Source organism: Anopheles arabiensis, chromosome X (assembly GCF_016920715.1).
Source record: "Anopheles arabiensis isolate DONGOLA chromosome X, AaraD3, whole genome shotgun sequence".
NCBI lineage: Eukaryota > Metazoa > Arthropoda > Insecta > Diptera > Culicidae > Anopheles > Anopheles arabiensis.
Window position 1 is genome coordinate 11,713,514 of NC_053519.1, and position 55,566 is coordinate 11,769,079.

The window sequence follows — 55,566 nt, forward strand, 5'->3', positions numbered from 1 at the left end:
CTCAAAATGGTCCACAACATCCATATCACACGGCAGGACATAATTTACTATCACGTTTCTACAGTAGATCATCTACTCCTTCACCAAATCTATACAAGACCATCAACTCCATTACTATATTTTTTTACAAGTTTTATTCAATAAAATTGTAGGATACTTCATAATGTCAACATCTGTTTCTGTTTATGCACAGTACAGGTACGCCCCAATATACACCATACGCGATATTCTAAATTTGACAGTTCTTTGAGTAAATTGTACTGATTTGACACACCAATTGTCAAATGCAAAATAAAATTCCATTTTGGACTGCCCTCTTTGAATCCCATTTTAAAGGTATTTTTTAATATACACCATACGCGATATTCTAAATTTGACAGTTCTTTGAGTAAATTGTACTGATTTGACACACCAATTGTCAAAGGCAAAATAAAATTCCATTTTGGATTGCCTCTTTGAATCCCATTTTAAAGGTAAAAATGTTTAATCTTCGGTTGAAATCAGATCAAATAATTAATTTAGTGGCTAAAACCTACGAAATTCAAGGGCATATAAACTAAAATTTGCTATAATTTTTTTGAAAATCTGAAAAGCTTGAAACTCGACATACGCGAATATTCGAGGTACGCTATTGTTACTGCTGAGCAACGACCCGAGGAATTGAAATATGCATATGTATTTTTCATTACTAAACCAACAAACCCACAGTTAAATCTACCAGATACTATTCTGCATCAATTACGTTTACTGCGTTAAAGAGTAAGTTATTCGCACTTTCATGTACTTAGCATTGAGCTGGCAAAGGTTTATGTACAAAAACAAAGCATCGCATAACAAATTACCAATTTGCTCGGCAATGAGGTAACGTATTCTAACGCAAACATACATTGCCTATAGGCGATGACTGCACACCCTGTTGCGCGAAATTCCTGGACGCAAAGCAAACCCTAATTGCCGACAAAAATTGTTCTAAAGGTCACGGAGCCCGTGCACATTACCAATCGATAATTTTTCCCTATTGAGCCTGATTGGGCTCCGGAATGAATGATGATATCCTAGTTCAAGGGCCGAACGGGAGAGAACGAGCAAAAAGGTGTAGAATGGTGGAATGGCACACGTGTTGCACCGTGTATTTGTGTGAGTGTGTGTCGCTGAGCGGGTGCGGTGCCTCGGCAGGACCTCGAGCAATTGGAAAATCAGAATGCCTATTGTTATCGGACGAAACAGTGCCGTAACAAGCGTCAAATTGTGTGCCTTTCGCCGGTTCGATTCGGTCGCTTCACGCCGCTCGGTCAATCTGGATCGGGGTGGGGGTCCGGACGGCCTTACCGGTCCAAGGGTTGCCGAAGGTTGCCAATTACGGCGTGATTGAGCCATCAGCGCAGTCACCTTCACTGGTTGTGCAGCTGTGAGTTGTGCTATGGTCTTATCCCTCTCTTTATTCCACTTTGTCTATCTTTAGTAAGCGATATAGAGCAAGAAGAGAGAAAGAGAAAGATAGAGAGAGACAGAGAGATAGGTAAAGAGAGAAAGAGATAGAGAAAGAAAGAGAGAGAAAAAGAGAGAGAGAGAGAGAGAGAAGTGAAGCATTGAACAATTTTTCAACCAGGTTCGGACGTCTTCATCAACGATTTCTTCTCCTGGCGGAGCGTATCCTGCCACACATTCGCATCTGCCGTGCAACCTCGAACCCCCTGGACCGTTTGGCTTCTCCCGTGTTCCCGGGGGCTGACCGCAGCGGGGCATCGGCGGCCGGCCCTAAAATTTTGCTACAAAGACGGCCTGCCACGTTGACACCTTCGCTGCTGCAAGTGATAATGGTGAACGTTGTCTTGCCTTTTCCAGATTTCTTTTTCTTTCTCCCTTTTTTGACCCCTGTTTTCGACAACAACGAAAAAATAAAATAAAGGCAACTGCTAACCTGACAGTAACGGGAGAGCGATGAAGTTTGCAGGGGGTCCTTCTGCTGGCCGCAGGCGGCAGCTACGCAAAGGGCCGTGCAAGAGGTTGGCCGAAACCTTTGGAAACATATGTTATAAAATGAAAAGTCGTAAAACAAAAACGAAACAAAGACAACTAAAAAGATCTGGCAGCGGGCAAAAACCGACGCAAAAGACTAAACTGGAGCGTTAGAATGAGGGAGGCACCACCAGCAGAACGGTCCGGGACGTACGGGGCCGGGAGAAAGGCAAAAGAAAGAGAAATGCCCGGCAAAGCCCCGGTAGGCTCCGAATGAAAGACAGAGGCTAGGCACGGAAAACAATAATTGTCAACCGAAGGGAAGGAAAGGGATTTGTTTCGGTAAACCATTGAAGAAAGTGTTTCGGTATCGATTGGATAAGGAAACAAATGTCATCCCTGGCGTACGAGGGGGGGGGGGGGGGAGAGGGCGAAAAGGAGTGTGCGAACACCGAGTGAAGGAAAACGGAAGGCCAACGATGAAAGGCCACGCTCAAAAGGGAGAGCTGAAGAAGCACTTAAATCAACTTCTCATAATCGGTAAAATGTGTGAGCTGCACACAAACACGCCACACGTACACACACAAACACACGCGCATATTTACACACACTTGTGCGGGCGTATCGGATCTAGCTATCCTGGTGTTGTCCTTTTGGGTACTTGGACCGTTGTAATCCTACGCCAATTGACACCTAACCGAGCGATAACAAGGAAGCGGAATCATAAGAGGCAACACGACACGAAACGATCATCTCTCTCTCTCTATTTCCCGGCTACGCGCTATCGTCACATCATCATCTGGTAGCAATGTGATCTTCGCGCCCGTTCTATATAGACCTTGTTAGTGCGGGACTAATCGGATTTCTATTAAGTGCCCGTCATGGAACGCTAGCGCTGCCTGGGAAGAGTGATCCCAGATACGGAGCGTAGGCTTGATCGAGCCAGCTAGCGCCTGTCACTTTGGAACTAGTATGATCGTGTCGTTTTTATCTTAATAGCTTACGATTGAATGTTTTGTCAAAACATGAAATGAAAAGTAATTTACAATGCCCACAGAAGGTTCGGATGAGATCTATCGTGAGATATTGACTCTCCTAACTGTTAGTAAGCGTCTGCTAGAAAATTGGAGAGATGCCGCGAATTTTAAAAATAAACTAAGGCAAATTAGGAACAAATTTATAAATTCCGTAGATCAAACTAATCTCAAGATGTACGAGATGTTGTGCATGCTCCTGATATCAATTATTAGGACAGTATGCTTAGGCTGAGAGCGCCAGTATGCAATGTTTTATTGCTAAAATTTTTGGTTTACTGCTTTTGATTTAAGTTTCCAACATGTCATCAAACATATACGCCACATGTTTGTGAGTAGGAGTAACAACATAATACAAACAATTTTATTGTAAAACGAGAAAGACAACAGAAACGTAAGCCAAGGTAATCGATGTACTAGCCTTGGGTGAATAATATCTCTCTGTCGTTTACCCGTTGATGTTCTCAATGAAGGCTAAAAATTGCGATTGGCACCTTGAAACTACCAGCATTAACCAGTTGTAACACACTAGGAGTTCCTTTCCATTGACAGATTGCCATCCATTCCATTTGTTCTTGCGTTTCTTCTTTTCTGAACACATCTAGATCACCCCCATTTAATTTAATATGCAATATCTAAACCCCCCCGTTCAAGAGTTGCCCCGTTCGTTGTTGCGACTGTTGTTCCCCCTGGGCCGTTTCCAGCGTTTCAAATAATCTGTGGCACGCACGTAGCTCGACGTGCGATGAGTATGCGCAAACCCAGACGACGCAAAGTCAACTCGTGTCCAGTAACCAGGAGAGAGGCAAGCGTTTGAATCGAAGCCAACATCCAGCCAGCAATCAATCCAGCGGTGGTCTCGCACGATGAGCCATCCTTAAGGGACGAAGGGACTCAACCCGTGGTCCTTTCTTTCGTTCATTTTTCTTTAGTACAGCGACACCCTTCTTTTCTTCTTCCTTCATGCTTTGCCCTTACTTCCTTGCGAACCATACCTCACCCACCCGTCCTGGAGTGTTTGACATGGAAAAAATGGTAATAAAACAAAACGGTTGCCTCCGTGCGCAGCTACGCACACACACACCTACCGTTTTGGGCCCGTTTGCACCGAAACCGGAGGACCACCTTTGCTGTTCTCCTCTCCATTCTTCGCGTGCCATCCCCTCCGCTGCAGGAATGTTGCCCTGTTCGCTCCTTTTTATGAGGTGAACCGTAAGTTCAAAGTCGCTCTCTAAAAGTAATCAACTACAATCTCTTCAGTTTTGCTGCCGCGCGTCTTTCTTGCACGCTACATATTCTTCACCTTCACACACCCGTACACAACGATACGTGGGAATATGGCTAGTTTGGGAAGTGTGTGAATTATGCTTCTGGCTTGGTAAGCTTTTTCGGTTTCTTAGCTTACTATGCGTAAGTTTTGAGTGATGCAAACGATGATTCACTAAATCACACTTCTTTAACAGACCTGGCGTAGCGAGTGAAAAACAGTGCATGAGGGAGGGAAATAGATGACGATATTTATATGTATACCGAACATCGATTTATATCACGATTCATTTGGTTGAAACAATGACTTATTCTTGTTAATTTAGTTATTACTGAAGAATAAATCTTGTCAATTACGTACCAAAATTTTGGTACGTAATAGTTGGAATGAGAGCCCCACAATAGCATTGCATCTACTTGACATTTTAAGTACAAACTGAACTGAACCAATCATATGCATATGTTTCGAAAGTCCCCTTCATTTTATCGCACCAATATTATCACTCGTTTCCCTGCACCCCACTATTCCGAGACGTAAGGTGACAGACGCATCGTTTCATGGCGAGACTCGCGCGCGAAAGATTTGTGCGCACGGTTAAGCGACGAACCCGCGTCGTACGTCCTGATTCAGTGTAGCAGATTTGCTCTATCTCTCTCCCTGTGCCTCTCTCTCTTACCTTATTTCTTTATTTGTACATTTTGTGCCCTCACTACTTACAGACAGTGCGGTGTCCAGTTACATATTATGTGAAGTTTTTTTTTATACTAGTTCGTTGGTTTGGCTGCCTTGGTTTTTGCCCCCAAAAACCAGGCGCAAAATGAAATCAATCACGAACGCCATTGCGGTGTGTAAGAGAACAGTTTGTCTCTGGCAGGCGAGGGTAGCGATTGCTGGTCGAGTGTGATACAGAGATGATCAAAATGGTTGCCGTCTGTGGTTTTCCCCCTTTAGCTCTACTTTTGCGTAATTTTTGGCGCAACTTTTTGGTATTACCCTTCCCAGGTACACTGCACGAGACAGAGAGAAAGGAGTGTTCACAATCCACATTTGAGGGAGGGCGAGTGTGTGTGTGTGTGTGCTTGCCAAGTGTAAGCGATCATTCCTGTTGTAGTTTACGTCGACAAATTCAAAACGTGCCAAACGAAAACAAAAAGGGTAAAGAACACCGGGAACGACCTATATGGAACACATTCCGGCTCATTTCCCGTCTGTGATTACTTCTGGAACACCTAAAACGGGTAAAGACTTTAACCCACTCGGGAGGAACTCGGCATTCCTCGACGTTTCTTCGTCTCCACGTTCTAGACAATTGCAGCCCCAATCATTTTCCCTCATCTTCTGTTAGAATCTCAATGTGTGGAGCTCTTAGCTTTCTTGACCAACAAATAAACTCTCAAAACGTCCTACACCCCGGCAAGCGAAGGCAGAGGTAGGGGTAGAAAGTGAGATTTTGGTTTGTTTTCTTGCAGCGAGACTTCGGGCAGTAAGCAAGGAACCTTGTGCAACCGTGAATAACCGAACGAAGCAAAGCAACCAACTGACGTCAAAGTGTTGATGGCAGAAATTGGATGGGGTGGTGGGGGGATGGATCCCGGTGCGGTTAGGGAACGCAGAAACGAACTTATAGGAGAAAAAAGAAAACAACAACAATCACAACAACGGCCAACACACATTTGAGACCTCCAACAGGCACACATACAGGACATTCCTTTGGTTGTACGATTCATCACAACATTGTCACCATGTTGTGCCTGCGGCAGCCTCCAACGATCTGGGTCTGCAGCCGAAAACCGCTCACCAAAATCGTAGCGGCCCACCCAAAACAAACGGCATCAGCAAACCGATGCCGGTCGCATTGGTCTCCTGGTGTCGAGTCCCTTTCTGGGGTCTGCGATAGATTGGAATGTGGAGATTTCCAGTGTTCTTTCCATGCCGTTTTTCATTTTTTACTTGCTTTTTTTGCATCCGTCCCTTTGATTATGTTCGATTTGTCCGTTCCTTTGTTATTTTATGTCAACGGGTATCGCCCTTTACTCACAGTGTGTATATGTGTTTTTTGTTCATTCTTTTGGCGCGAGTTCTTCGCAAACATCCTACTCCAAGGGATGCTTGTCAGCCGAATGTCACCCAGCAAATGCCGCACGAATCCTCAATGTACGATTGTGCATCGATAGCGACGAGCGCTTATGGGTTTTTCCTTATCCTGTTCATTGTTTGGTTTTCATAGCATGCATAAGCAGTGCGCACACTGTCGGGTCCGTGTTGGATCATCATGTACAGAAGCGCAAAGGTACAGGATTGCAGTAGATGTTTACCCTATGCTCATTCGGTCGCAAGACTGGGTGGCTAAAGGATGACAATCAGAGTAGTCAATTTCTGTTAGTTCATGTACTCGATGATTTAACTAAATATTGTCGAGAAGAGGCTAGGATAAACTAAGCTTAGATAACCTTTTGTCAATGTTTAGATTTGTAGGCAATTTAAACCGGCAGTAGCCGCTCATAAGCAGTGTGAGTTACCTGATGCTAGTACAACGACTGGAATTAAAGAATACCACTCGTTTAGTCATATGTTCCCGCTGGCTTAAGGTGAATTTTATTTGCAAGCTCATCCATTGTTAATTAAACAATGTAAAAAATACTCCGACAATTCTGAACTCAAAGGCGGATTTACACATCTAGGAGCTCTAAGCGAATTAAATTGTTCTCATTTGTTATGAATATCTTATTGCAAATAACAAATACATAATCCTGCATTCGTTAAAGATTAATTTTCTTCTGTCATTTTATATGGCAATTTTAATATTATTTTAGTAGTATCTATAGTCTTCGTATAATCAGGGCAACATATTTTACATAGGTTGTCCATCATCTGTGTTTCCGTTACCAATTTGACCACTGTAACAACCTGACAATTCTGGTACTCTTAAGAGGCATATTTGCAAAGCCCAATAAACCGACCCCCCCCCTCCCCGGCCGCATAAAAAATCCGTCTCTGCCTGAAGTATGTACGTATACGATGAGGAGATCTATAGAAGTAACATAGTGTTAGCTTTTTAACACACAAGGGTAATCTCATAAGCAGTAGCTACATCGCTAACGTCTGAAGAATTTCGATTACTAACCCTTCCACTATAGGGGAACGACATGAAAGATTATGTTTTGCGTAAATTAAAACTGGGAATTAGGCTTTTAATTTATTCTTTATCTACTCCCCATATTAAGATATTAAGCCTTACTCTATTAGTAGTTTTGCTAATATTTGCTGTTGAAGTTGGTGATTTTGGTGTCAAGTTGGTAGATTATGCGTTCCGCAGTATATCCATGCCATTCAGTTGGGATGTGGCGACAGTGATATCAACGCCACGGAAACTGCATAGTGGTGGGGCTGGATGTTTGCAATAAAAAGGTGTGGATGAGCTGGGCGTTACCGATCCGAGGTCGTGATAGCACTCTCTGGTCTTGGTGTGATGGATGATCTCTGCATGGTGATGTTGTGGTATTGATGGATTTCAGGAAAGAGCGGCCGCTGCGTTGGCTAATCTATCTTTTATTTTGTTTCCTTTAATTCCTTGTTACCAGAATTCCGGCAGAAGATGACTTGGGGTGAATATGGTATGTTGCTAAGCTGTTGAATGTTTCGATCACGGGTGGTTCTAGATTCAAATGCCTGAGGAACACTTGTAATGTCAATGAAGATCACGTTGGGTTTATCTCTGCGTAGACCTTCGTCAGCTGCGATAACTAAGACTATTGCTTCTGCAGTGAAAATTGATCTATGGCTTTATAGATCTTATGATCTTGGGAACTTCTGTGATATCTGTTCACCAAGTAGATAACTATAAAGTGATTCATTTGTTTTATACTCTTATAGTGTTATCTTAATTAGGATATACGATACATAAAATATGTGAGGAGCTATTGAGGCATCCTTGCCAAGATGTGTCCTACTAGTTTAGAAGCTTAATCGTAAGAAAATTAAGCTCCCACTGAAAATCACTTGGATAATATTACTCATAGCGACATTTTGTACAAAGATCTTAAAAATAGCATAATGTCAAATTTCCATACGGTCTTTACAAAGATATTTTGTTCGAACATATCTGAATAACGCATCAACTCCCGTGGAAGGAAGGACCAAACGTCTCTGTTTTAAACTGCAAAAAAAAGGTCGTGAACATCAAAGCAAGAACGTCACATGGAAAAATTTAATCGAACGGACGAAACACAACATTCCACCGCTCACAAAACCGTGTGTGCGTCTTATGTGTCTCTTTATGCGCTATGCGCACAGTGTAAAGCGTCCTTTCAACAAGCCAGTAAAGGGCTTCGGTGCGATACCGCAAGGACTCCCGCTGTTACTTGTGCCACTTCCACAACGCATCTTCCTGTCCGGCCAACCGGCCAGGCTGCGGCTTCTATATGCCGGGTATATATTTTGCGCTAATATTTACTTTCCCCTCCACAACTCAAACCTACCCTTAACTTCTCACCAAAAATCAGCAATAAATCACAGCGTGAAGCCAATATTTGAAAATTATAATACGTCCACAAGGAGGACCCCACTTTTCCCCACCCATATCGGGCATATTTGTCGCTACATCTTCGGAGTAGGTTTTGCTGTCGATATATTAAAAAAAAACCCGATTGAATGTTGACACTCTCTCTCTCCCTTTCTCTCTCTTTCACTCTCTCTTTTTCTCTCTCTCTCTCTCTCTCACACACACACTACCTCCCTTTCTCTATCTCTCTGTCTCCCTCTCTCGCTATCTCTCTTTTTTTACTCTCTCTCTCTCTCTCTGCCTCTCATACACACGCTCGTTATTCCCCTTTCTTCTTGCAATCCCGGCAAATATTGACATAAAAGAAAACACCTTTTTTCCTTTCCGTTTTTTCTTCTTCCTTCGCGTTATTTTTTTCCTAGCGTTGTTGTTTGGTGCCTCCAACAACTAAACATATTAGTTCCATTGGTTTTTCGGGTTTTCAATGCAAGCGTTTCCCCCTTCAGCCCACTTGGCCGTGTGCCTCTTTGCTTGATTCATTTGTTTTCGACAAACTGGCTCAGCACCCACCGTGACCGATTTGTGTGTGTGTAGTGTTTGCCCTTTTGCACTTATATTCGCTCGTTATCTGTTTCTGTTTTCTGTTCAATTTTCTTCACTTTCCTTCAGCGTCTTTGTTTCTTTTTCTTTTCATATTCTTCTTTTGTTTCTTTTTTACATTTTTGTTCCCCTTGTTGTCGCTGCCGTTGTTTTACTTGATGATTCTTTGTTTTCCTGTCTCGTCAGGGGGGCCACCCCGGCTGCTGATTGTAGCATTTCCATCTTTTTTTTTTTGTTCTGTCCTATTCAATCTCTTACTTGTGCCATAATTTTCTTGTCACGTTGGCGGCCTTCTCAATTTAGATTTTGTAGCTTCTTGTTGCTTTTTGCTTTCCTAGCTTTGCCACCTACAGCTACACCTACCTGCAAAAACCAGGACTGTGTGAGGGCCTCGTGAGTGGTTGATCACTTCATTGCCCTCTGTGCGTCGGCAATACTAGGGGGAGTTTTCGGTTTGTTTTTTGTTCCTTTATTACCGACACCTTCACACAACCCTCTAGCTGCTTGCAGTATGAAATAATTCGGGCAGTGATGAGTCGTGAAAGGAGGCTGTTATTATACTATTAACTCGCAGTCTGCTGGCTTGTCTCCGTGGTAGAGCCGTCGGATGCACGACGCGCTTCCTAATCGAAATTGGAGGTCACTATGTTCAAATCTCCAATTGGTTATCGGATGTATGGGGATCGAGAGAGATCTCGTTTTCTCCCATCCAACAGCAAAACTCTTCGCACTCGATCCTATTGTAGTTAAGAAAGCCAGGAAAAAGTTGTGTTATGGTTAGGCAAATGATTTCCATACAAACAATCACTCGGGTTTCAACAATTGACAGATATTTAAAAAAGTTTTACATACTCTGTTTATGGATGTACGATCGTGCAAGATGCGAAAGATTGTACAAAGTTGCACTTTCAAGAGCTAGGCCAAGCAGTACTCAACACGGTAGAAAATCGGCTGTCTTTGATCCTGACCTCCTGTGGATCATCACGGAGCATCGCAGCTAAAGGGGTAGAGCTTAAGGTGCGAAGCTCACTGGCAATCCCTTCTCCTATTTTAGCCAGCTCATCCCACGCTTATGCTGCCGTTAATCTTTTTCCCTTTCTCACAGCTACTTTCCTGCCAGGATTTCTTCGAGTTACACCTCCGGCAGTTACGATGTACAGGGTGTGCTACCAGTCGGTCACCTGCCCACCTCGAAGGGAAGACGTTCGGTTCAGGAAAATATAACATACGGACAAAAACAATGAATCTGCTACTACTGGTATTGTTGGTGCTGTTGATGTATAGTATTGTTTCATGTTTGTCGACGATTCGATTTTGCACATCTACCATGCACACAAATATATCTAGAACGCACTAGAAGCTTAAAATCCCCTGAGCACGGCTACCGATCCTAGTGCCCCAGCAAACCCAACCCTGTTTGTTTATTTTATGGTTTGTTTGTTTCGGGATTTAAGATAAAATTAGAGCGTGCCAGAGCGCGCACGAAGTACTCTTCCTTTGGCTGGCACGCTACACATCATTCGGCCTTGGAACCTGGGAAGTCAAAGGTTTTGGAATGGAAGGAAACAACAAGCGAGGAAAATAGTCAACAGAGTGCAAGTCCCCAAATATCAAACCGAAAATCTAATACCAGGTTTATGGTAGCACAGTTTTTACCCTACACCCTTTGCTGGTATCACATCAGTAACATCCAATAATTTTTAGTTGTAACCCCCTATTTACTCTAATGTCTGTGTGTTTTTTTTTTTTAAATCTTGGAGCAGCACGCCGTGTCCACATTGTCCCAAAATGTGCCAAATTCAACTCTTCGATTTTCACTCAAAACATATCTTGGAACAACTGGGTATTCCCCGTTTTATTCAATTGCACAGCTGGCTGATATGTGACTTAGTTAAACATGTTGGGTGCCTATTTTGGACCACAAAAACCCGAAATGTGCTTCCCATCTTCCAACAGTGCACAACATTGTAGTGAACAGTAATGCTATTACGCTAAGCTGACCGAGCCGTGCACGCTTCGATAACGGTAGCGATAAGAAGGGAAGTTATATTTGATAAAGCATCAACCAACCTACCGCTTTCTAACCCATGTCCAACTAGCCTGTACCGTAGGTTTAAACGTTTGCTTGAGAGGATAGTCTCCAGGAGTAGGATAAAAAATATAAATAAAAATATAAGCGCTTAAATATGAATTGCTTCAACTGTGTTTTTTAGCAGTTAATCTATGCATTAAATTAGTTATATAAAAATAATAAATACAAGCTTGTAAATACGGATAGGATTTAACATCAAGTCTAAGGACTATTCTAAAAAGTGTCCTATACGTTAGTGAATGTTTGTAGTTCTTCTGTACATCTGCATCTGTGTCCCGTAGCTCAAACACATCTGCACTTTTATAAGAGAACATCTCTCGAGGCCTTATTTGATCTGGTACTACATTTGGAGTGAACTAATGATTTAGTGAGTAAACTTCTATTTGAGATGGATTTCTGCATACCATGAATGATCTTGTTTTATATAGTTATGCGGAAGTACACTCACAAAAACTATGGTACCCCCCTATACGACCCAGGTGATTCCTAGAGTGCAGTTTTCGGGTTATCAGTGAGAACTCGAGCTTGGCATGGGATGAAAATCTAATGATCTTCGGTTATGATGAGATTTTTAGCTGGTCAAACATCCGCTCACACAGACACCAGAACACAATGGTTGCGGCTGAGAGTTTTTTTTTTACTTGGAGTAACGTCCTACGCGGACATGTCCGACCCCTGTGAGATTCGAACGATTCCGACATCAAGTTTGACACTCTCACCTTGCATTGCATCCCGTTTATGGTGGCCTCTAACAGCCGGATCAACTTCCTAGGGAAGTGGTACCGCTGATGTTCCATAGCTCATTCCTCTCTGTGGTGTCGTAGGCTGCCTTGAAGTCGATGGATAGGCGGTGGATAGGGATCTGGCACTCTCAGCACTTTTGGAGGATCTGCCATAGACTAAAAATTTGGTCGGTGGAGGATTTGCCCCCAACAGACCCAGCTTGGTAGCTGCCTACGAAATTTGTAGGAAGGGGAGCAAGTCTGCAGAACAGGATCTAGGACAGGATCTTGTAGGCGGCATTAAGGACTGTGAGCATTCCAACTCATCGCCGTTTTGGTAGACTGTGTTAAGGACACCCAGCTTCTTCTCCTCCGGTAGTTCTCCCAGATTTTCACGATCAGCTGAAGTATTTCGACGGTAAAGCTCTCCATCATCTTGAAGAGCTCGGTCGCCAGCCCATCGATACCATCAGACCTATTACTCTTACAGGGTTTACCAAGTCACTTTGCGATGTGAGCTGCACAATTCATCTCACTTGAGACGTTTTTCTGTTTTGACGTGCTACTTCATTTGGCCCAAAATAATGTTCTATTCTGCCGCATTCATTTTCATCCATTATATGAAGTCTTTTCACAGGGGATGTTAGCTGAAGCCGTCCGCGATGTTTACATTTTTTTCAAAATTAAATTGTTGGAGTTTTAGCGCTGATTTGTGATACAATTACGTTGTTTAACAAAGAATAGAAGTTTATCTAAATAAAATAAATCTCTGGGCGGTCCCTTGGTACTGCCGTCAACTCGTCCTATTCAATAACATGCCCGTCGTGGATTCAATTCTTATATGGACCGTTCGCCTCTAGCAATGACTTGACTATCCGAATGCATGGTACTGAATAAGTCTCGGAAGCCTATGTAAGCCGGCATGTCCGCGTAGGTTACGCCAAACAGCAAAAGAATAATTCCCCTGTACGTCACAGCCAACTGTCTGATTGCAGTTTTTGGAACGCGAATTCTACGGAAGAATACTATTTTTAGACCCCACCAGTGCAAAATCGGAGCGTGCCATACGTCACCAACTGAATATGGCCAGCAGAGTAAATATTATACCGAACCGGTATGTATGCATTCGTTACACAACGCAGCGAGCAATGACGTAGTCGATCGTTCGCCGCACAGGGCGTTACGCTATAGCGAGGGCCCGACCGTGTGACGTTTTTAGTATGAGGCGGCCGACTACAAACCGAACCGTCACCACCTGCCCCAGAGCGCACCGCGTCTGCTGTAATCGCGTGCATTTGTTTATCTGCCGTCGTGTAAAACCCGCGAACCCTCTCTCGCACTCATCTCCTCTTGCTCTCTCCCTCGCTCTACAATCTCTATCGAGTCCGATGCTCTCTCGCTCTCTGCCCGCGCTCTGTGCTTTACATGTTCCCAGATCTGAAACGGCTGGTATTACCAGGATGATTAAAATGCTCGGAAAAGTTTAAGTTGAATCGATTAGCTCATATCTGAACCGCACACGTGCGCCGAGACGCCCCGGTAGTGAAAGAGTCAGATGAACTAACGAGAAACTACAGCAAGAGAGATTGGAGATGAGAGTCTTGCTAGAAGCAAGAACCAAACGTGCTCAATATATTGGCACGCTAAATTTAGCGCAACACACTAATCGGAGCCGGCCGCTCCAAGTGTGACTGGAAGAGAGAGAGAGAGGGAGAAAGAGAGAGAGAGAGAGAGAGAGAGAGAGAGAGATACCGGCGACGTCAAAGTTATCTGCTGTAATGTTTACACGCGGCTCGGTACTCATGCCCCGACTTCACCCGCTCGGTTCCCGCGTCTTGCTCCCACCGCGGCAAAACCGACTATCTATGACGCTTGCGATGCGCCGCATCACCAACTTATCGAGGAAAGCCCCCGGACGCACCGGACGAGTCGGCTCAAAAGAGCGAAAGAGATAGAGTGTGAGAGATGCTATTTATGCGATCACTGGAACTGTGGTTGCTTGGGTTATTAATAATGTCCAGTTGCTGGTTCCGGAAAAAAAGCGAAGAGCTATTACCGGTCGATCACCGTGACGTAATGAATGAGCGTCTTATCGGCCAAGCTGTTCCACCAGCCGTGCCGTGTTCTAATTCCGGAGACTCACTTCCGTTACACGGGAGCTCCCATGACGCAATTTATGATGGTACCGAACGAGGTTGTACACAACGTTCTACTGGCGGCATGTGGGCGATAAAAGTGAAACCATCGCTCGAGGGGGTGTAGATGGAGAAGTTCGTTGGCGCCAAACGCGTGGCGAGCACGTGGTTCGCCAATTTTTAGTAAATCTTTGTCGGGAAGCTATTGAGACCCACACAGACCGGTAGAAATCTTGTAATCCAGCTGCTGCAGAGTCGATCGATGCCAAACGCCCTTCGAAACGGTCCGTTTACGACCGCCTCTACCGCCGGTCGGGGGGTTGCGATGTTGCACACGTTTTGTCTGTTTGTGTTGCTTATTATGTATTTGCTGTTACACTGTTCAATGGGAGAAAACACAACAGGCGAGCGCGTTTGGTGTGGGATGGGGAGAATAAAGTTTACAAGCTAACAAAGTGGGTGGAACAGATTACCATCTTGAGAGCGAAAAAAAAAGTGCAAATCACGCTCATGCGTCCACAGCAAAGCACATACAGCACACGGTGGTGTGAGACGTGCTAGAATTCACGCGGATCTCGGGCCGGGCTTTCCCCAGAGCGGTTGCACTGTACGAGGGTACCGAGCAGGGAGGGGGGTACCGGGGCTTCCGGTCCAGCCGGGTTCCGGTCCCGGAGATTGTGTAACTTTCGCCAATCAATTCTGCCGGCTCATCATCGGCGTATTAATAGACAATCCGATGCAAAGCTGGCGCGTGTGACATTGACCGAAAGCTTACCATTTGTTGTTGTTATTTTTATTTGGTTTTGCCTCACCCGTGTTTGCTGACACTACCGAGCAAGCCCTTCCCCGTACTGGACAGCATTCGTGCCTCACTACTGCCCGCTAATGACACGGGCTGCAACATCCGCCGTTAATTGGTGAATCATTGGAGCTGAGCGCGCGCGCGCGCGCGGTGAATCAACTCTTTGGCCGACGAAAACCGATCGCCTCCGAGCGTTGGGGGTGAAGGGTGGTGAGGGTGGTTAGAAATTCTGACGCAGTCAATATTTCGCCGAGAATTGCCCGCCCGTACCGCGCAGTGCCCGGCGCGAAAGTAATTTGCATGCATCCATCTCACTCCACGCGCCGGTTAGTACAGTATTCGCGCTTTCGCTCGGTGGGTGGGTTTCATTTCGCACACCACCGTTTGTGTGTGTGTGTGTGTGTGTGTGTGTGAATCATTTCACACAGCTTCAGCATCCCGCTGTGTGTCACCGCAGTGCTTGATCGGTAAACTTCCGCTGGCAGAATCCACTTTTCCGGCCGGGCGGACCGGATGGTGAGCTAAACGAGGTTGCTTCGCACAAACAGTGACCGATATCCGGTGCACCGGTACGTAATGGGTAATCATTTCGCACTCATCATGTGGCGCTGCACCATGTTAGCCGACGACAGAAGCTTGATTTTGTTTGAGTGGATGGGCAATTTGGGGTCTTTGTTTTTGTCGTTTTTTTTTTTGGGAGAGAGAAAGATGCCGAAGACGAATTGATGCTGCGGTGGGGCTGCTCGCTGAGGAGGGAGAGGGCCGTGGAATGTGTGGGATTGTGGCGCGATGGAAGTCGTGCATTTCCGTGGGGCGTATTTTGGGTCACTCCGGACGAACTCGCCAACACTCACATGCAATCGGCCGGCGAGAATGGGGTAGGGATTGGAAAAGGGGGTGAGGGTGGGGGCAGATGATTTTCGTGACTATATGATTTTTCCCCGGCTTCAATCACATACCAGCCACGAAATGGGAGTCGGCATAAGTGCGGGGACGGTCTGGATGGCGCTGGTTGCATCTGAGAAACAGAAAGCGTTCAAGTGGTCGTCTGCTTCAAGGATAAACCCTTGAAGGGACATTTGGAATACTAGCACGAGGCAAGTGTGTGCATTGTTCGCCCATGTTGATGGTAAAATGAATTCTAGGATCAAGGGAGCATTAAACAATAACATTAAACAACATTAAAAAAATCAAATGACAAGATCCTAGAATGAACTTTATTTCATCGTCGACTGCCAGAATTTAAACAATTTTAAACTAGCTGCTCTAAACTTGAATTATCATCGAAAAACAACAAGTTGCAAACTATATGGAGGATTGATATTCTCAAAATCCGGCGGGAATATGATGGCAAGATTTTTTGAAGCTTCGAAAGCATAAGATGAGTACCGTAGATTCACAGCAGCGCTAAGATAAAATGGCTCTGATTGTGATAAAGCGCTTCTGAAAATATTTTTTGTATAGTTTTTTTCGCATTTTCGCAACAACTAGCTTCTGTTTAACTGTTTCTAGCTATACTTAAGCCGTTTGTATTAAAAATCTCTTTGATGTCAGATATAATAAATTATTTTTGAGTTACAGAGTTTTTGAGCAGAACCAGCCTCCACGCGTAAATAATTCCGCAAATGACTCACTGCCCAAATTACTTAGTTTTCAGCACTGTGGACGGTCTAAATATAGTTTACGGACTGCGTCGAGTCATCGGATTTTGACTTCCTTGGTACACTACAGATAGTGCCGTACAGGTTCTGTAACTATATAACTACACAGCAAGTTACATAACTGGCCATTGGAGAGACTCCTTCATTATCCTACAACACCACATACCGAGCCAAAAATCCTACTGAGCTTCTTCCTATAGCAGAGTTCCTAAGAGTGTTTCATTAGATTTGGACTGTGTCCATATCTCAGAGACGTGTGTACTAGTGCTGTGCTCTCTGGAGCGCACCCACGACTCTGAACCGACTCCGACTACTGTTAGTCTGACTCCATCGCCCGGATATGGAGTCATTCGAAGTCATCCGGAGTCATTAGGAGTCGTCCAGAGTTGTCAGAATTCATTCGGAGTCGGCCGGTGTCGTCCGGAGTAGGGGCCGTCCATCAGGAAGAAAGGCCTGGTTAAGAGGTACACGCGCAAAATTAAAGACTAAAAAAACACCACAAAACATAACTCAGGCCGTCTCCGGCCGACAACGGGCGGCCCCTTCTCCAGACGACTCGGGACGAATCTGGACTCCTGACAACTCCGGACGACTCCTCACGACTCCTCACAACTGGGTGGAACTAACTTCCAGAATCGGTTCCGCAATTGCCGGAGTCTAATCGTTGTCGACTCTGGATTTTTGGTAGACTTTGCCCATCACCAGTGTGTACTATAATGGTACTATGCTATAGGTATTGGCGATAGGTGCTTTGCGGTAAGCTAGCATCCTCAGGCTATAGTATATCTGGTTGACAGCCAATATACTCAGCGTGCAACTCAGCGTGCCTGTTGTTGTCGGTTTTAACCTTTAACCCGAGAGAGATGAATTCGTTAATGACCTTAAAAGTACATACACTTTTTCGCACGTCATCCTTAAAAATAAAATTTCGAAGAATCGAATTTAGAAGAAACAAAGCAGAACGCGAACTAATTTCCTGGTCTGAGACTGCAACTGAAGAGACAGTCTTCAATCGTTTCACCCATCGAGGCATAAGCGACTTTACTAGCCAGGGGGCCCGCCGATCCCAGCCGCATCTAAGGGTTGACGGGGCAGCGAACGGCACAAAAATGAGCAGACCCGGACCCCACGAAACGGCCCCGACACACAAGCTGATAGGCTCCCGAATGTGGCAGAAAATCGCTCGCAGCTAGATTCCCACCAGCAGATTCGTACGCTCCCATCTGCACGAACCAAGCGCACTATCACGTGACGGTGAAGGGAGTGATGGGGGTGGGGAGGCGGGAAAGGTGCGCACAGTATCAGTCAGGCGGTGGAGTCAGTAACACCAATCGTTAAGTTATGGCATCTGTTGTTACCTTGCCCGGCGTGCTTTTGCTGGGGTATGTTGTTGTTATTTTTGCTTTGTTGTTTCCTGCCCCTGTGCAGGCCGCGTCATTGTGTGTGCATCCCTCGTACATACACATACACCCCGGGCCGGGGGCAAAGGGAAAGGGAAGCGGGCGGGAAAAGTGCTGCAAGCGTGCTGCAGCCAATAGGTCGTGGTCGTTTCGGACGCCGCAGATTGATCGATCGCCTTCTCAATCGCGAATCAGTAATTTTCGCATCAGCTCGTAAATCAGTTCCTCAATGATGCAAATTCCCTTTCGCGCCAGGGATGAGGATCGCCAGCACGCAGACAGCGCGCCGAAGGATGCCCTTTTTCGGGCACAATTCTTCCCGCGCATCGCACGTGGGATTGGAGCAGCTCGTGGGTTTTGCGTGCGCGGTACGCGCAAAACGGTGACGTAGCAGGGCGAAGGTGTGCGAGACAGAAAGATAAAGAGTATAGGTGAGAGCGATGGAGAGAGAGAGAGAGAGAGAGAGAGAGAGAGAGAGAGAGAGCGAATGGAACGCGTATGAGCAAAGCTGCCCGAAACTAGCGCGCGAGTCAGCAGCATCGCATCATGGGTTTACCGAGACTACGACCCATTCAAAATTGGCGTCCGGCTTCGCGCCCCGGCGCCCCATGAATCATGCCGAGAAAACACCAAACGGTGTGTGCCGTCATCATCACTCTCGCGAGCAGCTTCCCTCTACACGCCACCTACCTTTCGCAGAATCACACCCACCCCCTCCACCATCACCGTGAGTAAAGTGCCAGGGGGTAGGATGGCGAGGGGGTGGGAGAGAGCGTAGTGGACTATAGTTTTCACCGACCTTCTCATGCGACGCGCGCGCTCTCCGGCGCGATTGCTTTGGGTCAGCCACCATAAACCTCTCCGCAACCCCCTCCCCCCTCCCAACCATCGAAACAAAAGCTGCAACCACTCCAACCATGCAGCGGGGGGGGGGGGGGTTCGTCGCCACCGGTCTTCTGTGATTCACACACTGAGGAAGTTGCTATGAGTAATTCGATCTGCCCCATGGTCGGCGCGGGCAGAGCGTGTTTTCAAACTACTAAATTCGCCTGACCGGAAAGAGCTACAGAGCGCCGGTACGAGGAAGCGCAAAAAGCACACACTAGCGAAAGTAGCGGAAGGCCGGTCGACACCGGCCGTCGAGCGAACACACACACGTTCCAAAGGTCGTTCCGGCGAGTCATCTGCAGAACATGTACGCCCCAGCTGGCACGGGGGTGAACCACACGGTTGTGGGAGAGTTTGCCCGCCAGCTAGGTGAATGAATCAACCCACCCGGAGGCCGCATACGGGCCCCAACGTACGTACGATGCAACAGGTTGTGCTGCTTTCGTTGCGGAGCGGAGCCCCAAAAACGGCCGGGCTGGCACAAGCGACATTTTTCCAACTCCGCAAGTCTGGCTGGCAATGGTGCTGCAGTGTGCTGGCACTGTTTCAATCTCCTATTTTTGCTGCCAGCCAACGTCCCGGTCAGCTTCCAGCCCGTAGCGAGCTGGTCATGTGACTTCGTGACCTTTCAAACGTGCGTGTGTGCTTTACGTAACAGGCACGGAGCGCCTTCGTACACCCAAAAGGGAAGCGATTGATGTCCGAGGTGTCGTTGGCTTGTCCTGCAACGAATATCAGCATAAATCTTGGAAAAATTGCCCACATAAACTCGTCGCCATGGCCCTCCAATCTTCCAAGTGGTACGAAAAGAGTCTTTAGTTTGATCTTTAGGAAGCTTTAGAATGTGTGATGTACCAACTGTGAAATGTAGGGATGTCTGAAGTAGCTCTAGCTGAATTCTACAAAATAGAGCTTAGCACAATGATCCAAGCCTCCACAAGTTTCAATCTGACTGAGGGCATAAGAACATTAAGGCCCTATATCATTGAGGAATTTGGAACGGAATTGGTACATCGAACGGCGTTTGACAGCTTTTACCTTGCCAGGAAAAATGAGTTGGTCCTGGTCAATGTAGATTCTGTCAAGAAGGAGAATTCCACCGTCAAGGTGTAAAACAGTGGTTTTTGGAAAGAAACACATACAACAGATCTGAAAGTGTCTTCGTAAAACAACTCCTACGGCAACACATATTATTTTAAATAGAAAGATAGAAATAGATGTTATTACATTAGCGAAGTGGATTGTTCTGTCAAATCGAATCAACGACAGATGAACTCCAGAATTATTCCTGTAATGTAATAGGGCCTTTAGACATCCGGCCCGGATGTAGCAGCTCTCAAATAAAGTGCTCTATGCCATGCGCTCTAATTTTGTGCTAGTGGGGAAAGTGAGGCTGCGCAACCTCCTCCAATGAAGTCCTGCGAGTCCGGACGAGATCCGGCGGAAGACATTAGACCATTAGGCATCTGATCAAGCGCTTTGGTTTTGTCACCGAAGAGGAGCACATAGAGCGTTGTACGGAGACTGCAATCGCATATTTGCATCCTGCCGGAACTGACGCACGCTCGGTGAGTAAGTAATTCTGGCGTCAAAGCCCCTATGACACACACACACACAATGCAATAGTACAATAGCAAAACGTCACGAAAGTATTTTTCCACTCGCCCATGTCTAATAACAGTATTTGCCGGTGTGCTCTGGGCCCGCAGAGCAGCTTCGGGCGGAACTATTTCCGAGGATCGCATTGCCGGAGAATCCCCACGCCATTCATTATCGAAGCCTGATTGATAAATTTAATAAAGTAAGAAAAAAAGAAGCCGCTCCGAATGCCCCACAACAAGCGATCCCAGAAATCCAGAATCAACGAGGGAGGTGGCTGAGGAGCCACTCAGTTTTGGCGGTAACTTCCCGCGCAGGCGTGAAAAGCAGGCGGGCCAGCAGGCGCGAATCGACGCGATCAAACAACGCGCGGACCACGGTGAGCCGGTACCGTTTACGAATGAGGTGCGGGGTGGGGTTGTGGAGGACGCGTCCACCGCACGGCCTAGGACGTCACGATGACGTCGGGCGGGCCGGTGACGCCACGGACGGACCCGCCGCACGGTGACGATCGACCCGACGACGACGCATCGTCTATCGGCAAGCATGAGAAAGCGCGTCCGGTTTTGCGGAAGCGTCCGGTACAGAGCGAGACGGCACAGTCACGGACCGCGCCTAAGGGGTGGGAGCGAGCGAAAGCCCTGTACTGGTGCGCGCACACTCACCCGGCCGCCGGACCGAGACGGAATCACTGTGCTGCTGCCCCGTACGGCCAGTGCCGGAGCGGACACGAGCGAGCGAGCGAGCCGGCGCGCGAATGGACGCTGCGGTGCGAGCGAGACAGTAGCGATATCCATGAGAGAGGCAGCAGCAGCAGCAGCAGCAGCAGCAGCGAGCAAAAAAGGGACCCGGAGAACCCCCGAGGGAAGCGGTGAAACGGGCACGGTCCATCAAGGGGCAGGTACCCCGGAGCTGTTCTGTTTTCAAAATATAAACTTTTCGAGTCAGTCGAATTCTGAACGCCGTCCGAGGACGATCGCAATCCCACGAAATCGGTGAGAGTGCGTCTGTGTCATACATCTATCGGTATCGATACATATCGGAAAAGGGTTTTTGTTGTGTTGTTGTTGGTGGTATCGATACTAAATTCTTTAACACCAAGTGTCGGACGGATAACTTCACGCAATTCCGGGTCGTGCAGCATTTTCGCACCCAGAGATACCGGACTCAGTGGTTTTGATCTGTGTGTTACTACGTCGGTTTCGCAACCGAAAGCCTCTCGGTTCCAAAAGGACTTCTGGCGACGGCCGGATCCGCTGCTTTAGGATCCTGTCCCTCAGTCTTTCTGAGGAGTTCGCAGATGTAGCCATAGACATCCGAACCACATCCGAATCGAAGTGCATCCCAGTGGTAGATCGTTGGTAGTGGAAGTGTGTTCCGTGTGGTCGTCCCTGATCGTCCCCCAGTGGTGCAGTGGCGAGCTCCCAAAAAAAAAACGGTGCATCTCGGTCCTTGTGATCCTCGGCGGATCCTCGCGTGGACCTAAGTGATTGCTGAGCGTTGTGCAGTGGAATTGTTTGTGGCGTGTTGTGACCCGAACGTTGTGTTTCCGAAGTGAGTGCCTGTGTCCCTTCGTGTTCGTGAGATTTTGTTTCTGTTTCTTCCGTGCCAACAAACACCAACCCAATCCACCAAAAAAAAAAAACAAAACAAAAATCGCACAAGCGAGAGCCCTATCCTATCAGCCATTACCGGATGCCAACGCAAAACGAACGAAACAGCCCCACATCCCTCACAATGCAGCCGACGAGGGCAGCAACACTCAACCGCCGGCAAACCGGCAATGTCCGGCAGCACCAGCGACGGCGGCGGCATCCGCTGCTGCTCCCGCTGCTGGTCACCGTGTGCTGGTCACTGTTCGGGCTGGCGACGACTGCGCCGGCCAAGCGGGCCAGCTCGCCGTTCCCGTTCAACGTCACGCAAGCACTGGCCCGGGCGAGCGAAACCTGGCAGAGGCCGTGCGGCTCGAACCTCCAGAGCACCAATGCCGAGGTCGATTCCAGCTTCAACCGGACCGCGAGCTATGTAAGTCCGTCCGGTCAGCCAACTGCCCGCCACACCGGTACTAATATACCCCTCTCCTCTCGCGCAGATTAACATCCAGATCCAGGTGAACATGACGCTGCTCGATCTGGAAAATTGGCGGTATCGGTCCGGCACCAACGGCAGCGCCACCACCTGGAACGACAGCCTTCGCAAGCGCCAGTTCAAATTTCTGCAACCCTTTGTGGTAAGTGGCAACCGCCTCGATTTGGCAGCCTTTCGGGGCTGCAGGATGATGTGCGCTCATCAATCGATATTTCGAAGCGCACACAAGGGGCGCAAGCTTTATCGTGCGTTTTTTTTTTTTTTACGAGCCTCGTGCCAGCGCCGGGAGAGTTCGCACCGGCGGCCGGACGGAGATGATTCACGCCCGGATCATTACCCGCGCGGCGCGCTTGCGGTGTGCGAGCGGGCGAGCGCGCGCGCCCGCACGGGCATAAAGATGGGAAGCAAATTTCCCCAAAGTGCAAAACCACTGATCCACATGTCCACCCCCATCCCTCCCCTCCCCTGCGGCGTGCATGCCCGTTTTTCTCCCTCGCTCCCTCGTGTCCAGGGCGGGTATAAAAGCGTGGGAACCGCGAAATCGGTGCCCCGTTGCTTGTCTGCCTCTGCGCGGGCCGTCCTTTCAACGCCTTCGGCGGCCAGTCCCTTGCGGAACACGACAGCCGAGATTTTGGAACCTTACTGCCCCCCTCCCCTCGTCTCCCCCCTCCCCCCTCTCGACCGTCCTTTGCCTCTCGGTTACGGGTGGCCGTCGTTCAGCATCTCTTTAATGATCCGTGTGCACCGTGCAAAAGGCGGCCGGGGGAAACACGGTGCAAGTAAGCTCCCCCACCCCACCCAGTTAGTGATCTGTCTACTATTATTGTTATTTTTTTGTTATTTTTTTTTGTTGCGATGCGTTTCGTTTTATTGTTTTGTTTGTGCCGAAACCGTACACCGCCGCCGTCTCGGGGCTGCTGCTGCCACTGCTTCAGGGCGTGTGACGCTGTGATTGATTCATCTTCCGCCTCAATGCCCCCCCCCCTCCGCCCCCAGACCCCCAAGCAAAGTGTGATGCACCCAAGCAAAGGAGGGGATGGGGGGGGGGGACACATTGACGAAATACGAGCAGCTTACGCTGCAGTTACTAGCTAGTTGCTGTGCTTTCGCCTCGCTGCTGAAAACACACCCTTACACCTCTCCTCCTTTGCCCCGTCGCTAGATGATGCTGGCGGTGCTTCAATTGTCCCGCACTGCTGCCAGCTTCCCATCCTGGCGGATTGGCAAAAGTTTGGTGTTTGAACATGGAACGATGAAACGGCACCCTTGGTTGTTCGTTCGTTGGGCCGCGCGCAGCAGTGCAGTGTTTGGATTTTGGTTGCCCCGTCGCATCCCGCTGCCTCGCCGACGGATGGGCATCATTTTCATCACGCCGAACTGCTGACGGGGGCACAAAATATGCGCGGGCTCCGTACGCGACCAGCAGAACCAATACAAAAAAAAAATAAGAGGGCAACACACTGTTAGCTAACTTGTTGCCCATTTTGTATCGGAATTGTGGGAGCAAACATTAAAACCAGCAGCTTCTGGTATGCCTGTGGGTGAGCGTGTGTATGAGAGTGGCTCGATTCTAATCAGAATCCAAGATTAAACCAATAGCAGTTTTATTACCGAGAACAGAAACCGATAAGCTTCCGCTGCCGACACTACTGTGCAGTGTGTGGGGAGTCTTACACCCTTTTTGCAATGTTAATCATCAGCAAGCACGTGTGTGTGTGTGTAACGCACACGATTTTTTAGCAGACAATCCGCTCCGGGCACTTCACCGAGATGAATCAGCGCCGAGGAATGTCTGAACGATTTAATAGTTTACATGGCCATTCCCCGTTACTTCCTACCGCTCCACAACCACACACACACACACACACACACACACACACACACACATATATATATATATACATGGACACTCTTTTGTGTACACGTGTTTCGGCGCCATGTCCTACTCGGCATGGAAAAAGATTCGCATAAGCGTTGAGCGAAACAAAAAAATAATAATAATACACACACAAAGAACATTAAAACACACACACACACACTGTTTGTGGCGCCTGCAACAAAGAGAGAGCTTACCGGGCGAGCTAAGTAATCAGCGATTTAAAAAAAAAAGCAAAAAAAAATCGTAACTTTCCACCTCAAAAAACGGTTCGATGATGATTCGAGATTTTTCAGCACTGCAATCCGATAGGAGTAAAATAGGACCCGACAGACAACACATTAGACTGCCGCTCGCTTAGCGAAAAAAAAAAATGAAAATTATGCTACCCCACGATAGCGTTCACCATAAATTCACATCTCAATGGCGGGGCAGGAAGCGAGCGACGGATGCGGCGGGGGATTTATTGTGAATAAATCAACGCACGCGTACCCATACGTCTCGCAGGATATGTGCTCGCGTCGGCCCAAAAAGTTTGATCTTTCCGCAAAAAGATGCACACACACACACACGCGCGCGCGGACGTGCATCTTATGGCAGGACCGGGAGCCTTCCTCTCGAGCCAAGGGAAACGGGCGGGGATGGCGCGCGCGGCCCCAAATAAGCGGGTTGGTGCAGTGTTGTGCAAATTGCGACCGATTTGTTCCGTTTTCTGGTAGTTAAAAGGCCGGGGCCCGATTTTTGAACCGTTGTCCAATTTTGCTCGTGTGTCTGTGGCTTTTTTCTTCTCTCCTATCTTTCTCTCTCTCTCTCTATTTCTCCCTCTCTCCCTCTGTTGGTTGTTGCTGTTGTGTTGTTGTTCCGGGGGAGGAAATGGAGGAAGCCGCCGCTTTAGCCTTGCCGCGCGGGCTCGTAAAACAAAAAAAGAAAATACCTTTTATTTTAAAATAAGGCAGCCGAAACAAGAAGCTAGCAAAAAAAAAAGGGAACAGCATCCCGACGGTGCATACAAAAACGCAACCCCAACCAAACGATCTGCAGCACCCCCTCTCCTCCTCCTCTCCACCTCCTCCAACAACAACAGCAACAATAAAAAAGGGATCAATCAAAGGAGGTAAATTAATACTAATCCAAAATTTACGCAGATATAATCATAATACCCCGCGCGCGTGTGTGTGTGTGTGCGCGCGTCTGTGTGTGATGATGATGCCGGGCTGACCGAAAGCCCAAAACGCAGCGAGCCGTTTGGCTTTGGAGCGCTTTGGTTTGATGAGTTATGATTTTAATTACAGATCCAGCGCCGGCCCAAAAATACCAGCAAAGCAGCATCGTCGCGCATAGCACGGCTTGCGCTGGGGCTAGTTGCAACTTTTTTGCCTTTTTTACTGCCCTAACGATTGGTGGACTCCCCCCCCCCCTTTCTCTGTGTGTTTCTGTGTGCCAAAGTGGATGATTCTGAGGCACCTCCAAGGATTTTGGCAGTGCAGCGGGACCACATTTTGGCACACATTCTCGGCTAATGCTTCCTGAACTTAACTGTTGACGGACTTTGTGTGTGTTTTGTATGTGTGTGTGTGTGTGAGTGTGTGAGTATTTTTCGTTTCCACGCACATACCTGCGATATGTGCATGTCTACAGTGGAATCGTTGGTGAAATTGGGGAACTTTATTGCCCCCATGTCTATTCCGACGCACCACGTGGAGGCGACGCGATCGTCTAAGATCTGGCAGGGGCTACTAGATCTGGTTTGGCGGGGAACAACAATGGTGGTTTGTTTTGCACCGAATATTGAATAAAGGTGCTTTTGATTTTTGAAGAATGAATAATTCTATAAATAATACATTTTTTGTTATTTATTTTTTCTATCTTGTACTCCAAAATGAACGCTCTTCGTTACGTGTACTAACGTCCTCGCCAAATGTCTTTCCTTTCTCTTCCACTGAACAGAAGAATGAATCAACCTGGGAGCGAAGGCTGTCCGTCTACTGGGCCTACCTGAAGCTGCTGCGCACGTTCCACGACAACTACTCCGAGAGCACCAACATCAACCGGGAAGAGGCGGTGGCGCTCGAGAGCGTCAACGGGGCGAACCTGCAGCTGCTCTGCTTCGTGCAGGAGCACCGGACGATGGCCAGCCAGCCAGTGACCGGCGGCAAGGCAGCAACGGCCAACCAGTCAGCGACCAGCAAGGGCAAGGCAGCGGCCGGCCAGCCGGCGACGAGCAAGGGCAGGACAACGGCCATCCAGCCATTGCTGCCCGCCAGGAACAAGACGATCGATGCCGCGCACATGGAGCGCATGATCAAGTTTAACATTCAGGACGCGAGCGAAATTAAGATCCACATCTGGTACATCATGTGCCGGCTGGACTGCTTCCTCACCAACATGCGCCAGCACCTGGGGCAGCTCATCCAGAACGGGGGCAAGCGGGTGCACAAAGGCAAGCCGGTCAACATGAGCTGCCAGAAGTGCCCGTACTGTTCGCAGTTCAACAAACGGTGCAAACCACTCAAGAAGAAACACCGACAGCAGCAGCAGCAGCAGCAGCAGCAGCAGCGTCAGCAGCATTCGCAGCCAAACAAGCACAACCGAGCGGGACACAACGGTCAGCAGAAGCAATCGAAGCACCAGCAGCAGCAGCAAACCAGCAGGCAGCCGAAAGGCCGCAAAGGAACCCGAACGCCGAACAATCACGCGCGAAACAAGCAGATTTAACTGGCCAAAGCCGCATCGTTCGCCCGTATGCAGCAGAAAATTGAAGCCTACATTCCACCCGGCAGTCTCTCTACAAGTCGGTCGGCTGCAAGTGCCTTCCGCGAACGCCATGACACGACTTGCCAACACGACGCACGTGGTCTTGCCTGACGTTGCGTCCTTAGGAAAATCGAAGGGGTGAGCGAGTGTAAAGCGTTATCCCCGGACAGTTCCGCAAGCAACAGGAAAATACAGCGAACAACAGGATTTGAGCCGCGTACAATAATAGCTAGGTATAGTGTTTAGTGATACTAAAATGTGGTCCACTCTTTGCCAGCGCGTGTAAAGGTTAGCTAACTTACGTTCGTCTGCAAACAAACAAAACAAAACCCTCCCCGGGTGCCTTTCAAACTTGGACTGTGCCTTGCGCGCCTGTGTTGCGAACGTTTTTGGAGCAGTGAAATGAGCAGCACGAGAGAAAGAGAGAGAGTGAGGATAGCATTAAGCGTGGACGCGCACTACTTGCCAGTAACTTACGGATAGTTATTTATATACTATTTATTGACGTACAAACTCAATCGGGAGGATGGGTTAGGGGCCGGCAGCGTGTGGCCCAAATCGACGCTATTTGTGGGGCTTTTAATTGATTGCATTTCAGCAGTTGGGAATCGACGAACCGGTACGGGCTACTCAGCAAATCTCTGAGTAAATCTCTGCGATCTATTCCTTCTCCCTGTAGTAAACACTTAACACTTTGACGATCTCGGAACGCGCAGCTAGAGTATACGCAGGTTTCACATAGCTCTACAGAGGCGTCAGCGCCCCTAAGCGAAACAAGTACTTAATATCCCAGTTAGTTAAGCAGTTAGGATAAGCGAATCTAGCTCCCCGCCCTTTTGGGGGGTTTACTAGCGTTTAGTTGATGAATATTGATGAATTTGTTTAACATGTTTCTAGTTTTCTGCACTCTTGTTTCAAGCGGGATAGAAGGGCAGTTGCAGTGTTGTGCCAGTGGACTGAGTTTTACATTCTTAACAATATAGGTTTTATGGAGCATTCAACATTCCAAGCAATGAGCGAACACTCTGCCCCTCCTGCAAGAGCAGCACAGAGTCTGTCATTAGTGCAAGGAAAAACAATCCCGACAAATCGGGCTCTGTCAAGATTTGCGTTTCGAATGCTCTGCCAACCCACGCGATGCACACGCTGGACGGATGGGGAAATTGTAAAGACAACTAGCAACTACTAGACAGTAACGCTGTGATAGAGAGGCCGACTATAAGACTCGCTTTAACGTACGGTTGTCGTGGTCGCACACCACTACACGCGTTTGCATTCAAAGCGCATATGAACAAACACATACACACATATAGACTTGGAATGACCCAAAAGTGACAGCAACAAACGAAACGGATTAGCCTTGCGCACTGCTCTTCCCAGTGTGGATTAGACGGATTGTAAATTGAAACAGCAGAAAACCAAAATACGCACAGTATTATAAACGCAGCTTCGGCGATTTTTTTTTTTTTGTTAGCATAAGCGAAAGCGAGAGGCATGACCGTACAGCAACAGACACTTTTTGGAGTTGCTGTTGTTAGGAACATAGGGAATATAGGTGGTAAAACTGTGAGTTTTGGTCGTCTTGAGGTAGAGCTACAGTTGGTAATTAGAAACCTGCGCTAAGCAGGGCGGCACCGGTTGTGTGTGGCTTGTTGGTTTGAAACTGGCACAAAATAACCCTCCGGCAGGCTCCTATCGGGATATGTAAGGAGGGTTGGAGAGATTGGGGCGAGAGAGGGCGTGCAGCTTAACGTGACCCCCGTGCCTGTGTACTGGGGCTGCGGGGGAAGGTGGTATAGTTTTTAGTATTTTATTTGCCAACGCACTATTTATTGTAATTAATTTCCTGTTTCAACTGTATCAATATTGTTCAGTAGTAAGTTATTTTATCGTTCCTATGTACATAGATCACGTCTCATCCTTGCGTCATATTAGAGTATCTTTGCATCCCAGCGAAAGTGTGTGTGTAAGAGAGAGAGAGAGAGAGAGAGAGAGAGAGAGAGAGAGAAGTCGCTCAAAACAATGGCCGAAAAATTCGAATGAACGAGTGAATGGGAGAAAAATCAGATAAATGACAAAAATCTAATGAAAACTGCACGTCTTTTCCATGAACTTGTATCACCACCGTCCGAAATCATTCGCCATCAATCAATCAATCAATCTTCTGTCGTCTGGAATGGTTGGAAACTGTGATTTGTTCGGTGAGAAATTTTGCTGGTCCGCACACTACGGCAGTTCGCAGTGGGAAGGATAAGTTTATGATATTTATTGTTGCATAACACGTGATATTTTCCATAGCGCAAATTCCATTGGAGCTTCACCAGAGCTCAGTGACACATTAACGCTTTGAGTGGCTGACTGTTGTTGGGTTTATGTTTCCCTAAGGGCCAAGCACGGTTTGTTTACTTTTTTATATGGCTATCACATATGTGATGGCAATTGTCCCCAGGGAAGTGTAATTGAGTATAAACAGGGTAAAAAGTGGTGAAAAAGAAAGGTTTCTTTTACTTTTTTAATTGTTTCTGTTTTCTCGTTTGATGTTCCGGTTTAATCGTAAAATCGGGAATACAACAGATTTATAATGTTTATAGATTTGATTTCAACAAGATGTTTCATTGGAGAAAATAAAGATACGATCATGAAAAAAAAAAACGTTGGATGACTATTTAGTAGACATTGTTGCGATTCATTAGATGGTTTGAAAATTCACAATATAACTAGAATACAATATATATATTTGACAGTTACCGGTTTGTTTATAATAAGTGAATGTCTTCACATACCAACACAACCGATACGTCAAACTAAAGCTAAGGTTGTATACTATCAGATATTTTTTTTTCAATTGCACGAAAAATGTTTAACCTGTCCGTTTTATGGAAACAGATCACGTGCATTGTGATAATACCCGCGCCGGAAGGCAGAAACCGGGACATCATTGAGAAGACGTTATTAATGAGAAGCAAACCTCCTTAAATATTAGGATAATTTATCTTATCTTTTAGAAGACATAAATATTTTCATTATATAATCCCTGGTTAAACCATACTGTAGCCATGGCACTCAAGGTGCTAGTCGATTACGTTTACTATTTGAGATATATCCTCAATTCTACATGATAATTCAATTAAAAACTTTTTTCGATTTACAATATTGAGACAATTAGAGGTGTAGATCGACCAGGAATGAATGTTTCTTGCGTCCTATGAGTTGATTGATTAATTCATTACAGATCTTTTGCGATTGATTGTTATCGAAGTCTCTTTCAATCGTAACTAGTAATTTTCGTAACTCTTACCAGCGATTGCAGTCCAGTAATTGTCTGAAAAGATGCCACCCGCTCGCTACCATCTTATTACCAACCAAATCCGGCCATAATGCCGACTAATTCTGTACGATAGCCATACAGACTCAAAAGGTACCGGCATCTTTTGGCATCTACCCCGTGGGAAGATTGAGTATGTGCTCTCCTGAACCAAACTTCAACACAAATACACCAAATATTTTGATCGCCCGTTGTCTAGCACGCACTGGCCAACACATTCCATCCGCATCATCGATTCTCAAACAAACCGCATCGTCGCGGCTGCATTGCATTGCGTCTTATCCCACAATGCTCCACAGCGTCTCCCACCCCCTTCTCACTTTCGGTTTTTGTTACTTTCAAAGCGCAGGAAGCATCGATGCCATTCTCTCCCGACCACCAAAAACGTCACTTCCGGTTACGATCCACAAGGGCACTAGCGCCGTCAGTCGCACGTTGGCTGCATTAGTCCAAACCAGAGAGAAAAAAAGGGATCGCTTTCGGAAAATATTTGCCTTTTCCACACGCCGTATACACACCCTCTCCTACCAAATGAATCCTCCGGCTGATGCTGAAAAGCCGACCCACCCCACCATTCCCGGCACTACCTAGAGCCTGGTATGTATTTGTAGGCTGTCCAGCTCTCTACGAAAGAAAAAAGAAGTAACGGCCGAAGGTTTGCGACGAGGCTATGGATGCTCACGCAGTAGGAACAGAGTGACGGGTTCACTCTTCCCGCGTTCCGCGTCCCAAAGCGGCGACCGGCAGCCAGCCCGACCGCGCTGTACGAGTTCTGTGCCGTATGCGTGCGTGTATTTTTTATTGTTTCCTTCCATAAAGTTATTGTTTTCTGCTGCATCTTGAACGAGGGCTTTATTTTTGTGGTTGTTGAAACTTCAGGATATTTACTTTTCGATTTCACCCCTTCTCCGCTACCGCTGTGTCAACTGCGTTCCGTCGTTCAAGGGTGCACGCTTTAAAAAAACACGATCTTAATACTGGCAAGAGCTGTTGATTTTTATCTAAGTTGATTTATTTAGGAGCGTTCAGCACCGTTAAACTCGCAACAAGACAATCGTTCATCTCGTTAGCGATACCTTTTTTTTTAAACTAACCCACATGGTTACGTGTGCATCGATCCCTTTTCTCCTCTATTCCTCTCTCACTCTATCCCTCTCTCTCTCTTTGTATATGTTTTTCTTTCTATCTGTCGCCTGCGTCCTGTATCAGGGTCAACCTACAGCAAAGTGCTCTTAGGCGCACCCCTAGAACCTGCTGTGATTTAACTGCGATAGAGTGTCGATGCCACCCGAGAGTTCCGTTCTGAACCAGAGCCACACTAAAGCTATACGATTGAGATAACTGAGACAACTGAGACAAGTGGGGTGCCCTATAAATGGTAGCAATTTGTACAAAAACTAAAACTAGCTACTGGTCACTAGTAGCACATTAGATGCATCTATCTTCTTCTATTTGGCGTAACATCCTACGCGGACATGCCATGCCGGCCCATACAGGTCTGCTTCTTCTTCTTTGGCATAGCAACCGTTGTCGGTCAAGACCTGCATTTACTACTAGTGGGCTTGGCTTTCAGTGACTTATTGATTACCCACAGCACGATAGTCAGTCCTACGTATGAGGGCACGGTCCATTCGGTGCTTGATCCCACGACGGACTTGTTTTTAAGTCGCACGAGTTGTATTGTTGTATTGTTGTATTGTTTATTGTATTAAGTGGTTGGCCAAACAAGCGGCCTTATCACTGAATTAAAACTAAAACTTAAATAACTAACGCAGTGTACAATGACAAAACGGATCAACAAAATCTAGTAGGTAGGTGCCAGTCAAATGAAATGTAACGCTGATTAAACTTACGGGCCATCGCAGTCATTGGGTCGTTCTCGCTGTATGCACGTCTTGTAAGGTCAGTTCTTATTAGTCTGTAGTTACGGAACACTCTAGGAGGGACATTTATGTTGACTCTAGCCAGTAGTTCTGGCGAATCTATCTCACCGACAATAAGTTTGGACAAAAACGTACATTGGGCATTATCACGTCTCCTAGCAAGTGTGTCCAGACCAAACAACAAACAACGAGTATGATACGATGGACGAGGGGTTACATTACGCCACGGAGTGAAGTGTAGGACAATACGAGTAACTCTCTTTTGGACAGCTTCTATTCTATTGGACCAAACACTAGAGAACGGACACCAAATTGTAGAACTAAACTCGAGGATGGAACGAACATGCATCGGACTAGCTATTCTAAAGAGAGACATTGACGTACACTTATCAACAGAAATTAGCAGGTCGTTGTTGATACACCAGTCAGAGAAAACATCAATCGATCTTTGCAGAGAAAGAGAGTCGGAAGTGTTCCGTACGATACGAAACAGCCTAACATCATCCGCATACGGCAGACAATCTGCTTCCGTAATGGCCAGTGTGACGTCGTTAATAAAAAGCGAGAAAAGCAGTGGTCCCAAGTTGCTGCCCTGAGGGACGCCAGATGAACTCTCGAAAACGTTAGAGGAGACACCATCGATTTGTACGTAGTAGCTACGTTCAGAGATATAGGACCTGAACCAATTCACCAGCGGAGTAGAGAGACCGATCCGGGCGAGCTTAGCCAACAGCAAGCGATGGTTCACACGATCAAACGCAGCCTTAAGATCAGTGTATACTGCATCCATCTGAGCTCCGGAAGTAACGGCTGCATGGCAGTTGGAGACGAATTCCACCAGGTTTGTGGTAACACTGCGTCGAGGAAAGAAACCATGCTGGCGTGTAGAAATATAAGAACGACAGTGATACATTAGCGAGTTTTGTATGACGATCTCAAACACCTTGGCACAAGAATGCAAGGTGGTTATACCGCGGTAGTTCTCAGCAGAGTTTTTATCCCCTAGAGTTTTTATAAGTTGACGATTGTACTACAAGACCGGCCGTCTGTACAGAACATGCTGGCTTATTTTAAAAGTTTTCGTTGGCAATCGATGTATAGTGAAAGGATAGTGTTGATGCTCGGGTCCTGTTGGCATCTGGTTTTGAGTTCCGCAGTATATCCATAGCATTCAATAAAGATGTGAAACTGCATTGTAATGTCCTATCCGCAAACGTGCTGGCCCTCTCCGATGTTATTTTGTTTCCCTGAATACCTGTGTGACCACGAATCCAGCAGAACGTATTGAGTAGGAGTCGGTGATGGAGAGCCTATGTTAACCTTCTAGAGGTTTCGAATCTGCCAACCACTGCCAGCTACAGCATTGCCAATAGAACTACCACCTTCAGATAGTCATCATAGATAGATAGACATCAACTAATGCACTACCTCCGATTAGATTCCTTTGGCAGACCGTACCTCCCACAAGCAAGTTTTTTTATCTACGACGAAATGATTATTAAAATAATTATTATTTCATCACGTTTGAGTCTGATTGACACACCTTCGCTGTCCTCCTCATGTTGTCTTCATATCATTCTCGAAACTACGAAATGGTAGAGACCAGTAGTATATCATACATCCAGTAAAAGGTAATAAGCCTGAGGTTGTTGTTAGCTGAAATACGCTTCTAATAGTAATAGTACTGACTTACTTACTTATGCAGCACTGAAACCGCTTTGCGGTCTTGGCCTGCCTCAGGAGTGTCCGAAACCGCTCACGTTCTCGTGCCTTCGTCCACGCCGTCTTGCCACCTCAATTTGGGCCTACCACGCCTCCTCTGTCGTTGTGGACGGCCTAAAATGACTTTACGGGCTGGGTCGTCCTGTTCCATGCGTACAACATGGCCAGCCCACCGGATCCTGGCGAGCTTTTCTTGTAGAGCTACGTGGTCCATGCTCAGTGTGGCTAGGGCATCATCAAGTTTTTTCAAGGCTCCGGCTTCGCTTAGAGTGCGTACGTTCCATGAGCCCAAATTAATCATAGTCCTGGGGCATTGTGTAGGATCGGGATTGTTGAATCCGTTTCGAGAATTCCTATGGCTTTCTCTAGTCGATTGAATACATGGGACTGTGTGACTGGCCCCGCGTCGTTTTGTATAGCGTCGGGTTGCCAACCCCCCCCTCCCCCCCGACGTTCAGGTACCCAGTTTCCCGGGATGCCCACCCCTCTCCTGGTTCGCTATGTGCCACCATCCGCCCAAGGGGTTGGGTCAACCCTGTGTACCCAAGCTTGGATAAGTGATGGCACATGTTACCACTCTGCACGACGAGGACGTATCGGAATAGGAGCTAGATGGGAGAGCCTGTATTATCCCTCGAAGGTCTTCGGATCCCATCCCATTGCAGAGCTAATAGTAAAAGTAATAGTAGAAGCTCCTAACAGTTGATTCATATGCGTCTTCTTGTATGATATGACCATTAATCAAATGAAGATCATCCCCTTTTATTATGGGTCAGCTACGTAAAGAAAGGCTCATCGATGGCTCATAAGGTTTGTAAATGCCATGTTGTTTTTGAGGAGATGACTAGCAAGGCCTAGCAACTAGCTGTTTAGAGTTCTGCAGCGATGCAAAGTAACTGTCGTAACCGTTCGGCAAGGGACACATCCTGGGGAAAGCTGCTCTTCAAATCAATAAAAACCCGCTACCAAGTAGAGTCATCGTTTTATTCACTGAACAATTAATATTTAAAAATTCACTCCAAAATTGTTTGCATACATTTTGTTTGGCTTGGATTTTACAGATCGCGCTCCGCACTCTGGTAAATGAAATGTGCACCATTTCTCATAAAAAACAACCTACAACCTTTGATCGAATTGCGGCGTATTACAATACGTTACTTGAGTGCCCCAGGAAGCTACCAGAATTCATCACCAGGAGAGTCACATATCCTCTGCCGCAGGAGTAGAACACAACAAATCCAGCCAAATATAAGATAATTATTGTTCTAGCTTATAATAAATGTTATGGTGAAAACGTAGAATGTACAAGAACATTATGACACCAACAAAGTGATGACCGAAGAACAGAAAGGAAAAACACTCAAGGCTGAACAGACCATCATTGATGGTGTAGAACAGCTGTGTCAAACTCATTTCATCAGAGGGCCGCAAGTACAATTTTTCAGTGATTCGCGCCGCAAAGTTAATAATAAAAAATACACCCCAATATTTATATAAAATACTGTTTAAGATCATTATTGTTGATTTTTTGTGCTCCTCAGATAAATTTGGAATGGTTTGTTATTTACAAAATTGCGTTGTTTTCTATGTGCTCTTTTGTTTTTGTTTTATATGACAAAATATGTTTATTATTATTAAAATAGGATATTTTTCATTAGTCGCGTTTTCACACGGGAGTTCTGCTAGAAAATATCTGTCAAACACATTTTTTCACTGAGGTACGGGAAGTCTAGCAGTCTGTGGAGAATTTTTTCAAGCAATCCAAGCTATCCATCGCTGGATGAATACAAAAAATATTTGTCTGTATTCTTTCGACAGATCAAGAGAAAAGTTGTAATAAATCGTGTTTAAACATTAGTTTTCGCTAATTGCCAAGTCCCAAGTGTTCTGATGGTTTATTCATTTCTAATAGCAAGAATCCGTATTTTAGAAATAATTTTGTTAAATTACGATAATTTTATCCGACGAAGATTCTCGGAGTGTGAACGCAAAAATATTGGGGAATCTTTTTTTGACACTTGAAGGCAGTGGCGGATTTAGGGTGTTGGGGGCCCTAAGCGTTAAAAGGAGTGAAGGCCCCCCGGTTGGTGTCAAGCGTTAGGTTTGTTGCATTAGGTTTCGAATCAAACACACTTTAATGGTTTGCTGGCGGGGGGGGGGGGGGGGGGGTAGTGCTAAGGATCCCTCTACTGGACCGCTATAGTTTATGATTCCCTTCATCCATCGGGCCCCTATCTAGCACAGAAGCTCTTGCTGAGATTACTGTACACACTGTTCTATATGCTGGAATTACCATACACGAGGCCCCAACATTGACGGGGCCTCCCGCGACCGCTCAGTCCGCGTACCGTTAAATCCGCCACTGCTTGAAGGGGAATGATTCGCGAATTAAGGTATGGACCTGTGTGAGCTAATCTATTAATAAGCTATGTATTGCATGGCTTCGACATTTCAAATGTAGATCCGTTTGGAGCATTTCGGATCCGACCTTTTCTCGGCAGTCGGAGGCATTGATATTGTCAAAATCGGTGGAACCGACCGGAGCCATTTCTGACTGCAGACTAGCCGCTCCGTGCGACAACCGACGACCCCAACGTTTCCGAATGACTCTAGACGGCTTTGTAGGCTTCGGAAGGCACTGAGCGGAACTTTTGCTTTGATTTGGCCGGAATCGGAGTCGGAGTAGCTAAGGTTGGAAATGATTTTGAGCCGTGGATGCGATTCCGAAATCCATAACTAGTTGTTGGGAAGTTTCCAATTGTGTGTATCTAGTTATTTTCATTCCTATTTCGTTTCTATATAGTTGACGCAAATCTATTTTTCCATATAGAATATGTAATAGAGTCTGCACAAAATTGTGCTAATTTTAGAGTTTAATCGAAACATAATACGACTTAGTTTGTATTCGATTTAATGTTTCTTAAGGGTCTCGGTTGCTCTGTACGTACGTGTAGCATAAGATAGTTAGATGTTATGGGTACATCAATGTTAGTTTCGAAAAATATAGCAACAAAATTATTATTGTTTTCTGGAAAATTTAATACACTTCTTCAAATAGTAATAAAAGATTTTTGGTTTGCAGTGCTTTAAGCAATTCTCAATATATTCTCGCGGGCCGCATTCAAAAACGACACGGGCCAACAGTTTGACATGCCTGGTATAAGTGACCAGTGATTACTATGACTACATAACTATACATCCTATCGATCTGTGAAGAAATGTTCTGCAAAAAATTTTGAAGATCAATTTTATTGAAGTTTTTTCAAATAAACTTTTGCAAAAAAGGCACTTGCGTAACTAGGCGGCTCCATAGGTGTCTAGTGTAGCAGATTTCGTCGATGGTACAACTTATATCATTATTCTAAGTGCTTTTGATAAACTTCCATTTTCATCAATAGAAAGTAGTTTTTCTTTTAATATACTGTTTATTTCCACTGTACTGTATTTGTGTTCCCATGTATGCATGTATGCTGTAACATGTATTCTGCTATTCTAGCCTAACTTTATTATTAAATATAATTAAGGGAACCTGTGACACATTACCTTTCGTTACAGATAAACAAATACAATTATTTTATGGACCAGGGACCGGCAATCTCTGCGACCAAAAGAACCATATTCTACAAAAATGATTACAAAGCTGTACGTAAAAAGCCAAATAGATAACCGAAGAGTTAAAATATTTGAATGTTCTATTAACTATACGAACGGTAACATCCCGTCATTAACCCATGACGGGCATGTTATTGACTCGTTCAAGTTGACGACTGTATCACGGGACCGCCCAACTCTAATCCTTAAAGCAGTTCAATATCACGTATTGGAACGTATTGGAGCTAAGAACAGATTTAACATTACAACGAATGTAAAAAAATTGATTTAAGCTATCATTGAAACAAATGCTGCCTCTACTGATTCTGCTGCTGTTCGGACAGATGCAAAACCAAGAACATCAGTATTATAGTTTTAATACACACTCTGAAGGCGAAACGGGTCTTGGAGAAGTTTTTCTGAAGGTCGTTTGATATCAATGCATAAGAACAAGATGTCAGCAAAAAACTATTATAAAATCCGTTGAAATGTTTTATGTAGCACCATCTGGTGTTATGGTTGCAAACTAAATATTAAATGTAATGTACTATCACTTAAACGGGACAGTACCACGTGTCGTACGACTTAACAACATGCCCGTCATGGGTTCAAGCCCCAAATGGACCGTGCCGCTATACGTAGGACTGACTATCCTGCTATGGGGGGAAATCAATTAGTCACTGAAAACCAAGCCCACAAGTGGTACGGACTGGCCTTGACCGACAACGGTTATTGAGCCAAAAGAAGATGAAGAGCTATCATTATACTTGACTACAAGTTCTAAAAACCAATAATTTCTGTAAAAATAATTTTATCCCGATATTAGAATTGGAAACTGCCCATCGTGCAATGTGAAGCCAACAAACGCCTTTACTGTGTCTTTGTTGATCTACAGGTTTAGAGTGGAAAATAGAACTTCGACTGACCTAGAGCCGATGGAGCGAACAGTACGTGTGGCTTCCATTAAGCACCGAATACGTCACAAAAATTCGCCTGTCAAGAAAATCTCCCTGCCACGTGACTAAGCAGAAATAGGCATCATCGACATCCTTCTATTTGGTGTAACGTACTATGAGAACATGCCGGCCTATAGGCTTTCGAGACTTATCCAGCACCAACACAGCCGGATAGCCTGTCCTTGCCAGCGATGAAGGGTCCATTTTAGACTTGACCCCATGTTATTGAGCCGTACGAGTTGACGACTATACCAAGGGACCCGTTCCTATAGTCATGTAATATTGGTTAAAAAAACATTCCAACAATTCATAAATTAACTGTTCTATCTATCTCTTCCGAATTTGCCGCAAATCGCGAAATAAAACTAAACATATAGCTATGGCAGGCGCTATATAATAAACAAGAGATATAGGTGCTAAATAATAAACAAGAGATTTTTTGTTGTAGTGGGAGTTGAATGTATAGATATTCAATTAAATTAAGATATTAAGATATTCATTTAATTTTTTATTCAGGAGGTATGGTTCGAAAAGAATGTATTGCTTAATGAATTAATTATTAAAAGTTAATGAACAAATATCTTCTTCTTCTTCTATTTGGCGTAACGTCCTACGCGGACATGCTGGCCTTTACAGTCTTTCAAGACTTAATTAATTACAACGCAGCCGGATAGTCAATCCTTGCTACGGTAGGACGGTCCTTTCTAGGCTTGAACCCAGAACGGGCATGTTATTGAGTCGTTCGAATTGACGACCGTCCAATGGGACCGTCCCTGAACAAATAGAACAACCATAAATAATCATAAATTCAATATACAGTACTAAAGTATCGACCAACATGTCAACGCCTGCTTCCGAAGAATTCAATAACTCGCTGAAAGTCAGTTATACGCTCGAACAAACCAACAACACGCTGAACATGTCAATATTATCCTTGAAAACCTGTAATATCCTCAGTCTATAAGATCCTTAAGATTTGAAGTTCAGAAAAGCAAGGATAATAATGAATTACGAAAGGGGAAATCGAAATATGGAAATTTCCCTCCAACACATTGATAAGTTAAAGCTTTTTTAAAATCATCTCTTTTTTTCAATCTACTGTCAATACAAAAATGTTCGTTTTCAAAATCATTCTCTCTCTTTTGTTCTTCATAAGCTTTCTCCAATCAATCCGAGATAATAGCTTCGTAAATTTGTAATGTTCGTGAATTTGAGAAAGAATAAAATCATTTAGCGCGTGGCCACGGAGCTGAAAAAATGTTGAAAAAATTTTCAACTTTGTCAAAATTGCTTGTCAACTGCAAAAAAGAGCTATTCTCGTGGCCGCACCAAAAACATACACAAGAACGACAAAAAGCTCCAACATCTGAATATCATCGATATTTTGTTTAAGAAGTACTAAATAGGTACATAAATCAATTAGAATCATGCATTTTAGCATTATTATCATAACAATGGGTCACAACTGCGCCAAATAGCTGTTTGTTTACGCTTTTTCACGAACGACAAATTTTGTCAACTTTTGTCAACTTTTTTTCCTGGCTGCGACAGGTCACAAAATTTTGACAAAAGCTCAAAAAAGTGACAAAAGCTCACCGTATTAATACACGATGCGCAATCTCAGATTGCGCATATATTCGTTTTATCAAAACATAAGTCATTTCGCGTAGCCAACCCTGAGATATAAACGTCATTTCCATACATTTTCAGATTGCGCCAAGATTGCGCATAAATTTTCAAGATTATATGTCCGAGATATATCAAACCGACCCGTTTGACAGATAAATATTTGCACAATCTGAGATTGCGCATCGTCTATTGCTACGGTCACATTTTGAAAATTTTGTCAGCATTTTGTCACTCCCGTGGCCTTTCTCTTATTGACTTGAATAAATATCAACTGTCAAAAATTACCCAAATTGAATAATCGAGCAACATGCCGTAACATACAGTGCGGTACCGACTGTAACGTCAGATTTCTTGCTTCCTGTTTGTTTGTTGATCGATCACATCCCGGCCTCCCCCATACATACACACACACTGTACACCAACAATAGAAAGTGTTACCAACTGCCGTTAGGTTGGCGTCCTGTGTAATGATAATCGCGCTATCTCTGTCTTTCTAGTTCGTACCGTGTTATACGTCATCATACGTATCTCTCGCTTTGGCTAGAAGTTTAGTCTCAGCTCAGTGTGGCACGCAACTATCTCAGGGGGAAAAAAAAGCTACATGCCCTTTCACTCTTTCTCGTTTGATGGTCCTTTTCCACAGCTAGATGCTGTTTCTCTTTTTTTCTTGCACATCGTCACTTTTGGGCGCCATTTCGAACGTTGATTTGCCGGTGGTATTCGGAATGTTTTCGCAATAGACTTGCGCCCGAATTACGCTGCTCGTTCCAAACTAATTGAACTGCTGAACCGTGACCGTCCGGCTGCCAGGATGGGTGACAACAAACCGCCCAAGCGTGGATTCGGCTTCGGGTGCCGGGAGACGCCCGACATTTATGACAAATTTCTTCAGGAGCTCGGATACTACCGCAAGCACACGGCGTTGGATACGTCCTCGCTGTTCCGTGTCGTTTCCGAGCAGCAGCACGGCATCCAGAAATACCATGAGAAAGTTCGCAAGGACTGCGTAATGTACATGCACAGCCACAAGGCACAATTCGTAAAGGTGCGTTCGTGTGGCAAACGCCCCGCCCTAACCTCACTCCCGGTCGAAAAAGTGATCCAGCTTTTCTTTTGCTCTTTAGGACATAAAGTGGGGATTCGAAGCATACATGAACAATATGAGCCGGATGCGCACACACGGCACCCTGCTGGAGCTGAAGGCCTTGGCGCTGCTTTACAAGTAAGTAGTGCAATTATCGAGTTCGACCAAATCTCTCGCCAGTCGAACCGGTTGTCAACTGGACAACACAACTTATGTATGCTTTTCTTTTCCTGTGATTCCCAGCGCCAATGTGCTCCTGTTCGAACCGTTCGCCGAGGCTAAGTGGTTCCTGCACAGCGCGGCCAACGATACGGTTTGGCGAGTTTTCTACGGCCGAAACAATCATTTCGATTCAATTTACACCACGGAATACATGATCAATATGGCCGAATGTCAATGTAAGTAGTTTGTCTATTCCGTCCGGCCTTCCTTCTTCTCATTGTCCCCTCGCTTCCCGTAGCGATAGTGTACGACATACTGTACACCAGGGTGCTGGGCGTGCCGGACGTGCAGTACGCCGTCGAGCGGATGCTGCACGATCCCGACGACACGAAGACCACGTACAGCGAGGATGAGGAGGGTCGCCAGATCGCCACCACCGAGGATGGCCGCCAACTGGTGCTGAGCCAGCCGCACGAAACCAAGTGCGTGCTGATCTATTCGCACCTGTGCCACTTTCACAACAGCACCAGCTTCGACGCGATCCAGCGGTTCTTTGCCGTGTACGGTTCGGACGAGGGGTACCGGGTGTACATTGGGCCGCACGTGCGCCGCGGCGCGAAGAAGTCGAACCCGCTGCTGGCGGACGCGAAGCTTTCCTGCGTCCGGCAGCTGCTGGAAATGTGCATCACGCCGTTCCCGTACAAGGTGGCCAAAGCGCTCGATCGCAACATCTACCGTAACGTGGAGTTCGACGTGTGGTACGAAATACGGGCGGAGAAGTGGAGTGCTTTCTTTTTGGAGGTATGTGTGCTGCCTTTTCTTTTTCGGACAAGATGATTTATTTTCTTTTGCGCAATACTGGTGTTTTACTAATTATCCATTTATGGTTCGATCGCAAACGGTGTCACGGAGTAGAATTTGTGATTTTTCACGTTCACTTGTACGTTTTTTTTTTCTTCCTTAGCAGATGGGAAACAAAGAAGATGGCGCTAAAAGCATCCAAGACATGAAACAAATCATACCGTCCGGTGAAATTATGCATGAAGGTAGACGCACGAGATCCTAGAGATCGCCATAGGATTTGAATGAAAAAGATTGATGCATTTGCTTTTTTTGTATCAGGCTATCGTAGAGGAGGCGAGCGTGTTCGATTCGCCAACACCCAACACCCATTCATAGAATCGACAGTGGTGAAGGACGTCACCGGGATCGTGTCGGAACAGGACCCCTCGGCACAGCATGTGCATCCGTTCGGTGTAGCCGATCCGCACCTATCACTCGCACCGTATCCAATTCCCCAGTACTATCTCCCGTCGCCGGACCAGTACGGCGGCATCAACACGGTTAGTGTGATGGCCTGCGACCAGGCGCAACTGGCTTACGGCGACACCAACGGACGGCAGCCATCACCCAGGCTGGGGGGTTGCGTGTTTCATCCAGTCTACCCTACTGCGACCACTCCACTGGTATGTGTGTAACGTGAGACACTTCTTCTTCTTCTATCTTGTATTTGAAGAGAGGGGATGTATCCTTCTATGTTGTTCAAACGCTTGTTTGAATCAGCATATTCAGAGGCTCTTTCTATTTTATAGACTTTGACTGTCTTGAGCCATATATCTTGTAAATTGGCAAGCAATGCTGCAAAATGTCACTGTCAATGTCATAAAGCAATATGACTGAAACAAAATCCATGTCAGCGTCACGTACTCAATATTGATGATCAGAGGTGATGCTCAAAACGATTGGTGTGACCAATGCTTCGTGACATTTTTGCGACCAACGCTTGGTCAGGACTATGTCATGACCAGTGTTGCGAACGGTGATAGTCGTCGACATAAAATTTTACAAAATGATACTTTTTGAAGCATCGCATTCTAGATACACGCATTCATTCGACAATCTCGGAAAAAAATATCATTTGACACGATGATATTTTTTCTGCTACAATCATTTGACTTTTTGATTTTGCCGTACCTCAAGTGAACTAGATCTTCATCGAAAATGGGTCCTTTTTTCGTGTTTTCGCGTGAATTTCTATACTCCTGTAAGAGAACACCATTTTCCTGGTTCACTGAGTGAAAATATCAAGTAGTCTAATGGCTTAGTATCGGTAAATGCACGATTAAGCAGTTCTGGATTCTCACTGAAAAATGTCAAATGACATTCATTCTACATTTTTTGCAATCATGTCATCGCAAAAGCATTGATTGTTAATGCACAAATGATTGTCGCTTTTGGAAAGTCGTGTCATGGTAACCATGAATATCATGATCAAAAAATGATTTTGACACCCGCTTACTGCGAATATCATAAAAAAATGTCGACAATTAACAACACTGGTCATGACTTTTTTTTATTCTGATCAGATCTGCAAAATGTCACTGACATAGTCATGAAACAAAATAATGTCAGCGTCACGAGCTCTATTGTGATGATCAGAGTTTAGTTAAAATAGTTGTTGCGACCATCACATGCTTGGTGACATTATGTGCAACCAACTCTTGGTCTGTCACTTGGTCGCGACATTTTCTATCGGTGATCATCGCGATGGTCATATGTGGTGCGTGCGAGTGGTTCCAAGAAACAAAATGAGCTGGGTTTCTCGCTCTGTTTGACCCGACAAACCATCAAACCAGACAAAGCGAGAAAGCATGCTCGTTTTACGCCAAGTATATTGCAAGAATGTGGTGATTATCAAAGACAGAAAATGTCGCGACCAAGTGAGTTACCAAGAGTTGGGTGCTAAACAAAATGTCATCAGGCATGTGATTGGACCACCAACTGTTCAAGCCTCACCTCTGATCATCTCAGTTGTTTACGTGAGCTGATTTGAGCTTCGTTTCTGTCATGAGTATTGATGACTGTAACAGTGGCATTTGGCAGCACTGTTCACAGCCAGAAAAAGTCATGATTATGCTTGTGAGGGCATTAAGCTCAGCTTGTCAGAGTATCGCGTTGGACTTAAGAATTCGCATGTCGTTATCGACATGTCATGTTTATTAATTTTTAGAATTTCACTGCTCCGCCCGGACTGAGTCAGCAGCAGCCGCCTCCGCCGCCATCCATGTTGGCAAACAACGACCAACAGCTGGCAACAACAGAACAGCCACCACAGCAACAACTGCCCTTTGTGGCAAGCTCCGCGATGCATCAAATGACAAACGATTTTTTGCTACTGTACGATCTCTATCAACAACAGCTGCTGCAGCAGCAGCAGCAACAGCAATCAGACTCGCAATCACAACCGCAGCAGATCACCCCGTACGCACCAATTGCTGGTCATGCGCCGTACATACATGGGTGCTTCTATCACTGCGTACCGAATGGGGCTGATGCCAACAGTAAGTACCGGATGGGCAATTGCTTTCCTGCTTAAGCATGTGGTGCACACTAAATTCTTCTTGCTATTCCAGATCCTGGCACGTTAGCTGTTCCGTACGATACGAGCAATCCGTACAATTCGCCGCCACCGGTTGGCGGTAATCCATATTGGCCCAACATTTGAACTATTGTGTCTGCTGGTGCTTCCTTGACCTCTCCCTGCATTCGGTAAGTGTTTTGGTGGGCAGTGGTTTGGATAAATCTCATGGCAGGGTTTGCTAATCGTTTCGAAACATTTTTTTTACAGATTCACTCCATTATGTTTTGGTGTTTGACATTCTATCATGCACCTTTTTTTAAAAATATGAAATGCTCTGCGTTGATTTTTTGGCGATTTCGAAGACATTTATTTTTAGCATATTTGCATTAGCAGTTGATATTCACGACGCATGTGCATTCAGTGGTATTTGACTTCGAAAGTCGCGCATTGAAGTGGAAAATCCACTGTACTCATTTTTTATACTTCTTTATATCACTTGTTATGACTCATCGTGTTATAACTACATTTTATTAACTCGTTTCACATTCATTAACCACGGAAGTGAGAAAGCATAGATTGCTTTAAAAAGGATTTAACAAAATTTGATTTATTTTTTCACACGCGTTTGCTCACCAGCGAAGGGAACATTGTGCGTTCCCTCTTGGCGCACGTGGCGCACAGCAAAAGTTACTTTTTTACAATATTTCATTGTACGATTAAGAATGCATTATAAATGAATTCCAGAGCAATAAACTGCATGCAAACAAAGCCGCCCCTAGTGTTCCATTACTGTGTAAATTATGATGCTCAAAAAGATTTTTCATTGCGAAGCATACATACAATCAACTCGATTATAAGGAAGCAGCAGAGTGATGATGGCAGCGGGCTCAGTTCTGTTTTTCGCAGTTAAAAAATGGTAAGTTATTCACATCTCCTTTCTCAATTGCGGGGGTTAGCTAACGATCAACCGACTCCATTTGGCTTATGGCGAACAGTATGAAAACGGACACGTACGGACGTACGAAGTCTGTCCGATTGCCCCTGGGCAAGTGCCATCAAAGAAGCTCATCCTACTAGTTGGAAATGAAAAAGTTTATAAGAGTGCTACTTGAATCGATTCGATAGACCTTTTTTATTTCGGATAAGGTAAATAAAGGCAGACACGTTAGGGAAAATGTTTAAATCTAGAGATATATAAATACAGTGACCATGCGTATGTGCAGACCTTATGTTACACTCATATTTTTTAGGAAAATGTATGGCAACTTTGAAGTTTCTATCAGATTTTCTGTTTTTGTCATTAGTTTTTTAGCAGTTAAAAACCGATTTTTACCGAGATCCGAGATGTTATACCGATTTTTACCTTCAAAAAAAGATACACAACAAGAATGATATATTACCAAAATGTTCGAGGCCTTCGCACCAAATACAATGAATTGCGCCTTTCTGCGAATGAATCAGGGATTGAAATGCTTGCCCTTACTGAAACCTGATTAAATGAATCGATTCCATCCAACATGGTCCTTGATAGTGATGCCTACAACATATACCGCTGCGATCGAAGCAGGTTAAACAATGAACGTTCGCGTGGGGGTGGTGTGCTACTTGCATGTTCCGTTCGATATCCTTCTGTGGCACTTAACATTAATCAACCCACGCTTGAAGCTTTATGTATACGTGTTTCTTTTTCTAAGTTTCGTCTTTATGTGGGGATTGTTTATGTGCCACCGTATTTGAGCAGCGACCGCAACTATTTGGAATTCCTTTCTGCTTTCATCAGTGATGCATACATGCAAATGAAACCGAATGATCATCTTATCCTTCTGGGTGACTTCAATCAACCTGCGTTAGAGTGGTCGCTTTCTACCGCAGTAAGGCCAGATTCATCTTCAGCTATAAGACATTATGTGCCACATATTTCTTCGAATACATCCAGTTCCTGCTTTTTGGATATGTTAAACCTGCATGAACTCTATCAGCTGAACGGGGGGCATAACCATTTAAATCATTATTTGGACCTGGTGCTCTCCAACTCTGCTGCAGCTGCTTGTTGTTCTGTGTATCCTGCTTCGTCACTGCTCCTGCCCCAGGATGCCCATCATCCTGCTCTAGAAATTGCGTTACCGTCTTCTGTATTTAGGGCTAGTAGGGTTAAGAATGTATTACCTTCTGCTCCTAATTCATTGAGTGTTCGTTATAATTTTCGGCTCACAGACTATCGTAAACTTAATTCAATTCTATCTCGTTCCGACTGGTCTTTTTTTTATCAATGTACATCTGTCGACGAGGCTGTCCAATCGTTTAATGCTTTGTTAACCTCTGCACTCCTTTCATGTACACCTATTTTTCGATCCCCTCCTAATCCTCCCTGGTCCAATCGTACTCTTCGCAACCTGAAAAAGGATAGAATGAAATATCTTAGCAGGTATCGTCGGAACCGATCTGCATTCAACTTTCGTTTATTTAAGTACGCTGCCTCTGCGCATCGACTATACAACAGGGCTCGTTTTGAGGCCTATTCGAGTAGACTGCAATCGCGTTTCCGTTCTGATCCAGCATCCTTCTGGCAATTTGTTAGGATTCGAAGAGGGTGCAATACGTTACCTAATGAAATGGTACTTGATTCTCGAACTGCCTCTACGCCTGTTGAGATCTGTGAGCTATTCTCTGCACATTTTTCCCAAATGTTTGAGCCACCGGTTAGTGACCCTAACCTTATTGAGGGTGGGCTACTCTACACGCCAGAGAACTTAATTAATCTCTCCGATATTTCGGTTAGCTCTGAAACAGTTGTACAGGTGTTATTTGGGTTGAAACGTTCTTTTACTCCTGGTCCAAATGGCATTCCTGCCTCTGTTTTAATAAACTGTAAGGACGTGCTTGCTCCACACCTTGCTAAAATTTTCAACCTTTCACTTTCTCTTGGGGTTTTTCCTGCTCTTTGGAAATCCTGTTGGCTTTTTCCGGTACACAAAAAGGGATGCCGTAGCATTTGTTTCTAATTATCGTGGGATAACCCAAACTTGCGCCACAGCCAAAACTTTTGAGCTATGTATCCTTCCAACCATACTTCATAGTTGTAGTTCAGCTATTAGCCCTAAACAGCATGGGTTTATGCCTGGTAGGTCTACTTCAACTAATCTCATGTCTTTTATTTCCAATATTTATAGATCTTTTGAGGCCGGTACCCAACTTGATGCAATATACACCGACTTTCATGCTGCTTTTGATAGTTTACCTCACTCTTTATTATTAGCTAAATTGTCTAAACTTGGTTTTGGTGATGGCATTATTAGCTGGCTGTCCTCATATTTAAGTAATCGATCATGCAGGGTTAAAACCGGGTCGTACTTATCTGAGGAGTTTTTTTGTACGTCAGGTGTCCCTCAGGGTTGTGTGCTAAGTCCACTTCTGTTTTCTTTGTTCATAAATGATGTTTGTAATGTTTTACCTCCTGATGGTCATCTCCTTTATGTGGATGATATCAAAATCTTTTTACCTGTGTCTTCTTCTGATTGTCTGAGACTTCAGCATTACCTCAATGCATTTGCTCATTGGTGTTCATCCAATTTACTTCGCCTGTGTCCCGAAAAATGTTATTTCTTTCTCTCACTCTCTTTCTCCTATTTTATTTAACTATACTCTCTCTAGCGCTTCCCTCTCTCATGTTATGTCCATCCGTGACCTTGGTATTATACTTGACTGTCGTCTGAACTTTAAACTGCAGCTTGATGAGGTGCTACTAAAAGCAAATCGAACCCTTGGGTTTATCTTACGTTTTACCTCTATTTTTAGAGATCAAAGCATCCTAAGAATCCTTTATTGTGCTTTGGTAAGGCCTATTCTAGAATATGCTAGTATCATCTGGAATCCTCCCTCTATTGATGGCTGTTCGAGAATTGAAAGCATTCAGCGCCTCTTTACCAGGATTGCCTTTCGTCGTTTGTTCGGTGCTGCCTCACTACCTCCCTATGAAACGCGATTGCAGTTATTCAATATTCACTCTTTAAGCTTCCGCCGCCAAGTGTTTCAGGCTTGTTTTATTGGTGGCTTATTACTTTCTGCTACTGATGCTCCTGATTTACTCTCGTCCATCTCGCTGTATGTTCCCTCTCGTTCTCTTCGTCCACGTGATCCTCTGTCAATTGAAACACGTCATACTCTTTATACTTTCAATGACCCTCTTCTGTCCTGTTTCAGGTTGTTTAACCACTTTTACTATCTCTTTGATTTCGACTCCTCTCTTAACTCTTTCCGTAACCGTATTTTTTCTTCTAATTCCCTTTAATTATTCTCCTTAGTTTTCTATTACTCTCTTTTTTTTTTTGTTAAGTTTATGATAGTCTCTACGCTCTACTCTTGTTTTTTTTCTTTTCTTTTTTGCTAGGTCAAGACTAGGTTAGTTAGGCTTAGTTTTTCATGAATTATTTTGTTTTTTTTGTTAGTATTAAATTAGTTTTAAGTCTATTATATTTAGCCTTGATGGCGGATATTGTATTAAATAAATGAAATGGGCCGACCCGATAGCGCCGGAGATGTAATTTTAGTCATTTAGCGCGTGGCCACGGAGCTGAAAAAATGTTGAAAAAATTTTCAACTTTGTCAAAATTGCTTGTCAACTGCAAAAAAGAGCTATTCTCGTGGCCGCACCAAAAACATACACAAGAGCGACAAAAAGCTCCAACATCTGAATATCATCGATATTTTGTTTAAAAAGTACTAAATAGGTACATAAATCAATTAGAATCATGCATTTTAGCATTATTATCATAACAATGGGTCACAACTGCGCCAAATAGCTGTTTGTCTACGCTTTTTCACGAACGTCAAATTTTGTCAACTTTTTTTCCTGGCTGCTCCAGGTTACAAAACTTTGACAAAAGCTAAAAAAAAGTGACAAAAGCTCACATTTTGAAAAATTTGTCAGCATTTTGTCACTCCCATGGCCTTTTGCTTATTGGTATCCAGAAATTTGAACAATTTTTCGGCATTACACCGCTATAAAAAATCAAACTAAAAATTGAATGCCTTTTAAGAACAGTTTCCTTACAATAACCTCTTTATGATAACCTTTTATTGTTTTACTTTCCGAGTGTTTCAACTTTCAATGCAAAAAAATAGTTCATGTTCATAGGTAGGACCTATGCTATAGTGCCCACCATTACTCAACGAGTTTCAACGCATTTTACAAAGTTTTTTGGTTTTTACTTTTACAATTTTTTTTCAAATTCTTCCTTCCTGGATGGCTATTCAAACTACCTTCGCCATCTCAGACACCCAAATCCCAAGCTCTTTCAACGCATTCCATGCTTGACTGCATTGTGTATGACGTGAACTGGTAATGGTCCTGTCCAACATTCTATTCAACGAGGTGTCTCTTTGACGAATCCTTGATGTGTTTTTAGCGCTCCATGCTTTGGTTGTCTTGTGGGCCATCCTTGCTTATCATGACAAGGTGGTCTAAAGGAAGTTTTTCAGCTTTCAGCCAATCGAACATACGCATTCCCCATATGCATAGAAGTTGTTGCTGTGCCGAGGAAAGTAGAATTCAGATGGAGGAAAATGAGTTTTGTTGGATTTTGAATGCTCTTTTTTCTCGAGCAATTTGATTTCAGAGATTTTCAGCTTAGGAAAAATAAATCAATGCGTTGCTAAGGCGTATCCCAATCATCATAGAAATATGGCCTTCTTTGACCGTAAAATTTAATATTTCTATAAACTATACCCACGGTCTATGAAAGAGAACAGGCGAATGATGCGTTTAGAGCAAATTAACAGAAAGCCGTGTAAAGATTTTGAAAGTTAAATTAAACATTGTTTATGTTTATGCAATGGACGTTGATTTGAAGCAAATGAAAGTTATTTTCAGCATTTTGGACTCATGTCCTACTTCTAAATAGAGTATATATAACTCATCGACCTATTCGATGTTTCATTCTACACTCAGTGTTCAATATCCAGTTGGAACGTAATATGCGCTGTCTTATGCCTGTTAAACTTTTGGTTCCTCCCGCAAGATCGTTGCATATTGAACGGTACTGATTCGTGGTCACGGAATAGTAAACAATGAAAATGGTTATCAATGTTTCTGAATACAGATTAAACTTCAATTACCTCAATTATTTTCTTCATGAGTCATTAGTTCATGAGTGCGTAGGAAATTCAAGCATTGGAAATTTCCCAATAGTAGCTATTATTAGATTGCTATTATCAGTTTGCTTGTGACCACTTTTCATGACATTGTCAATAGTGAGCTCAAAATAGAAAGCAATAGCAACGGGCTTTGTATCTTTGTTAAGATAATCTAGTTAGCCATATCGCATATGCAGTTTAGCGAAATTTACTTTAAGGAAGCATTCATCTTGAAAAGACAAAAAATATATGAAACATGGTGGGGGTGATTTGTATATGTATTTGTATATTTATTAAAATGATCGACGGACCTCATAAGCCCACTCGATATATGTAAGGGTACAATAGGAATATAACATAAATAGTCACACGCTTTACACAACAATAACAAGGACGCTAAAGATTCTGGCGAGAGGCGCGAAGTAAATTAATGCGACTCAACACATTTGCTATCGTCATGCCGGGCTCATACGCATCAGATGCCGCATTCAGAGCAAGACATATACGCAAAAACGGGTCTCGGGAGATGAAGACGGTCCTTGTCTCTGGGATGGCCAGCATCGCCCGAGGGCGGAGGGTTCTTGCAGGCACGTATAGCTGTATCGAAGAGAGCAAAACCGGACAATCGATGCTACCGTTGAGAAGTCCGACGATAAACGCCAGCCTAGCATTTCGTATTCGGTCGTCGAGTTGGGGTAACCCTAGCAACAAGCACCTTGTTGTGTAGTCGTTGTTGCTGCCCCACGAACGGAGCGCGAAACGGGAGGCCCTACGCTGGATGGACTCCAAGCGCGCAACCCCCCGAGCAGAGGAGGGCTACCACACAACGCTGCCATACTCCAGCACTGACCGAATAAGAGCACAATAAAGAGTTTTGGAGCAGATTGGGTCAGAGAGCTCGCGAGTCATGTTAACGACTAAACCCAACAATTGACTGCATTTTGTCACAACGTGATCAAGGTGTTGCTTAAACGTGAGTTTCGCGTCGACGAAAACACCCAAGTCCTTGACACAATCGACTCTCTGCAAAGTTTGCCCGATTAGCGTGTAGTCGAAATGCACTGGAGAGCGCGAACGGCTGATGGTGATGGTAACACACTTATCAACACAAATGGTTAAGTAGTTTCGCGTGCACCAGTTATCGAATTCTTCTAGTGAAGCCTGGAGTATGCGATGGTCGTCTGGTCCCTGGATTTACCGAAAGATATTAGTGTCGTCCGCGTAGAGCAGGTGATTATCGGTAGGAAGGATCGTGGAAACATCATTTATATAAAGGACAAATAGTAAATGTCCCAGATTGCTGCCTTGAGGGACGCCAGAAGAAGCACGGAGGGATCTAGATAAATGGGACCCCATCCTAACGGAATAAGTACGGCCCATTAGATATGATCTCAGCCAAGCAACTAGAGGATCTGGAAGGCCAAGTCTGTCGAGTTTTGCTAGTAATATGACGTGAGATATCCTGTCGATGGCGGCTTTTAGATCGATGTAAATGACATCTACTTGAAAGCGAGCATCAATGGATTTATGGCAGCTACTGACGAATTGCATAAGGTGGAATATATATATTGGGTGATTGTGGAATCTGACGAAACCCTCTTAGCCGCGTTCGAGAGGAAGATGCTCAGAAGGATACTTGGCCCCGTATGTGTGGAAGGACAATGGAGGAGCCGCTATAATGACGAGCTATACGAGATGTACGGCGACCTCACTGTCGTACAGCGTATAAAGCTCGCCAGGCTCCGGTGGGATGGCGTGGAGGCGTCCGCCATTAAGGCCGGGATAACGGACTGGCAGACGAAGGCGCGAGACCGTGAGCGGTTTCGGACACTCCTGAGGCAGGCCAAGACCGCAAAGCGGTTGTAGCGCCGGATAAGTAAGTAAGTAAGTAAGATTGTGGTTTAAACAATGACGATTTTGTACGGTATTTATTTGCGTAAGGAAAAATGGGCACTAGCTGTAACAGCCCTGCAATTGCCTTGGATACCGGCGTCGAAGGTCTACACAAGGAAGACTAACGTAATCTTTACAGCAAAAGTGTCCTTCAGGTACTTTAATCTGGGTCCATTTGTGATACGCACATCCAACAACGCTGCAATATACCGGATTTACCACCAGTCACCTTCTGCTGGATCCATGGTCATTAACGGTAACGAAATAGCCGATCGATTAGCCAATGCAGGACGTAAGTGACTTCGTCTTCTCTTCGTCTTCTTCGAAAAATCTAGCCCACAACTTCACAATTTTCATTATCAATTACCAATTCAATTCAATCAAAACAAAATTTTCAAGTCAGAAATTAAAACGAATTGTGGCGACGAAATTAAAACGAATTAAATTGTTAAAGTGGCGAATCAACAAATCTATTTTTTTTATCTATTTTATTTGTTGTGGCAACACATTAAAAAATCAGAAAAACATACTGGCTATACTTTATTGCACTTCAAAAGCAATTACCACAAGAATGAAAATATACCATTAACGAGACGTTCAGACTCAAAAACTGATTGCGCCATCTATCGGCGGGAACCATGACACCAGAGCTTTCATCGCTTTGAACCTTCTTCTTTGAACCTTCGTCTTCTCATTTAGCGCGTGGCCACGAAGCTGAAAAAATGTTGAAAAAATTTTCAACTTTGTCAAAATTGCTTGTCAACTGCAAAAAAGAGCTATTCTCGTGGCCGCACCAAAAACATACACAAGAGCGACAAAAAGCTCCAACATCTGAATATCATCGATATTTTGTTTAAGAAGTACTAAATAGGTACATAAATCAATTAGAATCATGCATTTTAGCATTATTATCATAACAATGGGTCACAACTGCGCCAAATAGCTGTTTGTTTACGCTTTTTCACGAACGTCAAATTTGTTAACTTTTGTCAACTTTTTTTCCTGGAGCACCAGGTCACAAAATTTTGACAAAAGCTCAAAAAAGTGACAAAAGCTCACATTTTGAAAAATTTGTCAGCATTTTGTCACTCCCGTGGCCTTTCGCTTATTGATTCCAGTACTCCCAAATAGCCAGAATTGCTTAAGCAGCTCATTTTGGCACGCTAAAGATCGCTGCTCTAATTCGCCTTTTGCAGTAGATAAACAGCATCAAAGTTCTATGTGGGTCTTTCAAACAGCGCCTAAGCAGCTTCCTTATGCCACGATGCCAGGGATTATTTTACTTTGTGTTTTATTTTCAAGCAAGCGTCATAGATGAAATAAACAACAAGATTTGTTTCGTTTAAACACATATGTATATTTTTAAATCCTTTGTATTGATGAATTACAAAAAATTTTACACAATTTACTGTACAATCATAATCACTTCACTCAATATTCATTCTTCAATTAACGAATCTAACTTGTGCAGCAGCAATGATATTATTGCCGGCGTCCGTCTTTGACACTTTGACAAGAGCCGCCTTGTATCGATGTCATGCATTAAAAAGCTATAAAGTTCCACCAAGTTCAGTACCCTTTCTTAACAAGCCTTCAAGTTCCTTCATGAACCCTACTCATAGTGCTAATCAGCCGCAAAGTTCCAAAGAGTACCATGTGCCTGTTAAAAAGCTCCATAGTTCCGCAAAGTTCCGTCTATCTCTTAACCAGCCACAAAGTACGACATCGGAACGATTTTTCGTTAAACATCCCTAATTCAGCTATAAAGTACGAGCTGGCTATTTGGGCTGCCTGGAATCGATAATTATTTATGAACATTTTGATGATATATCGAGTTTTTCTTTGTTAGAAAAGAGAACGGCGTAATTGATATTTTTCATTTATTGTTTTCCTTGTAGTATAAATTACCTCCAAATAATTAAACTTGTCCAACTAGGTATGAAATTTGTTACCCACTGTAATGTCATTTTTCTATACAGCAATTATCCGCAGTACGCGGTACACGACATACGCAAATTCGCAGTACGCGATTGCTCTAAATTTGACAGCTCCATGTGTTTTTTTGCAAATATTTTAATACTTAGAAATGTTTTATGCTCTTTTTGAGTTTACTTAATGTTCTTTTTGCATTTTTCATTTAATTTGTGCAAAAGATACCTGTTTTACAATAAAAAACTTTAATGCAAAACTCTGTGGCGATATTATGGCGATATTGGCGATATTGGTAGTGTAAACTATTTTTCCATACAAATCCGCTATACGCGAAAACTCGAGATACGCTATTGCGCTCGGTCCCATACGATAACGCATATCGGATAATGACTGTATCCTGATCGATTCCCCCCTTCTCCCCCCCCTCCACCTCCCCCCTCCCCCCCACAAATTCCATCGCTGATTCTTGGGAGCAAACTCATCAAGCTCTCTCGCTTTGTTTGCCAAGCAATCAAGCG

General features: G+C 44.7%; 2 protein-coding genes across 3 annotated transcripts; both read left to right on the forward strand.

Annotated features, from left to right (window-relative positions):
• Positions 1-21,629: 21,629 nt before the first annotated feature.
• LOC120906738 lies at positions 21,630-29,488 on the forward strand. Its single transcript, XM_040318637.1, has 3 exons — positions 21,630-22,685; positions 22,753-22,890; positions 26,572-29,488. Exons 1-3 carry the CDS (start codon positions 22,356-22,358, stop codon positions 27,337-27,339), a joined length of 1,236 nt encoding a protein of 411 aa, XP_040174571.1. The 5' UTR covers positions 21,630-22,355; the 3' UTR covers positions 27,340-29,488.
• Positions 29,489-40,926: 11,438 nt separating this feature from the next.
• Positions 40,927-45,859, forward strand: LOC120906678 (protein ovarian tumor locus-like). 2 transcript variants are annotated; one of them, XM_040318530.1, is made up of 9 exons: positions 40,927-41,529; positions 41,609-41,706; positions 41,812-41,966; positions 42,029-42,531; positions 42,698-42,776; positions 42,853-43,196; positions 44,741-45,071; positions 45,144-45,279; positions 45,359-45,859. In XM_040318530.1, exons 1-8 carry the CDS (start codon positions 41,296-41,298, stop codon positions 45,233-45,235), a joined length of 1,836 nt encoding a protein of 611 aa, XP_040174464.1. In that variant the 5' UTR covers positions 40,927-41,295; the 3' UTR covers positions 45,236-45,279; positions 45,359-45,859. The 2 variants fall into 2 exon arrangements, with proteins under 2 accessions (XP_040174464.1, XP_040174463.1); XM_040318529.1 differs by having other exon boundaries at positions 40,929-41,529; positions 42,695-42,776.
• The last annotated feature ends 9,707 nt before the right edge of the window (positions 45,860-55,566 follow it).

Bases quoted from the DNA above. Each gene is read 5' to 3' on its own strand.
- LOC120906678 (XM_040318529.1), top strand. From the start codon at position 41,296: ATGGGTGACAACAAACCGCCCAAGCGTGGATTCGGCTTCGGGTGCCGG. The intron at 41,967-42,028 runs GTAAGTAGTTTG...CGCTTCCCGTAG, and splicing joins CAATATGGCCGAATGTCAAT to CGATAGTGTACGACATACTG. The intron at 42,777-42,852 runs GTAGACGCACGA...TTTTTGTATCAG, and splicing joins CGGTGAAATTATGCATGAAG to GCTATCGTAGAGGAGGCGAG.
- LOC120906738 (XM_040318637.1), top strand. From the start codon at position 22,356: ATGCCAACGCAAAACGAACGAAACAGCCCCACATCCCTCACAATGCAG. The intron at 22,686-22,752 runs GTAAGTCCGTCC...CCTCTCGCGCAG, and splicing joins TCAACCGGACCGCGAGCTAT to ATTAACATCCAGATCCAGGT. The intron at 22,891-26,571 runs GTAAGTGGCAAC...TCCACTGAACAG, and splicing joins AATTTCTGCAACCCTTTGTG to AAGAATGAATCAACCTGGGA.